Source organism: Oryctolagus cuniculus, chromosome 16 (assembly GCF_964237555.1).
Source record: "Oryctolagus cuniculus chromosome 16, mOryCun1.1, whole genome shotgun sequence".
NCBI lineage: Eukaryota > Metazoa > Chordata > Mammalia > Lagomorpha > Leporidae > Oryctolagus > Oryctolagus cuniculus.
This window is the reverse complement of record NC_091447.1, coordinates 32,823,024-32,894,550: the sequence shown is the minus strand read 5'-3', so window position 1 is coordinate 32,894,550 and position 71,527 is coordinate 32,823,024. Positions and strand designations below refer to the sequence as shown.

General features: G+C 41.6%; 3 protein-coding genes and 1 pseudogene across 4 annotated transcripts; 3 read left to right on the top strand and 1 right to left on the bottom strand.

Moving 5' to 3' along the window:
• The first annotated feature begins 15,738 nt into the window (after positions 1-15,738).
• LOC100345763 (small ribosomal subunit protein eS8 pseudogene) lies at positions 15,739-16,382 on the top strand (annotated as a pseudogene).
• Positions 16,383-37,888: 21,506 nt separating this feature from the next.
• MRPL32 (mitochondrial ribosomal protein L32) lies at positions 37,889-42,206 on the bottom strand. The gene is made up of 3 exons (XM_002713773.5): positions 41,977-42,206; positions 38,601-38,776; positions 37,889-38,408 (listed from the first exon to the last, which is right to left on the bottom strand). Exons 1-3 carry the CDS (start codon positions 42,104-42,106, stop codon positions 38,154-38,156), a joined length of 561 nt encoding a protein of 186 aa, XP_002713819.2. The 5' UTR covers positions 42,107-42,206; the 3' UTR covers positions 37,889-38,153.
• A 28-nt stretch (positions 42,207-42,234) lies between these two features.
• On the top strand, positions 42,235-53,087 carry PSMA2 (proteasome 20S subunit alpha 2). Its single transcript, XM_002713772.5, has 8 exons — positions 42,235-42,387; positions 46,673-46,749; positions 47,457-47,589; positions 49,502-49,624; positions 50,618-50,699; positions 52,037-52,110; positions 52,663-52,720; positions 52,806-53,087. Exons 1-8 carry the CDS (start codon positions 42,347-42,349, stop codon positions 52,920-52,922), a joined length of 705 nt encoding a protein of 234 aa, XP_002713818.1. The 5' UTR covers positions 42,235-42,346; the 3' UTR covers positions 52,923-53,087.
• A 3,383-nt stretch (positions 53,088-56,470) lies between these two features.
• On the top strand, positions 56,471-59,305 carry C16H7orf25 (chromosome 16 C7orf25 homolog). 2 transcript variants are annotated; one of them, XM_008261673.4, is made up of 2 exons: positions 56,471-56,609; positions 57,467-59,305. In XM_008261673.4, exon 2 carries the CDS (start codon positions 57,488-57,490, stop codon positions 58,760-58,762), a length of 1,275 nt encoding a protein of 424 aa, XP_008259895.2. In that variant the 5' UTR covers positions 56,471-56,609; positions 57,467-57,487; the 3' UTR covers positions 58,763-59,305. The 2 variants fall into 2 exon arrangements, with proteins under 2 accessions (XP_008259895.2, XP_017199940.2); XM_017344451.3 differs by lacking the exon at positions 56,471-56,609 and adding an exon at positions 56,895-57,003.
• The last annotated feature ends 12,222 nt before the right edge of the window (positions 59,306-71,527 follow it).

Below are 71,527 nucleotides of genomic sequence, written 5' to 3'. Positions count from 1 at the left end.
AATTTTATTTATTTATTTATTTATTGAAGAGAGAGGGAGAGGAAGGGGGAGGAGAGAGAGAGACCCACAAAGAGAAACCTATCATCTGGCTTCACTCTCTAAATGCCTGCAGTTGCTTGGAATGAGTAGGCTAAAGTGGGAGCCAGGAATTCAATCCAGGTCCCATGTGAGTGGCAAGAACCCAATTACTTGAGCCATCACCATTAAATCCAAGGGTGTACATGAGCAGGAAGCTGGAATCAGGAGTTGGATCTGGTATTTAGCCGGGGTTCTCCAACGTGGGATGCAGGCATCTTGACCTCTAGGTCAAATATTTACCCTGGGGCTGCCCCGTGGCACAGCAGGTTAATCCTCTGCCTGCGGCACCAGCATCCATGTGGGCTCCAGTTCTAGTCCTGGCTGCCCCTTTTCCACTCCAGCTTTCTGCTATGGCCTGGGAAAGCAGTAGAAGATGGCCCAAGCGCTTGGGCCCCTGCACCCGTGTGGAAGACCAGGAGGAAGCAGCTGGTTCCTGGCTTCAGATTGGCACAGCTCTGGCAATTGTGGCCATCTGGGGAGTGAACCAGTGGAGGGAAGACCTCTCTCTCTGTCTCTCCCTCTCACTGTCTGCAACTCTACCTCTCAAATAAAATAAATAAAATCTTTAAAAAAATTAAAAAAAATGTTTACCCCTACATCTACATCCTTGCCATTGCCACATGTAGAGCTGGACTTATCACTTACTTTAACCAATATGATATTAGTAGATGTGATAAAAGAAAAGACTTAACATGTGCTTGAATTGTTGAATTTCCATCTTGCACTTGTGTCATCATCAGGTTAAGAATATTCTCCAGTGGTCTGCTGTTCCCAGAAGGAGAAATATGAGAAAATCTGAAACTTACTCACAACCTAGTTCTACCCTCAGCCAGACCCAGCAGAACCTAATCCAGGTAAGCTGTTGTGCTGTTATAAGCCACTGCATAACTGAATTCTATCATGGTTTTTAAATTGTCATGACAAAGTTTGATGTAACACTAGAAGAGAATTTGGTAAAATCTGACATTTAATCATGATGGATAATCTTGGCATGCTAAGAGAAGGAGTTAATTTCTTTAGTCTGATAAAGAATACTTACAAACACATACTACTAGCTTTAAAGATTTATTTATTTATTTATATTTGAAAGTCAGAGTTATACAGAGAGAGGAGAGGCAGAGAGAGAGAGAGAGAGAGAGAGAGAGAGAGAGAGAGAGAGGTAGTATTAGCTTTATACTTATGTTGTTCCTGAGAAAGTGCTGACAGAGGAGCACCCCACACTGATAAGCTCTGGAGTCCTTTATTGCTGGCGATTGAGAGCAGGCTCATGTCCTAAAGAACTCTTGACTCCGAAGCTCAAAGCAACAGGGTTTTTAAAAGCAAAATCCACAAGGAGGGGAGGGGGGAATACATGGTTTCTAGGGTTGGGGTTGGGGGGAATACATGGTTGCTGGGATCAAGCTGACCTAAAGCATATGCAAAACTAATATCAATTATGATCTTGACAATACCAAGCACAGTCTTGACACTAGTCCAGGTACTGACCTAAATCATATGTGGGACATAGACAAATTACAATCTTAACATTAATCCAGGTGCAGCATATCTGTTTTAAGTTTGAACAATCATGTTAGGGGATTTCTGTGCTTTGCCAAGTAGGACAAAATGTACTGTTATTCTCTCAGTAGTAGATCATAGTTAGTTTCAGACCATAGTCTCATGGTGAGGGGTGCTTTCTCAAGATGGAGTCTTGGGTGCTCTAAAATGGAGTCCCTACTGTCAGGGACTATTTGGATAATAGAAAATAGAATAGATAATAGATAATAGAAAATAGAAAATCCAAAACTAACTACAGATAAATTATTAGAATTATCAGATAATGAGTTTGGGAGATTGTTGCATACAAAGCCAACATATAAGAACTAAATCCATTTCCTTATACTAGCAATGTAGTATAAGGCTGGAAAGACATGTAACAGCAGGTAGAAAACTGATACAGCAGCAACACTAAATACTAGCAATATTTTACAGAAAAATAAAATGTCTAAAAAGTATTATGTACAATAGCATTGAAACAAAGTAAGAATTACTGTAAGAGTTGTAGGCAATGATTTATCATCATCTTATTGAATAAAACCTAATTACATTTAGATATAGATTATGTTCATAAAATACTCAACATTGTAAACATGTCATTCAAATTGATGTACAGATTCTATGGAAACCAAATAAAAATCCTAAGATATTTTGTATGTGTGTGTGTGCGTATGTGTACAAATTGGTGAAACTTAACAAGCTAACTTCAAATTGATATGATTTCAAATTGTGATATATTTAAGAGTATTTGCTGTTATGATTTGAACAGGATTTGGTTTACCCAAATCATGCAGATATTTAAACTCTAAAGCCCTATATTAATGGTTAATAGATTAATGGTTGCTGTACAAAGGACAAAACTTAATCAAATTATAGTTTCTAAAGTTAGAGGCTTGGGAAATGAATGGGTTGCATTAGGTTGATAGGGCAGAGCCTGATGATTGAATCATGAATGGTACTATAAGGAGCAACCACATAGAAGGTTAATGAAGGGCATACTCCCTGTCTCTCTGTTTCCTAGATAGCCATGTGATCCCCTCCACATATATCTGGCTATCAGACGGGAGACCAATGGGCAGCCTGATCTTGGTCTGTGAACCTCCAAAACTGTAAGCTGGAATATACCTTCATCCTTCCTAAGTTCTTCTCAGGTATTTTAAACAATGATATATGATGAATGTGCTTGCTCCACTGAATACCAAGACATAATAAAGTTATGGTAATTTTTAAATTTTTGTTTGAGTTACAGGGAGAGAGAGAAACACACAAACACACACACACACACACACACACACACAGAGCGAGCGAGCTTTCATCATCTGGTTCACTCCCCAAATATGGCAATAGCCTGGGCTGGGTCAGGTCGAAGCTAGGAGCCAAGGGCTTCTTCCAGGTCTCCCATGTGAGTGGCAGGGGCCCAAGCACTTGGGCCTTCTCCCACTGCTTTTCCCAGGCCATTAGCAAGGAGAAGTATCAGAAGTGGAGCAGCTCCAACTCTAATGGATGCCCATATGGGATGTCAGCATTGCAGGTGGCAGCTTTACCAGTCCCTAAAGTTAAGGAAATTGAGATGGTGTAGAACTGGTGCATAGAAAGACAAAGAGACCAATGTAATGGGCCCCAAAGACCAGAAACAGAGTTAGGAATGCACTATCGGTGATGTTTAATGAAGTGGCATTGCAGAACAGCAAACAAGAACAGACGGCAACACATGGGACTCCAATCTACATCTACCATAGCAATTTTTTGGTGGTTTTTAGGGCTAGATGAACAAAAAACAATAAATCAAAAAATAAAGTCATCAGCAAAATAACTATAACATCACAATAAGTTATCTTTTAACACTCCTAGGATGACTACAATTATAAAGACAAAAAAACTAAGAGTTGGTGAGGAGCAATTGGCAATCTCAGACACTGCAGGCAGAGTGTGAATCCATAGACCATACTGACAAACATTTGGACACTTTCTATGAAAGTTATGATATGCCTACCTAGTGACCTAGAAATTCTACTCCTACACAATGCCTAAATATCTATCAAAAGTAAAATGGATTAATTCATTGTAGTATATTTGCACAATAGGTTGCCAAAAAGAATGAGAACAAATATACCAAATTATGTCCCAATGGATGATTTTCTCAAACACAAGTTTGAGAAGACTGAAAAAACACACAGTTGGAGCCTAGTTATATAACTCTTTAAAAAGGCAAAATAAAGCCAAGTAGGAAGCATATGTAGACGGTACATGGCCTGCAAAGAAAGCAAAGAAATTGTTGCATTAAACTCAAGACAGTGGTTAAATTTAGGGGATGTGAAGAGACTGTGTGTGGGGAGAAGCAAAAGTAAGGAGGCTTGGGGGGCTGGCAATGTTCTATTTCCTACCAAGACTGGCGATATAGGGGATTCACTTAGTAACAATTCACTAAGATGTTTAGTCATTATATATAAGCCTATTTTGATGGGTTGTTTCAGATAGATTAAAAAAAAATCACAGAATTAAAATATTTCTTAGAAAAGAAAAACATGGGTGCTGGTGTTGTAGTGAAACACTTAAAGCTACTGCCTGAGACGCTGGCATCCTATATGGTCACCAGTTTGTGTCCTGGCTGCTCCACTTTTGATCCAGCTCCCTGCTAATTCCCTGGGAAAAGTAGCAGAAGATGGCCCAAGTGTTTGGGCTCCTGATAACTACTTAGGAGACCCAGATGGTGCTCTGGCTCCTGGCTTCAACCTGACCTAGTGCTTTGGCTGTTGCAGCCATCTGGGGAGCAAATCAACAGATGGACAATCTCTTACTCTCTCTCTTCCCTCCCCCTCTCCTTCTCCCTCCCTCCAAGTTGACTTTCAAAATAAACAAATACATCTTTTAAAAACCAAAAGAGAGAAAGTGAGTGAGGACATATTATCCGAGAAACAAAAAAATAAACTTTTCCAGGATGGGAAGATAGGGTTTTGGGGGATCACAAGGGCCCCTATAAAACAGCCCACACCAGGGCTCATTACTGTGAAATTTGTACTTCATAACATGAAAGATGAGGAGAAAATAGTTTTCTGGAAATGGACAACAAATCACAAATCAACAAAATGGATTTATATAAAGAATTGGGGACCAGAATCATATTGTGCTTGACAGCAACACTGGAAGCCACTGAGATTCTTGAAAAGTATCACTGACTTCTAGTTCAATTTCAGTCAAACTGTCAATCAAGTGTAAGTGTTGAATCACAGAGTGCTGTGAGGTCTCATTTTGTTTCCTTTTGTTTTTTCTTAGGAAAAAAAAAACAAATTATGTTTCTTCAGATGCATTGGTAAGAAAGGGAAGTTGTATGGGGCCAAGGGGAGGAGGTTTAATGTAGAGGGGTGAAAGGAATTTCAGGAAAAGGGCTGAAAGAAGAACCAGGCCATCAGTCATTGAGTGAGGGAGCGAAAGAGTGGATGGAGCAGGGGGTGACCGAGGAGCCTTGAGTGTCTTTTCTTTAAAAAGGAAGAAATTGTTTATTTCTTAATTGGTGATTAATGAAGGTACTGAGACATTTTGTAGCTCCACAGGTGAACTCTGGCAAGAATTAACAATAGCATATAAAAAATTAAGCAAATGATAAAGCAGGGTATCAAATACATACAGGAAAATCAAATATCAAATCAAATACATACAAGAAAGGAAATGTCAGGAAGGTGCAAGGCTCAGCTGCAAAAGATAAAGAATTAACACAGACTTAACCAATTATTGCATGACACTACTCTGAGAAATGAAAGGACGGAAGTGCATGTGGGAATAGAGGGACAAGGCTGAAGGACAGAGGCCTAAATTTTCACATTCAGTACTAGGAAGCCAATCAACAATGAATTTGTGAAGTCAGGAGGGGAAATGAGCACGCTATTTAAACATACCAGCTGAAGTATAAAATGTCTAGAAGAAAACAGTAGAAAATCTGGGCAACTTTGGAGTAGACAAAGATTTTTTAACTATGACATAAAATGTACAAATTATATAAGAAAAATTTTAAATTGGACTTCAATAAAATTGTCATCTTGATTATTGTGACATGATAGTAATACATGACACTAAGTAGTGGGAGTCTTCTGTGTTCTTCCTCAAGATTGCTTTGGATACTTTAGGCCCTTTACATTTCCATTATCACTTTAAACCCTGCTTATTAATTTCTACAAAAAAGCTTGCTGACATTTTGACAGTCAATTTGTTTTATTAAAAATATGTCAAAGCTCTTGATAATTAGTCAAAACATCTGAGTTTCATATCTGAGTTCTGTTATTAAGAAGTCAAGTATTATAACTGTGAATTGAGAGCCTAACTTACTAGTCAAGGGTACTAATGCCGTAGCTAGGCGGCCCAGACCCAAACCCTGGCTTTGACATGCACCAGCTGTGTGATATGCCCAAGTTGTCTGAAAGTCTTTGCCTCTACTGTCTCATCAAACAGTGATAATAAAAGCAGTGGAACATAGTTTAGTTAATACAGAGAAAATTCTTTGGTCAATATCTGGTGTGTAGCAAGTCCTCTTGCTCTTATGATTTTATATACCTTTTCCTTACCTCATCCAAAATTATATTTAAGTTGTCCTATGAGGATACACAAAATATATCAAGTAGCTTCAATAAGGTTAAAATAAAAGCAAAGAAAAAGAGAATTCTATAAATTCTACCAAGAGATTCTGATTTTTCCATACTTTCCAAAAATTCTACTCTCTGGTTGGAGTTCCAGTAGCACCATCTCTGTTCTGCCCTGTGCAGCTCCTCCCTCTACAGCAGTAGATGAGGTAGGGGTGGGATAGCAGGTGGCTTGAGGTTGCTGGGAGGTGAGCCTTCCTCTCTCTGCCCAGAGGCCATAGAAGACACAGTGTTGAGGAACTGTTTTGGTATCATTATCCTATAGTCAACTGAGAATGACCTGATGACCACATTGGATTTTCATGCTTTAAAACTGCTTCTTTTTTTTTTCACCCAATAACCATCTCCTACACACCCACACACCACTAAATTATAAAAGGAATAAGATCTTCTCTATCAAATTTCATCTCTCTTTTTTTTTTTTTTTTTTTTTTTTGACAGGCAGAGTGGACAGTGGGAGAGACAGAGAGAAAGGTCTTCCTTTTGCCATTGGTTCACCCTCCAGGAATGGCTGGCGCGGCTGGCGCGCTACAGCCAGCACACCACGCTGGTCCGAAGGCAGGAGCCACGTGCTTCTCCTGGTCTCCAATGGTGGGGGCCCAAGCACTTGGGCCATCCTCCACTGCACTCCCTGGCCACAGCAGAGAGCTGGCCTGGAAGAGAGGCAACAGGGACAGAATCCGGCGCCCCGACTGGGACTAGAACCCAATGTGCTGGCACTGCAGGTGGAGGATTAGCCTATTGAGCCGCAGCGCCAGCCATCCCAATATTTTTCAAAAGCAAACAAACTCTGGTCCTAGAGGATGGGGGACATGAAAAAGTTCAGGGAAAGAGCTTTGTATGCTGAGCTAATGTTAAACAAAGTGAGGCCTATGGGAGAATAAACACCTTCATAGCCACAGAAAGCACAAGTTTCAACTCCGGTCATTATACATTCATGCTCCATCTTTTGTGACATGTTTTCTTAAAAAGTAAAGATATAAATATTGTTAGTCATATCTCTCAACTCAGCCTGCTGTATCACACACACACAAAAAAAGGTTGAACACTGAGGGAAAGCCACTCAAGAGGCAAATGTATTGAGATTGGAAACCTATTACTAATTCAGGAGCAAATGCATTAGGAGGTGCTTCAGAACAGCGAGCCCATCAGATTGTATTAAAGAGTTGCACGTGGAGACAGCCTCTTCATAATTCATGGGCAATTTCTTTTTGGAAAGATTTCTTATCAACAGAAATTTGTCCTTGTGAGTGAATTGTTAAGAATACCAATTATGTGTTGTACTATTTACTGGGACAGATATTCTTAGTTAAGTTGTGCAAGTGTGTAGCTGATGTTAATCTGATTTTATCACGTCTCATGGTTTTGTTTTTCAGTAGCTCTAGTCTTGTTAAATGTGGGTTAATACAAAGCAAATTAATTAGGAATTTCTTTTCGATGCTCATAATAGCTCTAAGGCCACCTCTAACCTAACCATGCCAACAAAGAAAAAACATTTCTAACTTTGATGCAAGCAAAGTAACATTTATTTTTCATTTGGTGTTTAACGTGTTTTTTCTTCTCCTGACTTTGAATAAAGAAAGATTTCCAATCAACACAACAAATTACTTCACTTTCCATCAGTTCCTAGGTAAAGAGGTTAAAAAGAGAAAGGAATCAGTGTTTGGATTGAGATATCTCGTCTCTAAGTATACCTTAATGTCATTGTTAAAAAGAAAAAAAAAAAAAACCAGCTGCACAGGTGCTGTGGAGCAACAGGTTAAAGCCCCAGCCTGCAGCGCTGACATCCCATATGGGCGTCAGTTCAAGTCCTGGCTGTTCCACTTCCGATCCCGCTCCCTGCTAATGTGCCTAGGAAAGCAGCAGAGGATGGTCCAAGTCCTTGGGCCCCTGCACTCAGGTGGAAGAAAGCTCCTGGCTCCTGACTTCAGCCTGGCCCAGCCCTGGTCATTGCGGCCATTTAGGAAGACCTCTCTCTCTGTCTCTACCTCTCTCTGTAACTCTGTCTTTCAAATAAATTTAAAAATACTCAGCAAGATTAATTGCCACTTACTACTAAGATTTAATGATTTTTTAAATGTATATTTGCTGGAATTCAGCCCAGAATTTGCAGCATCTAAATACATATGATATTACTTCAGTTTGCAACTAGCAAAGACAGAGTAAAATTTTTGAACAGAAAACAATGAAAATTATGATTAATATCTGAGATTAGAAAAATCCTAAATATTCACTGGTTATTTCACAAAAAAGGAGTCAAGTCTTTCTTTCAATGTCACCCCAACCCTAGAAAATAAAAAATAAGTCTAAAAAGTAGAGAAAACTACTTAGTTGTCCAGAAACTAAAAATGCACAAGTACCTTTGCCATTTTGATTCCTATAGGGTATACTTTAGAATTCTGTTCATGAAACATCTAAAAATCCTTGAATGTAACGTAAGGCCGCTGGAAAGGTGAGATTCTAAGGTTTATATATACCCAGAGAATTGAAAAAACAGGTACGGGGGCCAGCACTGTGATGTAGTAGGTAAAGCCTCTGCCTATAATGGCAGCATCCCAATGGTGGTGATTCATGTCCTGGCTGCTCCACTTCCCATTCAGCTCATAGCTAATGGCCTGGGAAAATCGGTGGAAGATGGCCCAAGTAATTTGGTCCCTGCCACCTACACGGGAGACCTGGAAGAAGCTCCTGGCTCCTGGCTTCGGCCAGGCCCAGCTCTGGCCATTGTGGCCAACTGGGGAGTGAACCAGCAGAAGGAAGATCTGTCTCTCCTCTTCTCTCAGTAACTCTGGCTTTCAAGTTCATAAATCAATCTTAAATAAAAAAGGAAATTTTGACTCAACATTGAAAGTAGTGATGAGTGAAAGAAAAATATTATGATGATTTATTATGCTGTGCACATGTAGTAGGATTTATGTATGAAGTGTTTGTGGTTTTTTTTTTTTTTGAACGTAGACAAATTTAGTGATTAACATAAGCCATTAGGGATTTTCCCCATCTAATTTTTTAAAAATTCAACACTGTAAATAAATTTCCATACTGCAAATTAAATGCATATTGAATTAAGAGTTATGGAGAAAACAGCTTCCAACACTGGATCCTTTCTTCCCTCTTATATCCTAAATTTGAGTACATTCCAAATCCAAGTCTTAAATAAAAAAGCACTCCAGTGTAGGGAATGTAATCTATTACTATAATTTTAGCAATCAAAGTCTTGCAGGTTGCCATCCTTAGATCAATCACTCTTCTGAACACAGTTCAATTTTCCAGTTGCTGAGTCAAAAATTTCTTAACAAGGGAAGTTTACTCCCCATTTCTATATCTTCCCCACAGGTTGTGAGAATAGAGTCTAATTTTTTGAAATTAAAAAAAAATATTTATTTTATCTATTTGAAAAGCAGAGTTATAGGGGACTGGGGGGTGTATTCCATCCACTTGTTCATTCCCCAAAGGGCTGCAACAGATAAAGCTGGGCTGATCCAAAGCCGGGAGCCAGGAGCCTCTTCCAGGCCTCCCACATGGGTGCAGGGGCCCAAGGACTTGGGCCAACCTCCATTGCTTTCTCAGGTGCATTAGCAGGCAGCTGGATCAGAAGTGGAGCAGCTGGGACTTGAACTGGCACTCATAGGGATGTTGGCATTGCAGGCTGGGGCTTTAACCCACTGTGCCACAGCACTTACCCTCTATTTTTTTTTTTTTAATTTAAAAAGTCAAAAGATTGCTGAACTGGTTTAGTTTTGAAGTTTGAGTTACAATGGTATGGGTTCCTCCAAGATATTTTCTGCCTCTGATCAAAGACCAGCTCATCATCTCCACTCACACTATCATATTCTAAATAGAATGCCTTCTAAATCTAAAGCATTCAGTGTACAATAAACATTCCAAATCATATCTTTAAGTCTTGGTTATGGAAGTGGAAATCATTCAAATCCCTGGTATGATGATTACACTTGAAGTCTTATACCCATAGAGGCATAGCAGCCTATACAAAAGGCCAATCATGACCTGAAGAGTGAAGCCTGTCTTATGCTCTGCTGTACCTAGTTTTCTTGAAGGGAACCACTGAAATAGATTATTCTCTCCAAAAAGAGAATAATGGCCAAAGTGTATAGGAGTCTCTCATGTTGGGGCTGGGGGCAGAAAATTGCTATCTGAGAGAAAGGGAGACATTGGGGACTGGAGCAATGGGGTAACTCAAGGTCCATCAAGGAAATCTGGGGATCAAATAATTGCAGGACTCAAGAAGGAGTGAAATCAAAAAAGAGAACTGAAGTTTGTGTTTAGGCTTGTGTTGGGAAGGCAAGAGGATGTAAGTGGAGATGGCAGGCAGAGGGCCCTCAGCTGCTCTCTGGAACCTGAGGTGTTTGAGCCCCACATTATGGATCCAAAGATGTTGGGAGGTGATTTAATCTACCTGTTTGAAAGGACCAGGAGTGAAGTAGACCAAATTCTAAAAAGGCAGAAAAATCCCCCAGTAAGACTCATTGGTGTTTGCCATAAGATCTGTGTTGGGTATTCTTTAGTAAGAGGTCAGAAACAGAGGAAAGAGAAGTCAAGATATTACCTTTTACTTCCTTTCAACTTCAGGGTTTTCAAGGTCAGAGTTTGGCCTGACCTTGATGTTAATAGGAACCCAATGCCTCATTTCATACTGCTTGTCAAAAATGATGAAGAGGGAAGCTTCCAAGTTGACGGCCTATAGCACAGAGTGGTGGAACACAGGATGAATTCCTGTGAACATCAGTGTATGAAAACATAGTATTTATTATTTCTATCACTTTCCTTGACATCAAACAAGAATCTTCTGGTTGTCCAGAGAAAGCATGGGTCCAAAGTTGGCTTTCCATCTTGATATGTAATTTTTAATTGAAATTTCTTTATTATTTTTATACTCATTGATGCAATGAAATATATCTGTTCCAATTAACACCCTTGTATAATCCAGAAAAGAGCTCATATATCTCTGGCCTATCCTACAATGGATATCAAAACAACAGATTTGGGACCAGTACTGTGGCATAATGGGTTAAGCTGCCGCCTGCAGTGCTGGCATACCATATGGGTACTGGTTCGAGACCTGGCTGCTCCACTTCCAATCCATCTCTCTGCAATGGCCTGGGAAAGCAGTGGAAGATGGCCCAAGTTCTTGGGCCCTGCACCTGTGTGAGAGACCTGAAAGAAGCTCCTTCCTCCTGGCTTCGGATCGGCCCAGCTCTGGCCATTGTGGCCATTTGGGGGTATGAACTAACAAATGGAAGACCCCTCTCTCTCTCTGCCTCTCAGTAGCTTTGCCTTTCAAATAAATGAATAAATCTTTAATAAAAAAAACCGGGTTTAATAAGGTGAGAAACTAAGTCTGCTGATAGACTTGACTCCCTTCTATCCCACATTCATGAAAACCAAAATGAAGTCCATTCTACTTTATTTGGACTCTTTAGTTTTTAGATCTCAGATGCAAAGAACTGGGTAAACCATTTTCCTTGTTCATGACACATTGACAGCAATGATCCAAGAATGGCTCTGTTTTTTTTTATTTTTTATTCTTTTTATCTCCTACCACACTCCAATTTATCTCCCTACCTATGTATTTCTATAATATCACTTATAACTTCCTCTTTCCTTCCATCCCAGTGACTGTACTTTAAAACAAACCTTTGTTGTCTCTCAGACACATCATCAGAAGAGTATATTAACTGTTCTTCCTCACTATAACCTAAACCTCTCAATTCATTCTCCACATTCCTGACATTGGGAACTTGATTATGATCATCTAATTCTTTACTTTGAGTCTTACAAGATAAAAGTTCAAGCCCTTCCACACAAGTGGAACTCCCAGCATTACACTTTTTACATTCCATCCAGTCTTTTCTTTCTTTCCCTGCAGCAGCTAACCCCACCCATCTTTCCCAGAATACCTCTCTTCTATCTTCCACCTTATGGTCTGCATGATAAACTCATATGCTTGTCCCTCAGTTTCTGTGGGGATTACTTCCCCAACTCCCCACAGACACCAAAACATATGCATGCTAAAGGTTCATAAAAAATAGCATAATATTTGCATATAACCTACACACATCCTCCTACACAGTCTGAATTACTATAATACCTAACAGAATGAAAGTACTACATTATAGTTGCCATATTGTATTGTGTAGGGAATAATGACAAGAAAAAAACTAAGTCTGCCTATGTTCAATGCATAGATATGTGGAAGGCTGATAAGATTTATATCCAAGGCTCTGATGAAGGTTGCTCTGTGAGGGCTTACTGACTGCCTGTTCATCACACAGAACTGACTGTATTGGTTTTTCCCCACCATTACCACTCTCATTTCTACAAAATAAGGTGTACTTCACTGCATTTATAGTTTACAGATCTGAGTCCTCTGGAGGCAGTGACCACATCTATTTGTCTATTTTGCAGTATCATATATGAAGGGATTGTCACAAGATTGTTATTAGATGTCTATTAATTGAACAATGAAGTCACAATCAAGCAAAATTTACCTAATAGCTACCTCAATTTTTCATTGGTATCTATGGCTGACCTTTATTCAGGAATAGGACATGATGTTTTAGGCATGGTGGGGTGGAGGGTGTTAGCCTGATCTAAAGCATTATTCTGATCACAACACTTTCTCTGGGCAAACTGTACAACAGGCTCCTTTCTAAATGTGGAAACCAAGCCAAACTCTTCAGCAGTGTATTCAAATCCTTTCATTGGCTGATTTCAATCTACCTTTGCAATATTTTCCTTCTTGATTCCTTTTTATATATTTTATGTTTCAGAAAAAATAGGTTACCCATATCTGAACCTGCCTTAAAAAAACCTGTATTTCAGCCCATCATTTTACTGTCCCTTCTCCCTATTAATAGCTTAAGCTCAACTTCATCCCCATTTTCCCCAGAGAAACCTTCTGTTTCAGGAATACAAATTTCATAAATACAACTTTACGAATGTAGTGATTCTTCTCACCATATCCACCCTCCCATGCCCACTCCCTCCCCTCCTCCTCCTCCCTCTCCCATTCCCAGTTCCATTATCCATTAAGATCCATTTTCAATTAACTTTGTACAAAGAAGACCAACTCTATACTAAGTAAAGATTTCAACAATTTGCACATACACACACACCTACACACATAAAAACTGTTTGAGAACTGGTTTTACAGTTAACTCTCAATACAACTCATTGAGGACAGAGGTTCTGCATGGGGAGTTAGTGCACAGTGACTCCTGTTCTTAATTTAACAATTAACGCTCTTATGTATGACATCAATGACCACCCGAGGCTCTTGACATGAGCTGCGCAAGCTATAGAAACCTTTTGAGTCCACAGACTCCGTCAGTATATAGACAGGGCCATAAGCAAAGTGGAAGTTCTCTCCTGCCTTCAGAGAAAAGTACATCCTTTTTAATGGCCACTTCTTTCCACTGGGGTCTCATCCACAAAGTTCCTTCATATAGAACATTTTTTTCCACAGTGTCTTGGCTTTCCATGCCTGAAATGCTCTCATGAGCTTCACTCCTTTTTATTTCATCTCTTGGTATCCCATCATTCCCTCAAGGGGCCATTTAAATACCACCTATTTCAAGAAAGCTTCCTTGGCTCTCTACCTTATGTCTCCTCTTTTAGGGTGCTTTTACGATACAAATAGTAGTGTACTTTATGATTAATTGAGGGTACATTCATCTCACCAAATCTGCCAGAAAGAAACCATATGTTGTATATTCGAATGTATCATTCTTCCTGCATCTCTCTGTAAAGAAAATAGAGAGATAAGTGACACTTATTGAGTATCTGCTATGCAAGAGGCACCAGTTAGAGCACCTTTGTGCATTATAATTTCGTTATTCACATTTGACAGATAAGATTGTGGCCCATCTGCTCATGGTCACTGAACTAACATGTAAATGAGGGGCCAGGGTGTGTACTCAGGCCGTTCCTACCACTACCGTCATATTGCTTCTCAGCACTGTCAACCCCTGTTGGCAGTGAATCAAAGAGGGATTCCAGGTTGTGGACTTCTTTCTGCTGTAGCTATTCAAACAGGAGGGAGACCTGTGAGCCCCAGCTGATCCCTGTGACTCAGAGGTGGACTCTCCAGCTTTTGCATTATTCAGGCCTCTCTTCCTTCCTTTGCCAGTTCCTGGAGTTAGGATCATATCCCTTGCTTTGCAGCATGACCTTTCCCAAGAGAAGCAATGGCAGAAGCAGGGAAAACTCAGGTATGGACTTTACTCTCTATCGGAAGCTTTGGAGAAATGTCATAGATAGAAACTATTTGCTTAAACTAATTTTTACAGTAACATATGACTTCATAGAAACTTAAAATATATTTTGAAGGGATCTGAGAGATCATCTGTACTATTCATTCAAACTTTATTTCTCATTACAGTTTATTAAAGTCCATTAAAGTGACTATTTGAGATACACTCTGGAGGCCTCACGGGTTAAGATCTATTGTTATATTGTGGAACATATTGTACGTGTTTTTGTTTTTTTTTTTTTTTTTTTTTTTTTACATCTGTATCATTTTAAGAGGAGGAAAAAAGAATGCCTTCCTGTTTAATGTAGAATCTCAGGAGTTAGATATTAATAAGAAATTTGGAAACTGGAGACTAATTTCTCCCACCTTTGGTTGAATTTCTACCCCTCCACCAAAATTCCCAAATGCAAAGTCATTAGCAACACCCATTGTACCCTCTAAAAGACGGGAGTGCACTCCAGATGGTTGTGTTTTGAGACAGAGGCCTGTGTTGAGACACACAGCCAACAGCATTGTTTAGAACCCTCTAAGCCTCCCACTCTAAACAACACTCTTTGTGGCCTCTCCTAGGCTTACATTATTATTATTTGACCCCAGGCTCAGTCTTTCTTTGGAACCTCTCAGACAAGTAATAACTGCACTGTAGTCTTTGAAAGGCATAAAATAAAATGAAAAGTAATGAGAAGTCCCTGCCAGAGAGATTTTCTTTTGATGCTTTCTTCCATCTTCCTTCACCTCCCTTGTGGGGAAAATTAAAGCAATGCATTTACAGCTTTTATTATCTTGATTTATAACCTTAGGTCACAATTAGAAGGTAAAACATAAAGGCATAGATTTAAGTGGTGCCAATTGTGTCCTTCCCATTTTATACTTTTCTTTTGTTAGAAAAATATCCCTTTGATTTCATTTCCCCATTCTTTATAATACTCTCGATATCTGCCAAAATAGAGAATGCATCATTGGCTCTCTTGTCTTTACTTAATGCTACACTTTTTGGCAATAACTCCAATCCCTAAACTATGCATCTGTGTCATTACATGCCTAGTTTGTACATATTAAGTTAGTTATACAATGTATATACCATGGTGTATTGAGTTGGTTATGACAAGGATTGTGATGAATGGCATTTAGTAGTTTTACTTTCTCATCCAGAAAGCTCCCATTTCTAATATTAATCAAGCAATTAAATGAATGGCTACTGCTTTTTCCAGCCAGCACTGAGTGATGGGCATCCTATGGGACAACTGGCACAGGTACTGCAAAACTGGGGTTAAGGAAAAGCTCTACCATAAGAAGTGGAAGTATGAGCTGGGCTAACCTAAGATTGCAATCACCTCTCTCCTGTCCTGCACTACCCACCACCCCCACCTCCACCACATACATATGGTCCATATGCAAGGGGGCAAAATGTACCATGGCCTGAGGCTGGATGTAGGGAACTTCTCTTGGGGCCTTGAGTGTTGTACTCAAAAACAGGATCACTGATATTGTCTACACTGCTTCCAATATCGAGCTGATCCACACCAAGACCTCAGTGAAGACTTGCATCATGCTTATTGACATCATACTGCACTAACAGTGGTACAAAACCCACTATGCAGTGCCCCTGGGCCAAAAGTGGGCCAAGCTGACTCATAGGGAGGAAGAACTTTAAAACAAAAAATGATCAGCTAAAATTCAAAAGAAATATGATGAAAGGAAAAAAGAGTGCCAAGAGCAGCAGTCTTCTAGAGGAACAGTTCCTGAAGGGCATGATTCTTGCAGGCACTGCATCAAGGCCAGGCCAGTGTGGCTGGGCATGTGGCCATGTGCTACAGGGCAAGAAGCTGGACTGTCTGAGGAAAATCAAGGCCCAGAAAGGCAAATAAGTCCCCTCTCTTGTAATAAAGATTTTTTTTTGTCCCAAACAAGCAAAAAACAGAATGGTTATTAAGCTGACCTATTTTGTGTCTTCATGCCTTTGCTTTCCCCACCCCTGCCCTTACTGTGGTTCTTAGTATAGGTCAGTGTCATTCATTCATTCAGTAAAGAAATTTCACTGAATTTCACCTTCTGCAAAGTCAGAGGAAATGCATATTATGAAAAAAGTATGCAGGATTTTAAAAATGTTTCCATCAAAATAAATTAATACTTAATTCCATTTTTAAATGAACATTTTTAAATACCCAATAGAAGAATGGAGGAGCAACACTGAAATCCCAGACCAAATCTTTTCTTATGAGGCTGAAAGCAAAGGGTGGGAAGGATAACAGACCACCAAGCAGTCTATTTGGAATATATCCAGGAGAATGAATTATAGGCTAGGGAATGGACAGCAAGGTCAGGAAAGGTAACTGGTGTCGCAGTATGCAGGGAAGGCCTCGCTAAGAAGCTGGTGTGAAGCAGAGACCTGAATGAAGAGGATCAGCCTACACAGCTATTCTGCACAGTCTTACAGGCAGCAGGAAGTACTTTTGTCAAGGCACTGAGCAAGGCACAGTACTGGCATGTGCGATGAACAGAAGGACATACAATCTAGGGCAACAGGGCGAATGACTGGATAGTAGGCAGTTGATGGACCAAAACCAAAAACATATTAAATTTCATTCTGAGAATGTTGGAGTGTCATTGGAGGCTTTAGAGCAAAGGGGACAGAATTTGAGCTCAGTTTTAAACATTCCAGCTGCAGTGAGGCTGACAGTTGGGGTAATGACAGAAGCCAGGAAATCAGTTGTGGTAAAGATCCAATGACTTTACACACATAATAGGCTTTGGTTAGTGCTGAGTGTGCAGTGGGTGTTTAGTGAAGGATACTTTCATCAGCATTGTCCACTCTGCCATTACTGAGAACCAGATGGTCTTGGGGCTGTGAAGAACACATAGTTTAATGAACAGAGACTGCAGGGGAAGCCCTGACTTGGATATCAACCCAGCCATGGTGGTGTTTGTGACTCTTCCAATGGAACACTTGCTCATGGCTATCTCCTCCCAGTCCCAACCCTGACTCATTAACCAGACTCATCTTTCTTTATTTCCCCACCCCCTTAAAATACTTCTTTGTTTTTGGTTAGTTATCTATGACTGTGCTACAAACTCCTCTAAAACGTAGTGGCTTGATAAACATTAATTATCTCCTAGTCTTGGTGGGTCAGGAATCTGGGAGTCAAATCTGGAAGATTGTGACTCAGGGATGCCCCCAAGTGTGCAACTGAAATGGTGGCAAAGGCCCAAGGATGTGCCTTCAAATCGGTTCTCTCACATGGCTGTGGTCAGAAGGCCCCGGTTTCTCACCACATAGACCTATTCTTAGAACTGCTTGAGTATCCTCTTGATGTGGCAGCTGGCTCCTTCCGGAGCAAAATGATTCAGGAGAGCAAGGAGAAAGTCAAGATGCATTTTGGGGCTAATTTCAGAAGTCACTTACTGTCACATCTGCCACATCCCATTTGTTCAAAGTCAATCTCTAAGTCTCACCCACACTTAAAGAAAGAATAGGCCTCTACCTCTTGAGAAGAGAGATTATCAAAGAACTGTAGATGTTGTAAGCTAATGACTGAGAATCAGAAGGGGTGAGTTACAATATTTAGGACAATGTAAGTTTCATTTCCCATGTCCTTAAATCTCTCATTGGTTTATAGAATTTGGGGCCATATACAGAGAACTCACACTATAAACTCTGAGAACTGCAAGCAGTGTTTTATAGTTGGCTGAAATCAGGCCCACATGAGCCCTGACTACACAGAGGTCCCAGGAACTGCAGCATCGATGACAATGACATAGATTGGGGTTGATGTAGGGCAGCTGGGGCCCTGTGAGCCCCTGAGTACCTGATGACTATTGCTGTATCAACAATGTGTTTCAGTGCCAGCCAACAGCCAAACTAAAAGGTTTCTCTTTCAGTCATGAGACCTAACTTTGCAGCATAAATTTTGGCATTAGTGGAGAGCTGCACTCAATATTTTTAATTCCAATATCTCCAACCAATATCAAGAGAATGAGGTAAGTAAATGGTAAGTGAATAATGGAGCACGAATCATCTGTGGAAGCTGTAAAAGGATAAAAGGATCTTACTGGCATGAAAAGATACTGATATTATAACATAGAAGTGAAACAGCAAGTTTTATGTGTGTATATATATATATATAGAGAGAGAGAGAGCTGGGTCCCTTGTTAATTTAAACATTTACTCTGTATTTGTAGATGAAGGATCTTCAAAAGATTTGTGAAAACATTTTAAGAAAAAATTATGCATGCGATTCAAAATTGTTTTGCACCAAAATAAACTTATCTTTTGATTCCATTTTTTATAAACTTTTTGAAGTCTCCTCACATAAATCTTTATCAACAGATCCACATCAAGAAACATGCGCACTAGACTATTAACAATGGTTGTTTCTGGGTGATAAGATTATGAAGGGCTTAAGTTTTTTCCTTTCTGTTTAGTGTTTTCCTCTAATTTCTCAGTGATAAGTATGTATTGTTCATTTTGTAAAATAATTCTTTTCCAAGGAAGAAAGTCTGGGGACAGTGAAAATAACATGCACTAGAAATATACTTAAGTTATTATGCAAGGAATTTTAAAATTACTTAAAGACAGAATTAAAAATCTTGATTAGATCCTGATTTGAACTTTAAAAAAAAAAAAGGAGTAAGAAGACAGTTTTTGAGGCATATTGGAAAACTTCATCAAGAACTGGATATTAGATTGGATTTGGCATACTAAGACCTATCCTTGTGTTTGAAAATAAAGTTTAAATAGAAATACAACCATATTTGTTTGTTTACACATTCTCTATACCAGTAGAGGTTGAGTAATTTTGACAAAAATCACAGAGCTTGCAAAGCCCCAAACCGTGATACTTGGCCCTTTACAAAATAAGATTGCTGACACATGGGGGCTTTGTGAAAAAAATATATTACTTTTTGAGATGCAAATGGAATTATCCCCACAGGATAAGGTGAGGATTTACTTTAAAACACTTCAGCAAAGAATAAATAACCATAAAGGGCTATATGAGACAAAATCTTGTTGAATGCTAAAACTAAGTGAAGATAAATGCACATTCATTATATTTTTCTCTTTACATTTGAATACTTTTGTACAAAGAAGAGACAATGTTTATTTTAAATCAATTAATATATATGTGATAGATTGTTTAACACAATGGCTGCAATTCTCCTCCATTTCTTTCAACTGAGGAACACAGAAGCAACTACAGTAAACCCATACAATAAAATATTACTCAGCAATAAAAAAGAGCAACTACTAATGCACTCAATAACAAGGATGAATCTTCATTGGATATTGCTGAGTGATGGAAGCCTAGACACAAAAGGCTACCTGCTTCATGGCTCTTGTTAACACGACATTCGAGAAAAGGCAAGATGATAGGGATGGAGAAAAGATCAGTAGTTTTCAGGAGTTAAGCTTTGGGGGAGGGATTTACTATAAAAAAGGAAATTTGTGGGTGGGGGGGATATGGGAATTTTTCCATATCCTGACTATGGTGGTGCATGATTTTATGCCTGGTGGTTTTAGTAACTTTCATTCATGTCCCAGGCAGCTCTACATTAGAAAGAATGTCCCTTTTAGAGAAGCTGACATTATAATCTCCACTATGCGATTAAGTACCACTCCTGAGACGTTTCCAGCTCCTTAATGTATACTGTTTGATACGGAGTCCCATGCCATAAAAACTGTCCAGACTGGAATTTCCTTTTAGGGCTCCCTCTCATTAGAATGCCTCATTTTCCTTTGTATTTGCCTAATAAATCATTGCCACAAGTACCAGAGAGCTTTGTGTGTCTTTCCATAGGCTGCCACCCAGGTGTCCCCTGGCTGGTCCTTGAGGGACTTGGTCTAGTTCTTAAGGAAAAGGTGACTGAAATAAGCTGAATGATTCTGACCTCAGAATCAGCCCTTAAGGCATTCTGGTCATTTCAGGCATGGAAAGCCAAGACATTGTGTAAAAAAAAAAATCCTACATGAAGGATTTCTGAGTGAGACCCCAGTGGAAAGAAGGGGTCATCAAAGAAGGACATACTTGTCTCTGAGGGGAGGAGAGAACTTCCACTTTGCCTTTGGACTTGCCTAAATATTGACAGACTGTGATCTCATAAGGTTTCCATAGCGTGGGCAACTCATGTCAAGAGCCTTGGGTGATCACTGATATCATACATAAGAGTGTTAATTTTTTTAAATTTTTTTAATGAATACAAATTTCATAGGTACAGCTTTAGAAAATAGCAGTTCTTCCCCCCCATACCCACCTTCCCACCCCAACTCCCATCCCACCTCCTACTCCCTCCCCCATCTCATTCTTCATTAAGATTCATTTTTCTTATCTTTATATACAGAAGACCAACTCTATACTAAGTAAAGATTTCAGAAGTTTGCACACACACAGACACACAAAGTATAGAGTACTGTTTGAAGATAAGTTTTACTGTTGGGAGTCACTGTGCACTTATTCCCCATGCAGGACCTCTGTCCTAAATGAGTCATACTATGAGATTCAACTGTAAAACTTGTTCTCAAACATTTTTTTATATTTAGTGTGTGAGAGTGTGCAAATAGTTGAAATATTTACTTAATATAATTTTAATTAAAATGAATCTTAAAGGAGAATGGGACTGGGAATGGGAGAGGGAGGAGGAAGGGGAAAGGGAGTAAAGGTGGGAGGGTAGGTATGGTGGGAAGAATCACTGTGTTCCTAAAGATGTACTCATGAAATTTATATGCATTAAAGAAAAGGGTTTTTTTAAAAAAAGAAAAAGAAAGAAAGAAAGAAGCTGAATGAAGTCAAGGGAAGGCACTGCCTCAGAGGGGGAAACCAGAAAAGTAAAGCAAAATCTGTTCTGTTTTGAAACCTGATAAAAGCACCAAAAAGTATATTGACCTTGAGAGGTAAGGATTGGAGTATAAGAGTCTAGTTTCACACTGGGAGTTCTGAAAAATGACTCATTTGGGTGGTGACCAAAATGAGACCGCCAAGGGTCTAATAGGTTCAGCAGTTGTGGCCAATAGAATCACTGGTGAGTCTGTAGAGCACAGAACGAGTCACAAGAGAACAAAGGAGTGACTGTGGCTTCATGGAAGATGTGTAAATTGCCCTAGGATCTTGCTACCAGGAAAGGGGAAAGGAGATGGGGACAGAATTAACGGTAGGGAACATTTGAGGAAAGGATTCTGTGACTGTGAAAACGTCTCTGCATTGTCCCTGTACTATGTGCCTGGGAAATGTAGCCTCATGACTATTTAAGTGCATGACTTGATGAACACTGTCCTGGAAATCATGATATTCATTTTTACAACAATCCTCTAAAATTGGAACAATATTATTATTGCTATGTAAGTAGGGAAGGACAGGCTTCTGACTACCAAAGTCAGCCTTAACTGCAAGCTCCATGGGGGAAAAAATTCTACTACATTCTCTGAAATGTGTTCCACCTGCACCTACTCAGAATCCCCCCCAGCTTTAGTCACAAGTCAAAGCTCTCATCATCTAACTCTGAGCTTACTGTTCTGTATCTTCTGTAATTCTTCACAATGCTGACCTCTGTATCACCCTTTCGCCATCATGTCCTGGAGTTTCGCATTCAATCCTAGTGAATATTCCTTCATCTTAATCCTCTCCAGAGAACACTATTCTTTCAATGTCCAAACACGGAGCACCACATTCCCCTAGGTCTGAATTGTTATTAACTCTTCCCCATTTGAGGTCTGGTCAGCTAACCCTGTCTTCATTCTACAGAGCTCTGGCCACACTCCCTCATTCACTGGGGTCTTAGGCACTTGAACCAAAATCCTTAAGTCAAGGCTTGATGTATGACTAAAAAACATCACAGTTCATGTTTTGAGGACCACAAACACCCCAAGCCCAAAGCATTTGGTCTCTGAATGTGTTGTCTTCAGCGCTCCTCCTTAGCTACAATTCCTGGACCATGCTATACATCAGGGTTGACAAACTTGTGGCACTGTTGCAAAATGTAAGTATTTGCCTAGTAGGGCAGTCGTGGAAGCATCCACCTAGTGATGTTGACAGTGATTGCAAGGTTGAAGGGAAAGAAGGCCTTTCCACTACAGGTCAAGGCAAACGCACAGGAGACACGGGAGAACATTTTCCATAGTGTATTGCAGAAAGTCCCTTAACTGCCTATAATTTGTCTTTACAGCCTCTATCATTATGTGCTTGGCTCCAACTAGGTGCTTAATACATTTTTAGCCACTTGATAGGTATAGAAGTCAAACATCAATCTCATGCCTTCTGACTTTAAACCACCAATCCTTCCTAGACGTAATCAGCAGAGGCATTTTTGTGTATGACTCCCATCATTAGGTCTGAGATAAATAATGAGCTTACAATAAGTTACTCATGCTCTCTAGTCTTTCTGTCTCTAGCTTAACAAAAGACACAGGGGCTCCATTTGCAGAGGTACTAGGGCATCCTACATTTACTAAAAGGGATGATTTGCTGCGATCTCTAAAAGGAGTAGCTGAACTTGTGCTCCTCTAAGAGATCTGCCCTTGAGGAAACTGAACAGGCACTGCAGAGAGCCTGGTTGGTCACAAACAATGAGAGGCTTGGAGGCCTTCCAAATGCCAGAGAAAGTTGCAAGGGGAATGTTCAGGGTTAACGGAAAACAGTTTTCTCTCATCCCTAAAAGAGAGAATAACAGCTTGAAATAAATATAACTCTTCAGTCATTTCAGAAATCTTTTTATAGTAATGTTCTTCTTCAAGACTGTACAAATGTTGCATTGTGAAACATGCCACAGAGACAATGTTCTATGTTGACCTACACATAAAAACTGCATTTCCTTGGCTCCCAGGCTCCTCCCTTCTTAGTGGATCATAGGACTTATTGTAGCCAATGGGGTGCAGGTGGAAGTAATATAACCACCCTCAGGCTGGTTCCTGGAGTCTCTCATGATTTCCACAGTCCTACTCTCCATGGATGGAAGTAAATATGCTGAAATATGGGTCCACATGACAGAGGGAGCCAGGGGGCCTGAATTCACCACTTGAAGAAGAGGCACCCTGGAGAACCAGTTGACCAAACTCATTGGCTGTGACATGAGTGAGAAATTAACTTTTTATTGTGATATGCCACAGACACATTATGGATCCTATCATAATTATCAAGATCAACTTTCCTGATATGTGTGTGTGTGTGTGTGTGTGTGTGTGTACTGTTTGAGTAGTAATTTTACTATTAATTCACATAGTACAACACATTAAGGACAGAGATCCTACATGGGAGTAAGTGCACAGTGACTCCCGTGTTGATTTAACAACTGACACTCTTATATATAGACAAGACCAACATTGTTCACTGCTTATAAAAAAAAACAGTGGCTGATACCATTTAAAATAAAACTAGCATTAGGGACAAGTAAATTTGGAAAGTATTTATTTATTTATTAAGTGTTTGCACTCTAAGCTACTCCTTTTTACTTTGGGAAACTCATACCTCTCCCATTCCTGAAGTTGTCTCCTTCTGCTTATGGCCCTCCTAACTCACTCAGCCCTCAAGTATCAGCTCATATCCTTTGAGAGAAGCATTTTTCTATAGGTTTACCCATCATTCTTTTATCCTACTGAGTTCATTTCCTTTAGTAGGACTAATTACAATTTATAACACCTATTTCTTTGTATGTATTTATAGTTCTCCACTAGGTAAGTTCTGTGAGACCAGGGAATATGAAGGTTTTATTTATTATAGGAGACATCACTCTCCTCATAGTACATTAGATATTCACTTTCTGAATGATTGAATGCATGTAAAGTTGTTAATTAGCACTTCAGAGGAACAAAGATGAATACGATAAATTCATGATTAATATTAAGTGAGGCTTAGTCCAGCATACACAAAAAGATATGATTAAATGCAATAATATTTTTAAGAATAAGAAGCTGTATTAGTCAGCCTTTCAGCTCTATAATGCAATACCTGACATAGGCAACTAATGAAGACAACAATCTTATTTACATCTGGGCTCATAGTTTTGGAGCTTCAAAGTCCAAAGAGCATGGTGTAAACTTAAGTTCTAGCAAGGAGCTCATGGTGGATGGCAAATGGTGGCACACATGCATAGGAATTCACATGGGAAGCCAAGAAGTCGAGTGCTGGGAGGGCCAGGTGTGTCCCTTCTACAACAATCCTCTCACTAGAACTCTGGGGGTTGCAGGATAACTACCTTCCCAAAATACAATCTGAATAATTTTTTAAATTTTTATTTAATAAATATAAATTTCGAAAGTACAACTTTTGGATTATAGCAGTTTTTCCCCCCATAACCACCATCCCACCCGCAAACCATCCCATCTTCCACTCCCTCTCCCATCCCATTCTTCATCAAGATTCATTTTTATATTCATCTTTATATACAGAAAATCAACTTTGTATATACTAAGTAAAGATTTCAACAGATTGCACCCACACAGACACACAAAGTATAAAGTACTGTTTGAGTACTAATTTTACCATTAATTCACATAGTACAACACATTAAGGGCAGAGATCCTACATGGGGAGTAAATGCACAGTGACCCCCGTTGTTGATTTAACAATTGACACTCTTATTTATGACGTCAGTCATCACCTGAGGCTCTTGTCATGAGCTGCCAAGGCTATGGAAGCCTCTTGAGTTCACAAACTCCGACCTTATCTAGACAAGGCCATAATCAAAGTGGAAGTTCTCTCCTCCCTTCAGAGAAAGGTACCTCCTTCTTTGATGGCCCATTCTTTCCGCTGGGATCTCACTCACAGAGATCTTTCATTTAGGTGTCCCCCCCCCACACACAATGTCTTGGCTCCATGCCTGCGAAACTCTCATGGACTTTTTAGCTGGATCCAAATGCTTTAAGGGCTGATTCTGAGGCCAGAGTGCTGTTTAGGGCATTTGCCATTCTATGAGTCTGCTGTGTATCCCGCTTCCCAAGTTGGATCATTCTCTCCTTTTTAATTCTATCAGTTATTATCAGCAGACCCTAATCTTGTTTATGTGATTCCTTTGACACCTAATCTTATCTTTATGATCAATTATGAACTTACACTGATCACTTTTTTTTTTGACAGGCAGAGTGGACAGTGAGAGAGAGAGAGAGAGAAAGGTCTTCCTTTTCCATCGGTTCACCCCTCAATGGCCGCTGCAGCCTGAGTGCTGTGGCTGGCGCACAGCACTGATCTGAAGCCAGGAGCCAGGTGCTTCTCCTGGTCTCCCATGCAGGTACAGGGGCCCAAGCACCTGGGCCATCCTCCACTGCCCTCCCGGGCCACAGCAGAGAGCTGGACAGGAGGAGGAGCAACCGGGACAGAATCCGGCGCCCCGACCAGGACTTTAACCTGGTGTGCCAGCGCCACAGGTGGAGGATTAGCCTATTGAGCCATGGCGCTGGCCAAACTGGTCACTTTAACTAGTAAGATGGCGGGGCAGGGGGCGTGGCTCACTTGGTTAATCCTCCACCTGCGGCGCAAGCATCCCATGTGGGTACTGGGTTCTAGTCCTGGTTGCTCCTCTTCCAGTCCAGCTCTCTGCTGTGGCCCAGGAGGGCAGTGGAGGATGGCCCAAGTGCTTGGGCCCTGCACATGCATGGGAGACCAGGAAAAGCACCTGGCTCCTGGCTTCAGATCAGCACAGCGCTGGCCATAGCAGCCATTTGGGGAGTAAATCAATGGAAGGAAGACTTTTCTCCCTGTCTCTCTCTCTCACTGTCTGTAACTCTACCTGTCAAATAAAAAAAAAAAATGTTAAACTAGTAAGATGGCATTGGTACATGCCAACTTAATGGGATTTAGAATTCCATGGCACGTTTCTAGCTCTATCATTAGGGGTAAGTCCAAGTGAGTGTGTGTCAAACTGTACATCTCCTCCTTCTCTTATTCCCACTCATATTTAACAGGGATTACTTTTCAGTTAAATTTAAATACCTAAGAATAATTGTGTGTTAATTAAAGAGTTCAATCAATGGTATTAAGTAGAACAAGGAAATACTAAAAAGAATAAAATAGCAAGCTGTTCCTCGACAGTCAGGACAAGGGCTGATCAAGTCACTGTTTCTCACAGTGTCCATTTCACTTTTAGGTGCTCAGTTGTCACAGATCAGGGAGAACATATGATATTTGTCCCTTTGGGACTGGCTTATTTCACTCAGCATGATGTTTTCCAGATTCCTCCATTTTGTTGCAAATGACCAGATTTCATTTTTTTTTTACCACTGTATAATATTCTATAGAGTACATATCCCATAATTTCTTTATCCAGTCTTCTGTTGATGGGCATTTAGGTTGATTCCATGTCTTAGCTATTGTGAATTGAGCTGCGATAAACATTGAGGTGCAGATAGCTCTTTTATTTGCCAATTTAATTTCCTTTGGGTAAATTCCAAGGAGTGGGATGCCTAGGTTGTGTGGTAGGGCTATATTCACAACCTAAATAATTTAAGAGCCTCTGGTCAGGCCCCACCTCTTAAAGATTCCACTGCCTCCCAATACCACCACTTGAGTGACCAAGTCTCCAATCACATGAACTTTCTCGGAAACATAAACCATATTCAAATTTTAACAAGTCAACCTGAAGGAGCTTGTAACAACCACAGATGGAAAAATTTGAGTAATGAAATAAATAACATAGTGTTGGATTATATTTCAAAGTATAAAATCTCCAGGAATCCATGCTGATATATAGACATTGAAACATGAGAATCAGAGATATATAGAAAAATTCCAAATAATTCACATGGGTTTGTATACTCAAGGGGATGCAGCTTACCATTCTCATTGAGTGTCTTTATACTTAGTGAGTTACTTTCAAAGAGCAGACAACAGAAAGGGGGTTTGGGTATGTAAGTTTACAGTGGAAAAACCTGGCAAAAATGACCCTGGCTAGGTAACTTTGGGAGTGAGCCTGCAGGTAAGAACAGGAGCACACTCTTATTATGACTGTTTACGAAACTTCAGCTCTCTCTTCTGAAGCATCTGATTAAATTATACTTCCATCCCCACCTGAAGTTATCTACGGCTGTAGTATTTTCTTCAAGCAACGTACAGTAAGGAGAAATGTGGAGAGTCTATTTGAAAGTCAGTGTGAGTTCTGCCACTGTAACTGGCACCAGACACAGCTGCTTCCTTGGCCACATGCCACAGGAGAGCAGCAACAGCAAAGCAGGGACCCTGCTGCTACAGGGGAACCACAGATGGAGATGAAACATGAGTTTGTATTAAACCACAGAGCTTTTGGTGCTGTTGTAACATAGGCAAACCCCACCCTAGCTTGACAGTACCACTGTATGGTAGAAAAAGTCAAGTGGTAGAAAAACAATGTTTTCTGATATGAAAGACTGGGAGGGTAGGAGTTAATACATATAGTTGCTCATATTGTCAAAAAGAAACAGTGAGTGAGAGTTGTGGTACAGGAGACGCCTGCACCCCATATTGGCAGGGTAATGGGCTCCCCCTGATGCCCACACACACACACATCTGGAACACTGCCTTTGCCAAGGATGCCTTTGCTTTTTCACCTTTTATTTTTGGAGGCCTTACCTAGTGAGAAGTGATAAGACGGTAGCAGTCACTGGACTTTCCGCCTCCATGAGAAGCCAGCACCCTAGCTGGCCCTTAGTCGTCTCCTATTCACACAGTCTGGAGGGTCATCCTTGGTTGTCTGCATGACCCCATCAGGACCAAACACCGTGGTTTTTCATCTAGAAATACCACAGCCACTTTTTCCTGGGGGCTTGTTCTGCTTTCTTGGGGCTCCACCCTGAAGGCTTGGCCCTAGCCCCCTCCAAGGGCAGAGTGTGCCTGGGGGCTGGGGTGCTGAGTGAGGTGAACAGACAGGGAATGTTCTCAGACTCCTGCTCTCATCTTCTAGAAGTTTCTCTCAAAACTTTGCCCCTTTTCCTGCTAGAGTATTTTTACCTAGCCTGTAGAGCAGGGAAGCACAGCTGCTGAATAGATATGTTTTCTCCAATAATTTTCCCAAAACTTTAGTTCTCTGCTTTCCTCTTTAAAGGATAGGACTTGAAAATTCTCTCTGTCTCTGTCTCTGTCTCTGTCTCTCTCTCTCTCCTCTGTCACTTTCACTCTCTCTGCTTTTCCTTCCTTAGGAAAATGAATAAAATGCTCTGGCTCTCTGAATCAGATGAAGATCACAAGGTATGAGGAAATATCATGGAAAAAGTGCCAGTTAAAATTTTACAGTAATATCATGTCATATAAAAATTCATATACACTGTGGCAAATGCACTGTAAACACCCAATAAACAGTAGCCATAATTAGTATCTTCCCCACTCTGTTATTGTAAGGATTATTTATAGTACATGCAAAATACCTGACATATAATAGAAATTCAGCAAATACCATCCATCATATTGAAAAGAGATTTTGAGCTTAATGTAAAGAATATTTTACATTAATAAATATGTTATCAAGTATCCAATATTTACATATTTTAATAAATAGAGCTTTGAATGAGGAAGTTTACTGGAAGTAATCTTTTAAGAAGTTTTGAGAATTGCTGAGATTTTACTCCTATAAGCCACATCCTATGCTGGCTCACTTTTATGTCCCTGGACTTCATCCTCTGGAAGATAGTATCAGCAGAAATAACCATTAAGCCCTTGGAATAACACATGATATATGACTCCAGCTATTAAGTCGTCAATACATTGGATTGAGTGCAATTACTTGATTCATCTGAATCTAAATGCAGGAAAACAGGAAAAGCAAAATTACCAGTGGGACTGAAGTAAGGGCAGAGTCTGAGACCCAGGTTTCCAGGCTGCTTCAGGAAAGCATACAACAAACTAGACCTCGCGAATTTCTTCTGGCTTCTAGGGTGTTGTCCCAGGTCTTCCTCCTGAGGTTACCTTCAGATGTTAGAATAGAAGTTGCAGGGCCAACGCTGTGGTGTGGCGGGTAAAAGCTGCCGCCTACAGTGCCAGCATCCCATATGGGCACTGGTTTGAGTCCCGGCTGCTCCACTTCCGATCCAGCTCTCTGCTGTGGCCTGCGAAAGCAGTAGAAGATGGTCCAAGTTCTTGGGCCTCTGCACCCATGTGGGAGACTCTGAAGTAGCTCCTAGCTCCTGGCTTCGGAGATCAGCACAGCTTTGGCCGTTGCGGCCAATTGGGAAGTGAACCATTGGATGAAAGACCTCTCTCTCTTCTCTCTCTCTCTGCTTCTCCTTCTTTCTCTGTGTAACTCTTTCAAGTAATATTTAAATAAACCTTTAAAAAAAGAATAGAAATTGCATTCTTTTTTCTAGTTAGAGCAAGCCTGAGTCTCATTTCCTCACAACTTTAAAGATGGCTCTCTCTCACCTGCATAATTGCATCAATGGTCTCCTCTTTTACTAGATAATTCCCAGTACATAAATACTTGTTGGTTTCTCAGTTTGCAGCATGCATGCACGCATCCACAGGCCCATAATCCCCTACTCCTCCCTTGCGATTGCCTCATTTCTCCACTCCCTTGCAAAGGAAAACTTTTGGAAAGAGCTGTCTAGGAAAGCTGCCTCCACATTGTCAGTGAACAGCCCACTCCAATCTGGCTTCTGCCACCAACACTGAAATGAATGTACTTTTCTCATGTCACAAATGAATTTATTTTGCCACAATCACGGATACTTTTCTATACTTATCTTCACTTCCCTGAAGCATTCAATAGAATAGGTGATACCACTCTGACATCCTCCTTGGCAGGTTCACTTGGTTCAGGGCTCTCTTCTCTCTCTCTTGAGTATATGTGCTGGATAATCTCATTCTTTTCCATGGTTTTAAATACACTCCATCTGCTGACTGTTTCCAAATTTACACATTCTCATATCCATTAGCCTCCTTGCCATCTCAGTTTAGATGTTTAGTAAGTATTTCAAATGCAGCTTATTGCAAAGGGTTGAATTTTCCACACACCTGCCCTTACCTCTCACAGGCCTCCTAATCATAGTCTCTCGAATGTTCAAGCTAGAAACCTAGGAAGCATCCTCAACAACCCTGTCTCTTGCACGCCTACAACCAAGTCATCACCACATCCTGATGATTCTGTTTCTGAAATAGATGCTGATTACTCGGTTCTGTCTATGTAACTGGTCATTATCCTGGTCCATGCTGCACCATCTCTGGCCTGGATAAGTGCTCTCCCTAAAAGGACAGCCTTAACCTGTCTCTTGAGATCCATTCTCACTCCTCCCAAATGTACTCTGCTTTTAACATACTTTGCAGGGCTGGCACTGTGGCGTAGTGGGCAAGGCCTCCGCCTGCAGTGCTGGCATCCCATATGGGCACCGGTTCGAGTCCCAGCTGCTCCACTTCCGATCCAGCTCTCTGCTATGGCCTGGGAAAGCAGTGGAAGATAGCCCAAGTCCTTAGGCCCCTGCACCTGAGTGGAAGACTGGGAAGAAGCTCCTGGTTCCTGGCTTCGGATTGGCACAGCCGATTGGGGAGTGAGCCAGCGGATGGAAGACCTCTCTCTCTGCCTCTCTTTGTCTCTCTGTGTATAACTCTTTCAAATAAATAAATACATTAAAAAAAAAAAAAAAAACGGGGGGGATCCCATAGTAGCGTGACTATAGATAATAATCTATAAAAAAATACTTCCCATAACCTCAAACTGATAACCACACGGAACTCAGGATACACCAAAGGAGTTGCTTCTGAATTGTATGCGGAATGGGGAAGAAAGAGAGAAATCAAGAATGACTAAAGTTTTGTTGGAACAACTTGACTTTCACCAGAGTGGGAAAGTTTGGGTCAGGCTCAGCTTCAGCTGGCCAGGGTGAGCAGTGGAGCTGATTTATTTTTGATGTGTTAACCCAGTTATGCCAATTAGTTAAGCAGAATTGTGCTATAGTTTGATAAAAAATAATTGACATATTTGTTGAATGAACCAAGCTAGGATACTAAAGAAGAAAATTTAGGAGGAAAGATTTTGCAAAGTTGTCAGATTGTTATGTGTTCAAGACTCTTAAAAAGTCCTAATGGAAATCTTGTATTATGTGGATATATGGTCTGGAATCAATAAGAAAATTAGTCCTGAGGCACAGACCTGAGCGTCATTACTGAGAATTAGACATATGGAAAAGGTAAGGTGGCACATGGAGACTTCTAGAAAATTAAAATATTCTCATGTCACATTTTTAATACAAAATAAAATGTTTTTTCAAGTCTGATAGAGGAAATTTTTTTAAAAGATTTATTTTATTTGAAAGTCAGAGTTACAGAGAGAGAGATAGAGACAAAGAGAGGTCTTCCATCTGCTGGTTCACTCCCCAGATGGCCCCAACAGCTGGAGCTGCACCGATCTGAAGCCAGGAGCCAGGAGCTTCCTCCAGGTCTCCCATGTGGGTGCAGGGGCCCAAGGACCTGGGCCATCTTCTACTGCTTTCCCAGGCCATAGCAGAGAACTGGATCAGAAGAGGAGCAGCTGGGACTAGAACCAGCGCCCATATGGGATGCCGGCGCTTCATGCTAGGACTTTAACCTGCTGTGCCACAGTGCCAGCCCAATAGAGGAAATTTTTAATGATTATTTACTTGACAGGCAGAATGAGAGAGCGAGGTGGAGAGATCTTTTCATCTGCTGGTTTACTCACTAAATAGCTGCAACAGCAAGGGCTGGTCCAAGCTGAAGCTAGGAACCAGGAACTCCATCCTGGTCTCCCATGTGGACGGCAGGGGCCCAAGTACCTGGGCTTTCCTCTGCTGCCTTCTCAGGTGCATTAGCAGAAAGCTGGATCAGAAACAGAGCACCCAGGGCTCAAACCTGAGATGCTGGCATTACAAGTGGAGGCTTAACCAGCTGTACCAGAATGCTGGCCTCAGGAAAACACCGAGCATCATTCCTGGTTCTACACCCCAGAAGCCAGCAGCACTCCCCCATGCCCATCTTCCCAGTTGTGACAACCAAAAATGTCTGTGGACATTGCCAAATGTTCCCTGGGGGCAGTAAAGGTCTCCTGATTGAGAACTACTGGATTAGAAGAATGTCAATGAGAAAATCAGCATTTCACTTTAATCCCTGAAATATTAATATTGGGGAATATTAGAAAAAAAGGCACACAGTAATAGTATTCCACATTTTTAACCCCGTAAAAAACATGATTAAGTAGGCTGCATGTTCCCAAGGGAAGGGAGTCCAGGAGAGCACCCGAAGGGAACACAAGACCAACCCACAGAAAGAGCAAGGGAAGCCTTGAACAGATGATGAGCTGGCCTCCTCTCAGCACTACAGATAGCACTTTCTCCCTCTGTGGTCATCCTGTCTGCTAGCCACAGGCAGACAGCTTTGGTAGAAGCAGATGCCATCCCCAGCATTGCTGGACTTGACAGTTTATTATTTCATTGAAGAAGACTCACAATGCAATTCACCTGCTGCCACCTAGTGAGGCTGCATGGGGATGGCTGGTAAATTGTGGCAGTTTCTGATCCCGACTTCAAGGCTGAAGCAATCAAGTTGCCTCTGCGTTTGAATGCCAGGGTCCAGGAGACCATAGAACATGTTGGCCCTCTAGCTTTCTTCCTGTGCTCACTCCAAGTTGCATTCTTATCATTCCATATCAACTTTACAAATGTGGAGAAGCTGAATGCACTGGTCAGAGGGACAGCACAGGAACATGGACACAAAGGCAGGATCACTGCAAAGAGTGTTTTCAATAAGGTACAAAGTAGGCCTATGAAGAGGAGACCAGAACATCCACCGAGTACCAGGGAACATGCACTCCATGTGCCTTTGGTGCTGATACTCTTCGTGGTTTTTCACTGGGATAGAAACCAGTAGAGAACATCAGCTGAAAGAAGTATCCCTGCCCCAGAGGCACAGATGACAATGTTATTCACCGAAACAGACCATGGAATGACACTGCTTCTTAAAGAGTACAGCTGAAGGCAGAGTGTCTATTTTTGTGCATACGCCAGGAAAAGAAATGCTAATCATAGACAGTAGAGATCCTTAGTACAAATTTAGAAAACTTGAGGGGGCAAATCCTGTTCCTGAAACATCAAAACTGCATATGGGAATGTGGGAGCACAGATAGAAAATAGATTTCTGAGGAAAGTGTAAAAGCTATCTCCATACTGCCTACTCTTTGTAACTCCTTAAAGAAGAAATCTCTGGGGCCGGCACTGCAATGTAGTGGGTAAAGCTGCCACCTGCAGTGCTGGCATCCCATATGGGCACTCCTCTGACCCAGCTCTCTGCTACAGCCTGGGAAAGAAGATCAGATGGCCCACGTCCTTGGGCCCCTGCACCCATGTGGGAGACCCGGAAGAAGCTCCTGGCTTTGATTGGCCCAGCTCTGGTCTTTGCAGCCATTTGGGGAATGAACCAGTAGTTGGAAGACTTCTCTCTCTCTGCCTCTGCCTCTAACTCTGCCTTTCAAATAAATAAGTAAATCTTAGGGAAAAAAATTTTCATTGTATAATCAAAGTGGTTACAATGAGCTCTTTATAAATAGAAGACAAAAGAAACCTGATCTTTAAAAAACAAATCTCCAGGTCACACCAGAGAAATTATGAAAAATCATATTTTTAAAAAAATCTACCATTATTTCATGTTGGAGTCATTCAATGTGTGCCTAACATATTTTTGGCTTACCAAGAACATAACACATAACACAAAGGCAGGTGTTTGATGCAGCAATTAGGATGCTACTTGGAATACTCACATCCCATACTGGAGTGCACAGGTTCAAGTCCCTGCTCTACTTCTGATTGTACTTCCTGCTAATGCACACCCTGGAATGCCGCAGTGATGGCTCTAGCACTTGAGTCCCTGCCACCCATGTGGTATATATGAATCGAGCTCCTGGCTCGGTTTTTGAAACTATGGATATGTAGGCATTTGGACAGTGAACCAGAAGATGGAATACTCCATCACTCTGCTTTCAACTAAATAATTTTTTTTTTTAAAAAAAAAGCATAAACAAGCTTTGAATAAAGCAAAAGTTCTCACATATGAAAACCTAGTGCACGTGCTTCTCAGATGTTAAATCCATTTTAATAAAGGACTTTGAATAGAGGAAAGGAAACATAACGGGTTTGAAGGGATCTGCCTGCTGTGTGGAGAAGGGTAGTAGAGACCAAGATGGAAGCAGACAGACAAGTCAGAGGGTACCTTAATATTCTAGGCAAGATGATGGAGCCTCTGGGTGGGGTGACTGCAGTGCAGATGGAGTTAAGCTGTCAGATTCTGAGCATATTTCAAATGTAGAAGCATTAGATTTGGGAGTCTGCTCACAAGTGGGATGTGAAAACAAAGTGGGATATCAGACAAGGAAGACTCCCTCCAAAGCAGCCTACTACCACAACTCCACGTTTCCATTTTATAGGGAGAGAATAGGAACAATAAGTTTATTTCTAATAATCAAAACATGAATCAGTTACATGAATGGTTTAATTCAAGTGCATGATTTTTTTTGCAATGGTAAAAACTAAAGGTATGAAGTAGTATGTTTTATACAGGCAACTTAGTGGGGAGAACACATTTCTAAAAAAAGTGGTAATGGGGCCAGCGCTTTGGTGCAGCAGGTTAAAGCTCTAGCCTGAAGTGCCGGCACCCCATATGGGCACCGGTTCTAGTCCCGGCTGCTCCTCTTCCAGTCCAGCTCTCTGCTATGGCCAGGGAAAGCAGTGGAGGATGGCCCAAGTCCTTGGGCCCGTGCACCGAAGTGGGAGACCCAGAGGAAGCACGTGGCTCTTGGCTTCAGATTGGCACAGCTGTGGCCATTGTGGCCATCTGGGGAATGAACCAGCAGATGGAAGACCCCTCTCTCTGTCTCTACCTCTCTCTGTAACTTTTTTCGAATAAATAAATCTTAAAAAAATTGGTAAGCACTTTTGTGACATGTTTTTGTGACATGAACTCAACATCTGGTTTAGAGATGCACTTCATAACCAGATTAGCTATGAAAATGCTGGACCCCCATGCTCTCATTAGGTTCACCAACATACAGCACTGTTTTAGACAGCTGCTCTAACAGGTTACCACAGACAAGGTGACATAAAGAACCACCATCCATTTTTCACAGTTCTGCAGACTGGGAAGTCCAAGATCAGGGTACTAGATTTGGCTCCAGCAAGGATCTGCTTCCTGGCTTACAGATGGCCTTCTTGTTTTCTCACATGGTGTAGACAGCAGAGCAAGAAGTCTTTTTTCTTCTGAGGGCACTAATTCCACCCATGAGGGCTTTACCCTCACGACCTAATTATTTCCCAAATGCCCCACTACTGAAACCATCACATTGGGTATTAAAGTTAGTATCTGAAATTTAGGGAAATACATTCAGTCCATCAAGGGCAAATCTGTTAGCCAGAAATACACTGCAACCTATTAGTCAGTTGGTAACACTAAGCAGGCAGCTGCATATTCAGCTTTAACTTTCATGAACCACTGATTTTCCAACAAGTCTATCTTCCACACATAGCAACTGTACAATTTGTCACAGTGAAAGGTAACTATCTGAAAAGGACTGCCTTAATACCATGCAGATAACAAATTCCTCTGGAATCTCAAATATTTTATGCTTGGATTGAGCCAAGACTTGAAACAGCTGATCACTGGGATTCCAATACTTTTTGTTTCAAACATTTGCTTTCAGGGAATTGTACTTCAATGTTATCAATAATCTCAAGGAACACATATTTCATATACACTCCATTACATGATCCTGCCAATCATTAAGTGCCATGAGATATATGTTTCTCAGGCCTTAGTACTAAGATAGTGACGCACTTTCTATGTCTCATCTTGTGGAGACTAATCCATGTAAGTCAATGGTCCTTCTTCCCCACCCAAAAAATTCAGAGTTGAATTTTCTGCCTAATTCAAGTAGTCCTGAAGTTATTGTGGCATGTATTTTGCTTAAAATATATCCCTGGGCTTTATCTTGTTTTGTCTAGCAATCTTTCCATTGATTATAATTCCCTTACTTGCTTATTGTTATTTTAGTAAGTTCACTTTCTAAAAAGTTGAACAAAGCAGAAAACAAAATAGCAAATCTTGGGCTCAAGTGGACACAGAAATGGGAGAAAATCAGTTGCAGTAGGGCAGGCAGCATTTGGCACTGTGGTTAAGATGCCACTTGGGACACTGCATCCCATACTGGAGTGCCTGGGTTCAAGTCCTACCTCTGCTCCTGATTCTGGCTTCCTGCTAATGTGGCCCCTGGGGGGCAGAGGTAATGGGTTAAGTACTTGGGCCCCTAGTACTCATATGGGTAAGTATCAGGTCCCTGACTTGAACCTGGCCCAAGCCCAGATGCTGCAGACATTTGGAGAGTGAACCAGCTCTGTCTCTCAAATAAAATGAAAAAAAAAAAATTTTTTTAACAAATGAATTAGTTGTTAAAGCAGCTACTGCTATCAAGACATAAAAATGACAAAATGTAAATAAACTAAAAGGAAACACCAGAAAGAAAACATAAAACATCATGTGTTGGAGGGGGTGCTGTGGTGTAGTGGGTTAAGGCATTATCTGTAGTGTCAGTACCCATTTGGGCAGTGGTTCGAGTCCCGGCTGCTCCACTTCTGATCCAGCTCCCTGCTATCGCACCTGGGGAAGCAGCAGAGGATGGCCCAAATGCTTGGGTCCCTGTTACCCACATGGGAGACCCAGCTAAAGCTCCTGGCTTCAGCTTGGCGCAGCCCTGGCTGTTGCAGCCACTTGCAGAACATACCAGCAGATGGTATGTTCTCTGCCTCTACCTCTCTGTAACACTACCTTTCAAATAAATGAATGAATAAATCTTAAAACAAAAAAAATCCTTAGCTCGTTTTCTGGTACTATGCTGTTAAAAACCTCCCCTCAAACTTAGGATACAAATCTCATGAGCTATCAAATGAACTCTGTCATTTTCATGTAATATAAAATGAACTGCTTATATCATCTAAATAAATTAGCATATGTCTCATACAAAGTGGATTCCTCCAAGAGCAATTTTAATTTGTTGAAACAATTTACAGAGCAAAACGTTTTTTTAGCTATCACAAATACCATCTTAAAAAACAGTACCAAGAATTCAAATAACCTACTTCGATGTGTTAAATGAAAATATTTTTATCAAATATGTTTAAAAGATTTATTTATTTGATAGGCAGAGTGACAGAGATCTTCCCCAAAATGGCTGGGGCTACAGTCAACTCCAGGAGCCAGGAACTCCATCTAGATCCCCTATATGGGTGGCATGTGACCAGGTACTAGGGCCACACTCCACTTCCTCAAGTGCATTAGCAATGAGCTGGATTGGATATGGAACAGCTGGGGTGTCAACTTATGACTGGATAATGGGATTCCAGCATCACAAGTGGTGGCATAATGCGTGATGCCACAATGCTGGCCCCAATAAATATTCTTGTATAAGAAAAACTACAAAGAAAACTAGAAGCAAAACAAGTAACTCTGAATTTTAAACTGTTTTATTTTTGTTCTGGAAATTTTATCTTTACTAAAAACCTTTTACTGTAACATCAACAGACATATTAATCCACTGAGACTTTGTATAAACAAATACTTTTGAGTCATCATGATACATTTTTCAAGGTTTTCCACACAAAACTGCTTAAAGAATATTTCCAACCATATTGCTGATTTTAAAATAAACAAAGTCTTTCTCTTTTAGGAGAAATGTTCTGCTGTGACATTATCCTTTTACCATCTTCAGTGTCAATTCTGGGTGAACCAGGATGGCCGCTTCCTATCCCGTTCGATGATCCTCTTGCCCTGATCTTCTTCAGATGGTGTCTCCCCCGTGTACAGCACCACAGTCTCTACCGTAGGAGCCTTAAAAGGGCCTCCTTCTTGTTTTCCTATCTGTTGTCTGATTGCTGCAGTCTCCTTACGCACTTTCTCATAGCAATAGCCACAAAGGACGTGCTTCTGTTTCAGGTGGCCACATTCTGGACACACATCTATATTATTCTTCAAAACAACAAACACATATATTAACAAGAGGCAAATATGGTACCGAAATAGTTACTGGAGTAATGCTGACATTTTAACTTTCTAGTTCATATTCAATCAAACAGGGAAACTTATCCAGAGGCTGTATGAATAAATTCAATGGTAGAAATCTGCAAAAGCACAATCACAAAAATCAACATCTTTTATTACCTTAACTTTAATAAGCTTATGAGGATTTCTTCTCCTACACCGATTAACTTCAATGGTGCGTCTGTTTTTAGGAGCTGCCATCCAAAAGATACTGTCCAAAAGGCTGGAATTCTCACTCTCACTGGTATCCTTTGGCTCTGTAAAGATGGTTGGCCCCTGGACTGCTAATGCTGGTTCTATAAGACATGAAGATACAGAATCAGTTTCTAGCTCCTAAATGATTCCTTATGGATCTCAATCTTCTTAACAATGAACAGTAATATGTCAGCAGACACACATGTAGACATATAATTTTAGAATGCTGAATTTCAGCAGACATTTAATAGGAAACCTCAGTTATCAAGATGTGCAGATGATGGTGTTTGCAGACACTGCCACAATGCAGTCACTCTCCAATGCTCCAACGACAGCACTGCCTCCTGCTTGCCAAGCTCCAGCTGAGAAGTGGGTAAGTACAGAGCTCTGCATTCCATGGCTCAGCTCCTACAGAGCAGACTGCTCTGCCGCAAATCAACTGCTGATAAAGCACGTGGGAAGCAACCGCCTACAAAAGCCACTCACAAGAGTGTACCCTTTACTTGGAGGGGTGAAGAAACATCATCATGACAGGTCAGGTACGCTGGCACTCTGTGAAATTAGACACTATCAGAAGTCCACTGAGCTGCTGATTCGCAAACTCCCTTGACAAACTGCTCAGGATTTCTAGATAGATCTTCGTTTTAAGAGCTTGCTGTTGCTGTTTTGCAGAAGGCAAGTGAGGCCTATCTAGTTGGCCTTTTTGAAGACACCAAACTATGTGCTATGCATGCCAAGACATCCAGCTAGCAGGCAGCATACATGGAAAATGTGCTTAAGAATTCATTATGATGGGAAATATTCCATTCTCAAAATATTTTCTTTTCTTCTTACTATTGGTAGTTCTGAACATTAGATTTTTTTTCCCCCACAGGGTGAAAAGGTACCTAAGTATATGATTGCGATGGGAAATATAAGGGGAAAGAAATCAGATGTTGGCAGTTTCTCCACTTTCATTTTTGTTTGTGAATTTTTAATATAATGTGGGGACAATGTTTCAGCGAACAAGTTTCAGCAGTTCAACTTTTTTTTTTTTTTTTTTTTTTTGACGGGCAGAGTTAGACAGTGAGAGAGAGAGAGAGACAGGAAGAAAGGTCTTCCTTCCATTGGTTCACCCCCTCAAATGGCCACTACGGCCGGTGTGCTGCACCGATCCGAAGCAAGGAGCAAGGTGCTTCCTCCTGGTCTCCCACACGGGTGCAGGGCCCAAGCACTTGGGCCATCCACCAAGCAGTTCAACTTTTAACAATTATAAATAAGCCTGTTAAATTTTTGTGGACAATGCCACCATTTGGATTTTTTTAAAAATAAGCAAATTTCTTATTGATTGCAAAAATATAAATAGCTAAACAGACAGAAAGATCCTCCTTAACCTGAAATGGGGTTACACCCTGATAAATCCATTCTAAGCTGAAAATATAAGTCAAACACACACCTAATACACTTAACCTACATAACGTAACTTAGCAACACAGTATACTACAGAATTTAGCCAGCAAGGCTGACTGAGCTGTGGCTCACTGCTGCTGCATCCCCACGAGCATCACGCTGCATATTGCTAGGCTGGGAAAAGATCCAAATTCAAAATCTGAAATACCATTTCTACTGAAATCCAACGTGGAACTAGCTTAAGTTGGGGACTATCTGCACCAAAGCTCCTACAAAACAAAAGAATTTACTTTTAATGGAAACTGCTGAAATGAGATCAGGGCAATTCTATTAAGAGTTTCTCACTTCATGAAACACAAAACTCAGGAAATTAGTAGTAAGCATGAATAAAAGTCTGATAGGTGCCAAAATTAAATAATACCAAAAAATTAGTTAAGTGTCCACCTTGTACTTGATGAGCAGTAATGTGCACGTAAATCTTAGACTGAAATTCCATAAATGCACTGAAATAACTCATTAACTTTTTATTATTACATTCAAATAGAGTTAGCTCCTTTACCATAAAACCCGGTAGACCCCTCAAGTCACAATTCTCCTGGTATTCCTTTTCAGTATCTCTCTTTTTTTTTTTTTAAATTTTTATTTAATGAACATAAATTTCCAAAGTACAGCTTATGGATTACAATAGCTTCCCCCCCCATAACTTCCCTCCCACCCACAACGCTCCCCTCTCCCACCCCCTCTCCCCTTCCATTCACATCAAGATTAATTTTCAATTATCTTTATATACAGATCAATTTAGCATATATTAAGTAAAGATTTCCACAGTTTGCACCCACACAGAAACACAAAGTGTAAAATACTATTTGAGTATTAGTTATAGCATTAATTAAACACCTAAGAGTAATTGTGTATTAATTACAGAGTTCAACCAATAGTTTTAAGTAGAACATAAAATGCAACTTTTGTATTGTTGTGGCTTCCCCCCTCCAACTTCCCTCCCTCCTGCGGCCCTCCCCTCTCTCACTCCCTCTCCCATCCCGCCCTTTATCACGTTTCATTTTCAATTACCTTCATATACTGAGGATCAACTTAGTATATGCTAAGCAGGGATTTCAACAGGCTGCACTCACACAACCGAACCAGGTATAGGGTATTGTTCGACTAGTAACTTTTCAGTATGTTTCAAAGTACTCCTAAACATACCCTGGGTTTTTGTTTTCGTTTCTTTCTTTTAGATACAGAACGAGCTACCTCTCCCATCAACTGGTTCACCCCCCAAATGCCGGCGTGGCCCGGGCTGCAGCTGGGAGCCTGGAACTCAATCCGAGTCTCCCTGTGGGTGGCGAGAACCCAATTACTTAAACCATCGCCTCTGCCTCCCAGGGTCTGCATTAGCAGGATACTTCTTCAACAGAAAAGTGGAGACAGTAAGATCACTGCTAAGAATATCCCCAGAAGCACATGGAGCAAGCTTACTTAGCACACACACATTGATGCGTGTGTACACACACATACACCGGCCAACACTCTGTATCCTGGCTTCTCCAACTCCACTGAGCTCTCGCTCTCGGCCCTCCCTTGTTTTCCCTTTAAAACACCCAAATCACCTGCGCACAAATCGGAATGGAGCTCAGTCCCGCCCTACGCTCAGCAGTTAGGGAATAAAGTCTATTTTCGGTGCTGCAATGTCCGGCGGTGTTTACCTCTGACATGGTAACAGCGCTTGGTTAACTGTGTAACTGTGGGGCAAGTAGAGGAATTTTCTGTTTTCTGCAAAGGTCGTAGAAACAGCAGCCTACTGCTGTCACGTGAAAGACACGAACATTCGAACGCCGGCCAAGGACGAGTAAGGAATGCGGGCTACCACGCGGCTGGGGGTTCCCTCCCCACGAAGCCCTTCTTTACCTACCCCATGGCACACGAGGAAAGCCTGGGCGGCCCAGTTGAAGCTTCCGCTGTAGTTGCTCCCACCAGTTTCGGAACAGTACCCGGAATGCCTGGTGCTGCTGAAACATCACAACCAGCACGGGCGACGCCATCTTCGTCACCGGAAAACGGAACCCACTACCTAGCTTGGGCCCGCCCCTACGTCACGCATGCGCACAGAGTCGTGTCGGTGTAAACCGAGCTTCTAGAACTACGACACCCAGCATGCACCTGGCGCGGCCCTGCGTCTTCTCCAATCAGAGAGAGAGAAGGAAAGGAGCGTGGCGGGGAAATAAAGGGAAACCGGCCTCAGCGCGCATGTGTACGGATGTGCTTAAGCTCTCCTGGTAAAGATGGCGGAGCGCGGGTACAGCTTTTCGCTGACTACATTCAGGTAAGGCAGGGTCCTTAAGGTCTTCCGCGTAGCTAGGTTGTAGGAGCTCATCCAGGTTCGTGATGTCCGTTCTTGCCTCTGTTTTGGTGCTTCCAGAGGTTCCAGCTAGTTGTGGAGTTGGAAATGTAGCTTTGCAAAGTCATTTGACGGGCCAGCCGCAGGCCTGGAGAAGCGGTACCGGGCGCGGCGGGAGCGCGGGCCTGTGGGTTCGGGGCGAACTTTGGGCTGCGGGACGGTGAGGCCCTAGGCCAGAGATTGGCTTTCTCGTCGGACACTGGAGAAGAACTGATTAGCCGTCTCCAGGTGACCCCTTCAGAACTTGGGACTTCCTCCTGGCCAAGTAGGCCTGATGCTGGAGCTCGTGAAACTGAGATTTGGGTCAAATTGTGGGCCCTCCTTGCTCCCCACTCCCCTTTTTTTGAAAGCCTCGGCTTTACAGTTAGGTCAGAGTCTCGGGCGCTAGTGTCTTGAAACCACTTTCGGTTTCCTTAGTGCCACTTTCAGACGGAGAAGGACCGAAAAATGAGTTTCTGTCGTGTTTTTGTAAGCCGTAAAGCCCTAGGCTACGGTTTGCAATTCGACTATTTATTTGGGGGAGAGGGGATGTATTTGCCAAAAGGGTTAAGCTGTCTTAACAAGGAGTTAAAGGAGTAAGTATAATTTTTCAAAATACACTGGAGGTAAACCGTGGTCCCCAGATAAGAAAACCAACACGGAGGAATTGAAGACGTCGACCAGAGGAGAGTTCTGATTTAACGACTTGATGGGGGATGAGGAATGCCCCGCTTAGTCCAAATGTAGGCCTGTGTGGTGCCTGGATGCCCGTGGGATCTAACTTGTTGAGTCCTTTCTATTTAGGTGCAACTTAACCTATTCCGTCTCCTTCCGTTACCACACATGATTGTTAACCTGACATGTTACAGACAAACTAACCATGGCTCTGGCAAATTAAATAACTTGTCTAAGGTCACCAAGAAGTAACTGAATGCCATCTTAAACCCAGTTCTTTCTGATGATAAAATTGGCCCTGTCATTGTCTGTCATGAGGAACTTTTATTGCAGAATTGATTTCATTCAGGTTATAAAACTATCACATATCCTCACTTGAAATAAAAGAAAAAAAGAAGGTATTTTTGGATTTTAGGAAGACAACATGAAAGTGCTTCAGAAGTTCATATGAAAGTAGAATTAAAATATTTATTTTAGTGAAGAAAATTTGAAGTCCATGTAGCATTTTTAACAATATGTGTTTCCCTTGAACTTTTTTGAAGTACCCTTGTATTCTAGCACATTGACCCTACTCCAGTTTCAATACCTTTAGGAGCCCATGCTCCTTCCCAGCTTCAGAATTCATTCATAGGTAGCAGTTTGCATACTGAGTTACTGTCAATATCCTCAACAGAATCCATCCCACAAGAACATTTATCCTATAGTCTCAAGTCACTCATCATTAGTGGTTTAATTCTCATTGCCAACAGACTAGAAACAGGTTTTTCTTTTTATCTGATAGAGAGTTGGACGTGTTAAAAAAGCAAGTTTACTTTAATCAAGAACTTTGTTATGAAAGATTCAGTCCCTGAAATATAGAGGATTACACTTTGTTAGAATGGACCACCTTTGTTCACGAGTACTCCTGTGAACATGGCTACCTTGCGCAAATACAAGAAGTCTTCAGAAAGTTCAAGAAACTGCTCATTAGCCAAAACCTCTTGCACTAAAACATTCCTCTATACCACTTTCCATGAATTTTGTACAAGTACTCTTGTAGGAGAAGGGATAAAGTGGGTGGGGGCAGTCATGCAGGGCTTTGTGAGCCAGAGTAAGGAGTCCTTTAAGTGAGCTAAGAAGTTATTTCAGGATTAAATGGGGTAACATGGCACAGCGGTAGGTGTTGGGGAGGGTGGAAGTAAGGGTGAGCAAGAGGGAAAACTAGTGGAAGACTACACTAACTCCAGAAGAGATGCTGGGTGGGTAGTGGCACTGCAGAATACGGAGGTGCTTGGTGCTTGGCATGCTCACAGGTTGGTGGTAGTTCAAACAGGAAAAATCGGTGGTAGAGATACGTGCAGTCTGGGCGCAGAGAAAAGTACTGTTTTCCTGAGTCTCAGTGTTCCCCAGAGGTATGTGAACTAGGTATAGAACAGGAATTGGAAGTTCGACAGACCCAGAAAGCCTTGAGACAATTATTGAACTAGTGACCAATGAAGGAAAACAAAAAGTTCAACCTAACTTTTTTTTTTTAATTTTTTTTTCTTTCTTTCTTTTTTTTTTTTTTGACAAGCAGAGTTAAACAGTGAGAGAGAGAGAGAAAGAGAAAGAGAGAAAGGTCTTCCTTTTTCCATTGGTTCACCCCCCACGTGGCCACTATGGCCAGCGCGCTGCACTGATCCGAAGCCAGGAGCCAGGTGCTTCCTCCTGGTCTCCCATGTGAGTGCAGGGCCCAAGCACTCGGGCCATCCTCCACTGCCCTTCCGGGCCACAGCAAATAGCTGGACTGGAAGAGGAGCAACCAGGACTAGAACCCGGGGTGCTGGTGCCTCAGGCAGAGAATTATCCTAGTGAGCCATGGCGCCGGCCCAACCTATGTTTTTTGTTTTTTTTTTTTAATTGTCTATTTATTTGAAAGGCAGAGCTACAGAGAGGCAGAGAGAGAGGTCCTCCCATCACCCGCTGGCCCACTCCCAGGATGGCCTCAACAGCCAGAGCTGTGCCGATCCAAAGCCAGGAGCTTCTTCGGGTCTCCCACTTGGGTGCAGGGGCCCAAGGCCTTGGGCCATCTTAATTGCTTTCCCAGGCCATGGCAGAGAGCTAGATGGGAAGTGGAGCAGCCCGGACTGGATCTGGCATTGCAGGTGGTGGCTTTACCCGCTATGCCACAGCGCTGGCTCTTCAATCTAACTTTTTAACTTGCTTGTCCATTTGACGCTCACCTACTCAAGTCAGCTCATGTTAAGAATATTTAAGCTACTCAACTTACATTGGTCTAGATTTGTCTCTACCAGGCAAACGATTGTGGATTTCTGTACTAAGCTATGAAATGGAATCCTGACTTTGTTGAGGAAGAAAAATACTGTAAAATAATAATAATAACAGCAAGTCAAATATGAGTCTTAGCCAGAGAGGAAGCTCAGACACCATGCTCATGAGTCCATGGTAATTCAGGCATCAGAGGGTCAGGGCAGCTTCCCTGAGGACATGACATTTCCAGTAAGAATGGAAAGGTGGCCAGTTCACCAAGCAGCAGACCAGTGTGTTTCAGAGTATCAGCTTGTCAAAGGGGATTTTGAAGTTTAAAAGTGGCTGTGTATCTGAAGCAGAGTTGACAAAGGGAGTATTCATCACTGTGTGAAGATAAGCAGGTGGTCTTCTGAGGTTTAAGGTTGTCTTTTCAGTAGTAAACAAGAGATAGGGACCTGGCTTTGTCAGTTTGCACAAATTACTTTCACCCATAGACTTGTCTTTATAAAATAAGATGTTTGTGATATTTACTATAACTAGATCAAAATAAAATACAAGAGTACTTCAGAATTCATGGAAAAGGGAACTAAATTTAAAAGTTTATTTTGGTGCAAAAAATTTGAAATCCATGTGTAGTTTTTTCACAAAAGGCATTTTCCATGAACATTTTAAAAACCCCATGTTATAACAAAAGAGCAGTGTGAGATTAGCATTTGATGATGAAAGTTGTAGAACTAGAATTGTTAACTATAACCAGCTAATGGTTTCTAGAAGTAGTTTACCATTACATAGAGGATATACTTCTTTGTGAATGATAGCTATGTCTTATATCTCAGATTATGTCTGCTTCCTGAAAACTCTACATGAAATATATGCTATTGTTTGGTTTTTAACAGACACATCCATTTTCTTAATAACACGAGTATTCAGTGTTTGCTTCATGCTTATTTTGTGCCAGAAACTTTCCTAGGTATCACTTTACTTAATCGTGACAACACTCAGAAGTAGGTAACTACTATAGTCTTATTGTCCGCATCTTACAGATGAGAAAATAGAGAAAGTTTAAGAAAGTGTGTTGCAGAGAGTCATAAGTTGGTGAAAGGAGGCAACAGTAATGATGCTGCTGTAAGCGGCAGACACAACACAAAATTAGCGTTTCACTCTGAGGATGTTTTGTACAGCTTCACCTTAGACCTCAAAAGCTAGCTATTCATTGGGATTTCATTAATGAGTTTTAAGCCATTATATCTGCCCTCTCTCAGAGATGTCCTTGCAATAAATATTTGAGAATATGTGAATTTAACAATTATCTGTGTTTCATTTTAAGCCCCTCTGGTAAACTTGTCCAGATTGAATACGCTTTGGCTGCTGTAGCCGGAGGAGCCCCTTCAGTGGGAATTAAAGGTAATTAAATACTTTATTCATTTCAGGTGCCTGTTAACAGTTATCTTAAATTATTTTGGAATTAATCAGTAATTTAAATAAGTAGCTGTGGAAGCATATTTTAGCATAAAGTTCTTTTTGTTGCAATGTTTTAAAGTTTAAAGAACATAGTAATAAGCCTAAAGAGGTGATTAAAGTTTCTTTTCAAAGTAGATGTAGCACCTTTATCTGTTAGTTGTGATAACTCACAGTCTTTGCCGTTCATAAAACCAAGTGTTTTGTTTTTCCACTAATGATATCAATGCCCTGGCAGTTTTTACTCTTAATGTAATTTAGAAAGGTAATTATAAAACATAATCTAAAGATACTGTTGTTTCATATCCCAAAAACTGTTGTTTATTTTAAATTTTGTTGTAAGAACAGTAGACCATGCAGACAGAAATCCATTATTTTGAAACATGTAAATTCTGAAGTATCCTAGAGTACATCAAGAAAGATTGTGTAATGCTTTTAGCTGTAGGGATTTTTTTTTTAATTTAGCATAAATTACCAGTTAGGGAAAAATTGATTTATTATTCCTTAGATAACCTTTATGTAGGAATCCAGAAGAAAATATTTTGTAAATTAAAGGAAAAAAGAAAAAGTATTTGGGTTTAATTAATGATTAGAGAACTCTCAAAAGTGTCTTTAAACGATTATATAAACATTTATGTCTTTTTGTTTTTAAGCTGCAAATGGTGTGGTATTAGCAACCGAGAAGAAACAGAAATCCATTCTGTATGATGAACGAAGTGTACACAAAGTGGAGCCAATCACCAAGCATATAGGTTTGGTGTATAGTGGCATGGGCCCAGATTACAGGTACTTCATACAACTTAGAGTTTGTCTCACCAAGTCATAATTGATTGCAAACTATACCTTAGAGGAGACAAATAAGGGATACTTACTTTTACAGTTCCAGCTCTTTTTTATTTTTTTTTGTTTATTTTTGCTTGTTTAGCCACAGCTACCTCATTGACAGCTAAGTTTAGTTCATCTGTGGGGGTCACTTTCAGGAGGATAAATCAGTTGAAAGAGAAAGAATCTTTGTTTAGTGGACCTTCCCTTCTGACTATCGTCCTTCTCTACTATCCATGAACTGGGAGCTTTCTAATGTACTTTATTTAAAGTGATAAAAGCGGCCGGCGCCGCAGCTCACTAGCCTAATCCTCTGCCTGCGGCGCCAGCACTCCAGGTTCTAGTCCTGGTCGGGGCACTGGATTCTGTCCCGGTTGCTCCTCTTCCAGTCCAGCTCTCTGCTGTGGCCCAGGAAGGCAGTGGAGGATGGCCCAAGTGCTTGGGCCCTGCACCCGCATGGCAGACCAGGAGGAAGCACCTGGCTCCTGGCTTCGGATTGGCACAGCGCACCGGCCTTAGCGGCCATTTAGGGGCTGAACCTATAGTCACTCCCTTTCTATTCACAGGAAGAGACATAATAATCCTGTAACATCAGGGATTATATCAGCAGTTTGAAAGAGGTTGACAGCTTTCTTTGTCATTTAACTAGTAAAGGGGATATGCTTTGTTACTCCTGATTTTGTGAGACAGTGTGGCTAGAGTCAGAATTTCACTTTAGGCCGGCGCCGCGGCTCACTAGGCTAATCCTCCGCCTTGCGGCGCTGGCACACCGGGTTCTAGTCCCAGTCGGGGCGCCGGATTCTGTCCCGGTTGCCCCTCTTCCAGGCCAGCTCTCTGCTGTGGCCCGGTAGTGCAGTGGAGGATGGCCCAAGTACTTGGGCCTTGCACCCCATGGGAGACCAGGAGAAGCATCTGGCTCCTGCCATCGGATCAGCGTGGTGCGCCGGCCGCAGCGCGCTGGCCACGGCAGCCATTGGAGGGTGAACCAACGGCAAAGGAAAACCTTTCTCTCTGTCTCTCTCTCTCACTGTCCACTCTGCCTGTCAAAAAAAAAAAAAAGAAGAAGAAGAAGAAGAAGAAGAAGAATTTCACTTTAGTGAGTCAGAGAGCAGCAAGGTCACTGGGAAGTGATGAGGCTTCAGTGGCAGGAGATCCTGATAGAATTTTATACAAGGGATACTGCAGTGTGCTGCCACTGACAGGGAAAGCTGAAGTGGTTTGGACATGAGTATCATCCAGAGGGATAATGTGCAGGTTTCAGAATAGTAGTACATAAGCAGGTATAGATAAATTCTATTTGTCTTACTACTTACTTGCTATATGGTATATTCTTGATATCTTTTGACAAATTTTTGCTTTAAACTTACAGCTTCTTACTGTTTCTTAGTCTCTGAAGGGTAGTCTTTGAAATGTAGGGAGAGATTATGACAGTCTGCAGAAGAGATTTGGGCAGAGCAAGGACATGCACACAGTATGTGAGTGTATGTGTTTTCATGTTCACGTGTGCATTGTTGGCTGGGGTGAGGTATATAATGGTGGCTGCCTTAGTGTTGAGGGGACCATCTTGAAGAATCCAAGAAGGGAGGTAAAGCTCTTATTTTTTCATTAAGTGTTACTGCTAAGCCAACTGGTGCCCGGCCCTCATTTTCTTTCTCTGTTTGCCCTGTTCTTTCCTGTTACTCCTCTGTGATACTCTGATCATGTTCTTCTAAATCACCTAAGCATCAGATGTAAGAGCAGAACTGCCTTTGAGCTAATATTATTGAGCAGATACATGTTGAAACTTCCGCTATAGCGGTACACCTGTGGGAGGACAGTGAGTCTTTAGGTCACAGAGTGTCTCCCTTCTAAGTAAGTCTTACTTCTTCCTCACTAGAGTGCTTGTGCACAGAGCTCGGAAGCTAGCCCAGCAGTACTATCTCGTTTACCAGGAACCCATTCCCACAGCCCAGCTGGTGCAGAGAGTAGCTTCTGTGATGCAGGAGTACACCCAGTCGGGGTAAGTGGCTTTTATACCTGAATGGGGCATGCATTAGGGGAGAAAAGAAAAAGGGATAGATGTTTAAATAAAAGGAGGCTTGCTTCCTTTGCAGAAGGTCTTTCACAAAGTTCATGGAAAGTGCATCTTAGAAAATACTGAATTCATTTTCTTATCTTCACAAAAAGCTAGAATATTTTATTTTGGAAAAAAGTGAATATTTTTTTGTTCATATCATGGTAGAAAGGCTTTGGCAGGTGTGTAAAGCATGTCCTCACGGGCAGACAGCCATCGGTACGTCCACCTTCACCTCTCCAGGCCCGTGAGGACAGCAGGAGCTCTGAACACAATGTGTTCATTTAATTCCAGAGTTCATCAGTTTGTGCATGGGATAGTGTAAGGTGGTTGTTGATAGGTAAGCTGCATTTGTTGAATGTTATCATTTCATTAGGACTGTAAATGTTACAACACAGTTACCTGTATTAGGTATTGTATCCTTTAATATAAAATTATTATTACTAAGATTTGTTTATTTATTTGAAAGATAGAGTTACAGAGAGGGAAAGAGAGCTCTTCCATCACTAGACTACTCCCCAAATGGCCACAATGACCAGTGTTGGGTGAGGCTGAAGCCAAGAACCTGGAACTCCATCCTAGTCTCTCACGTGGGCAGCAGGATCCCAAGCACCTAGCCCATCTTCTGCTGCTTTCCCAGGTGCATTGGCAGGCAGCTGGATAGGAAGTAGAACAACCAAGACTCAAACTGGTACTCACATGGGATTCTGGCATTATAGGCGCTGACTTAATCCACCTTACCACAATGCCAGCCCCTAATCCTCACTATCATAAAGAGAATTTATTTTTAATTGAATCATTCAGAAAGGTGTTAATTCCCTCTTAAAGAACTTTCTAATCTAGTTGACCTGGTAATTTGCCTTCCGTGTGAGTACTGATTTGTTATTTAAGCTGGAACACCTTGACAAAGCCGAGTAATTTGCATTTTCCTTTCTGCAGTGGTGTTCGTCCGTTTGGAGTTTCTTTACTTATTTGTGGTTGGAATGAGGGGCGACCATATTTATTTCAGTCAGATCCATCTGTAAGTATCATTAGTGTATTGGAGGGATTTATTAAAAGTTATCTTTGAATAATATAGAAGTCATAAGAACTTTAAAATTTAGCAGTATTTTCTTTTTGTTTTTCATTTGGGCTTTAGAAATTATAAGCTAGCATATATTCATTTGCTCTTGTCGCTCCCTCTCTTCGTGGAGGAACGACACTAAACCCTGCACTGTTCTTTTGTCTGCTCGGCCCTTCCTGGGTTTACTGCTGGTCCTTCCCGGGTTGGCTGCCAATCCTTCCACCTCCGTGGAAGGGCCGTGCCCCCTGCCACTTTCCCCACTTCCGCAGGGGAGCGGCACACTGCCGGCCGGCTCTCTCGGGGGCTGCTCAGATGTTATTCGGATGTTCCCCTTAGATGTTCCTGGTGCATGTTGTCTCTCTCCTCCTTTATAGTCCTCTTCCACCAATCCCAACTCTGCTACCCACACGCCGAGTACGCTGCTCTCCTCCAATCAGGAGCAGGATCAGCTTCTGCAGGTCATCACTCAAGTTGGCGAGAGGCAGCTGTGTAGCAGTTGTTTACTCCCTTCTCAGCGCCATATTGTGGGAGAGCAGATGCATAGAATAAGTCTTAATTCCAGTAACTTAGTCTAGTCCGAGTTGCTCCCCACAGCTCTAAAATGGGATGTTGGTGTTTGCACTAGAAGATATAGTATACTATATAACTAGATATACTATATAACTAGAGGATAACAGAGGGTGCACAGAGGGTGCCTCAAAGTTCATGGAGACTTAAAATTAAAAGCTAAGCTGCAAATTCACTCAGTGCAAGTGTCCTCACCTCATCTCTGAGCTTCTGAGGTGGAATGAGAGACCCTGAACCCTTTTGTCCACTGGGCAGCAGAACCACCATCTCTGGAACCCTGTTTCACCTTTTGCTCTGTTTTTCCTTGTTGTATCTGAAAAGTAATTGATTTCATTTAAAATATATTTGATATTTTTCTTTGGATTTTTTTTTCATATTTTTCAACAGATGAAACCATGTTATATATAACATATTGCTGGTGCCCTCATTTCACATTAGATTATATAATAAGCTAAAGATACCACTCTTGATTATTTGCTTTAAGTTAACCTCATGTCCTTTGGCCTTTTTGCATAATTTATGTATAGTAAATTGCATAATCAATAACTCATCCTCATCATCAGCTTGATAAGTTCTGATATGTGTAAATACCTAAGGAAGCCAAGATACCGGACTTATCCATAATCCCCAAAAGTTGCTTCATGCCTCTCTTATCCCTACTGCTAATAACCTTTATAAAAAATAGGAATTAATGTTTTAAAATATGATTCTTTTCTCTTTGTGATTAGGGAGCTTATTTTGCCTGGAAAGCCACAGCAATGGGAAAGAACTATGTGAATGGGAAAACTTTCCTTGAGAAAAGGTGGGCTCACTGTAATTTAGACACATTAGAAACTGACCTTACAGTTCTTAGCGCTCTTTAAACAACATCATGTGTCTAAACAAATTTGTCACATCACTGTGTGTTGAAATCTAGTTACAGATGAAAGAGACAGAAATCCTCACTCTCACCTGGATTTCTAGCATGCAGTATATTAAGTGATACTATTCATTTCTTAAGTACTTTTCTTTCTATTTTCTTTTGCCAGTTTCCTAAATTTGGTGGGGGGGGGGGGGTTACTTTATTTTTCCTACATTTCAAAAACAACATGGATTTGAAATAAAAAAATTGGGGAAGGAAAATTTTTAACTTATTTAATGATAAATAGTTTATATTATTACAGTAAAAAGAAAAATTGGTGAAACCAAATACGTGTATTGAAGGCAGATTAAATATATGCTGTCTGTACTTGTTGAAGAGTAGAAGCAGCACTGTGTAACTGTAGGTTAAAAAAATCATTCTATCTTTGTATTTAAGTAGTCATAAAGCATGTAAATAGTACCATAATCATTGTTTGTTTTTTAAATTCTTTAGATATAATGAAGATCTGGAACTTGAAGATGCCATTCATACAGCCATCTTAACCCTAAAGGTTGGCTTAGTATCTAACAAAGGATTTATAATGATTTCATAATTGACTACTTGGAAAATAACCCCTTTTCCTCATTCTTCAATAGGAAAGCTTTGAAGGCCAAATGACAGAAGATAACATAGAAGTTGGAATCTGCAATGAAGCTGGATTTAGGAGGCTTACCCCAACTGAGGTTAAGGATTACTTGGCTGCCATAGCATAATAATGAAATGACTGAGCAATGGGAAATTGCAGATAATTGATCTACTTAAACATGTTTAAAGTATGTTTTGTTTTGCAGACTTTTTGCATACTTATTTCTACATGGTTTAATGGACTGATGTTTTTAAAATGACACTTATAAATCATAATAAACTGTTAAATCCAACTTATAGCTTTTTAGAATTTAGTAAAATTTTAACCTGGTTATTGCCTGCTTTTTATCATAGTTACTTTCTAGAAACACATTGCAAAGCAGAATGATGGAATCCCTCATTATTTCTCATGCAGTTTTGCAAATCTGACTGCCCTCTTTACTACCAGGTTTTGTTCATGTTCCATAAAGCAAAGCACTGATTCTGGTCAATGTCACTGCTTCTAGAGCTGAGAGAGTCTGCAGACTTTCATGGATTCATGAGATAGGAGGCTTAGGTTATTTATACATCAGAAGGTATGAAAGAGATTCACCTGTAAGATTGTACTGGAGCTATGAACAATGCTAGGCCAAATAGGTCCCCTGTAGGAGATACATTCTGTAGGTAAATAAATAGTGGTTTGCTGATTCCTATTGATTTCTCCATCACAAGTAGGTAAACATGTAAAAGGAACCCCCTAGATTGTACTAAATCTTTTTAAGGATGACCATAAGTAATGGAAATAAAATATGAACACTTACGTGTCAAAACTATTGCTTAAGCCTCTCCCTCATTAATCCATAATGTAATCTAAATGTAAACCTCCTCCATAAATAAGGTTAATTGAAACTAGCAAATATTGGGTTATCTAACTCCACTTGCATACTTGAAGGCGTAGTGCTTAGTTTTGTTTCTCTGGATTTTTTTTTTTTAAGGTCTCTCAGGATAAAAGAAATGTTGTTAGTCTGATTCAATGAATATTAGGAAAGTTTATGAATGTCATCATTCTCACATGAGTGAAGAGATAGTAAGCAATTCAGTGATTTAAATGTGCTCTAAAATTTTTGCTTAAGATTTAGGTAAGTGTAGGGGAACGGAGCCTTATCTTGGAGCACTTTTGTCAGGATTCTGCCTACCTTCACTGTAACACCCATACATTGTTAAAGGTAGCAGAAGTGTTATACGAGATGGGAGATGGCACCTTGATCTCCTGTTTACAGATGTTTGTCTTGAAGCTTTCACATTATGATCTCTATATGGGCTCCTGTTACACTGTGACACTGGCACATGAGCAAGTAAACACAGAATAAAAAGGGATGATTTTGAGGTCAGGTCTCAACTCTTTGACTTCTTGGCTGAATGACCAAGGTAATTATCTGAGGGTTTTCTAACACTAAATTTGGTAATAGAGGTAAGAGGCCTGGCGTGGTAATGGTTAAGTACTCTGTTAAGCTGCTGCTACATTTGCATGGCTAAGTTTGCTCCCTACTTCGGATTCAGTTTCTGTCTTCCCACCTCTAAAAAATTTGTCTCTACTTGTTCTGCCCTTTTTCTTTTCCAGTTCCATGCTGAAGCATGAACTTAAATTTTCAAAACAAAACTCAACATGGAAATGTTTAAAAATTCACATACATGTGGTAGGGAGGTCAGGGGACAAGAGGAACTTGGCAAGGAAAGGAAAAATAAGGAAAAGGACTAATACAGCATTTTACAGTTACCGAGTGCTGATAACTTTGGACATCAGTGAGTATAAGGGAACATCAAAGGAGATTGCATTTAACAGAGTTTTAGAATTACTGAATGCTGACACTTTGGGCATTGATTACTAATAAGGGAACATCAAAGCAAGTTTCTGTTGATCATTCATTTTCATGGAACAAAACCACCAGCTCCCTACTTCACCTTTATCGGGTGACTCTTGCCAATGTAGGCAAACTTGAGTCTCCCTTTGTATAGAAAGCAAACTGAATTGCATGAACTGCCCCAGAATGTAGAGGAGCTGGTAGCTCCCTAGGCTTGCAGTCCCCCTCCCCCAAGAAAATTAGAATCCATCTTTCCTGTGGATGCCAGTTCGAGTCCCTGCTGTTCCACTTACAATCCAGTCCCCTGCTAATGGGAAAACTGCAGAAGATGGTCCAAGTGTCTGCCCCTGCAATGCACATGGGAGACCGGGATGAAGCTCTTGGCTCTTGGCTTCAGCCCTTGGGGCCATCTGGAGTGTTAAACCAGTGGACAGAAGGTCGATTTCTCTCTGTCCTTCTCTGTCTAATTCTTTGAAATTAAATAAATCTTTAACATTTTTTTTTTCCTGTTTCTTGGCTAAAATAAATTTCCATTCAACGTGCCAGTTGTGAAATACTTTTAAAAATTATTTTTTTGGCTTTCTGTTTCCTTCAAATCCAAACAAAAATATTGAGGAGTGAGGCCAGCATCTACTTATGAGGGAGTGCTTAATGTCACATTTCTCTAGATTATTCCATTTGCTCAATTTCTCCAGATAAAAATAGTGGTTTAAGGGAGAGTGGGAGTGGGGTGCCAGTACTCTGGTGGGGCAGTCACTGGTGTTTCACCATTCAGAGAGAAAACTTTGGTTCTTCATTTGCAATGGCATCTCTTGCAACTTTTGGGAGGCTTGGAGTCTGGAATCCCTCTAATGTCCTATCTCGAGTGTTGCACATTCTAGTCTTCTGCCTGGGGAAGGATGAGGAATAGCCAGCTTCAAGGGATAGAAGCGAGGACCCGGGTCCTTACACACACACAAGCTACCTACCCCCAGTTACACCCCGCCTCCCCTCACTGCTGCCTGCCCGCTTCCTGAAGTTCCAAAGCCTCTCCTGGTTCTCTCTGGATCACTGGCTCAGTGTCGCCTTCTGCGGGCTGTTCTCTGAGCTCTGTGCTGATGCGTTTTCAGAGAGGCTGCCGGGTTCAAGGAACCTCTCTCCGGACCTGTACAATACATGCACCCTTTGGGTTAAGAAAGCTGAGTAACGTGAAACACACGGAACAAAGCCTGCCACATGGCAAGCACTGAGTCTTCTAAAGATGCCTTAGTGTGTCTGCGCTGGTCACCTCCTGGCCTTTCCGTCTTTGTGGGTTTATTCGGTTGCTCATTCCTTTACCGTCGTTTAAGGATTGGAGAAGGAGCACGATAGGCAGGATTAGTTTTCACTGAAAGCCCCTCAATTCTTAACATTGTCTTCACTTTCTCAAAGCCCTGGCCTTTCTGGGTGACTGGACTACTAGGCTAATAGAAATACTCCCGCCCTTAGCGGGCACCCAGTCGGTCCCGTGGGCAGCACATTTCTGCAACAGCAGCTACAGAGCCCAGGAGGGTGCAGGGCAAAGTGCCCGAGTGCAGCGCCCAACAGCTGTCTCGACTTCGGCAGGCCCGTCCCACACGTTTCCTCTTCTGCTAACGAGTGTGACATCCAGCGGCCAGCGCCGCTCCTGCTCCTTCCCTACCGCCAGGTGCGCGCGCGGCTCCCGCTGGCGCGTCCGCGGCGCCACTGGCCGAACCCGGGTGCCCTCAACAAACATGGCCGCCGTGCTAGCGTCAGCCCCGCTTGGGAGGCCGCGCTGCCGCCTGGGAATAGCGGGCTCGGCGTCACCCGGCCCGGAACCGCGTGACGCGGGACGTGCCCCAGGCTATGGGATCGCGCGGGCGGAGCTCTTCGGCGCTGAGTGAGGTGGGGGCTGCCGGGTGAGGTTTCTCGGCGGATCCCGGCCCCCGCGTGCACGCGTCCGCCAGCTCGCGCTCGCGGTCCTGAGCACTGCCGGTGAGGAGCTGGGGTGGACCGTGGGGTGTCAGGGAGCTGGGCGCCCCTTCTGACACCGGAGAGGATTGAGCCGGGCCGGCTTTGGGGGAGGGCTCGGCCGCGCGCAGTCCGCGCCTGACTTCTGAGTCCCGGCGCCAGCAGAGGGCCAGTCTGACGTGGACCCGCTGTGCAGGTGGACGGGAAGGGCCCGAGGACCCACTGCGCGCCGCACGACCCCGCCGCCGCGTGTCCCGCCCACCTCGCCTGCCCGGCCGCTGCGGGGCGCACCCTTGGGGTAGTCAGTGGGAGGGTTTTCCTTCGGAGTGGGAGCGGGAGGCAAGTTGGTGGTCTCTTTCGGTCTTGACATGCCGGATTGACGTCAGATGCAGAAATTCGGCAGGCTTGATTCTCTGGCGTAAGTACCTGAGCGCCGAGGGCAGTCGGTTGAAGGAGACCCATCCAGGAGGAGGAGGTGAGCGAGGCCAAGTGCGGGCAGTTCGGCGGAGACTCCTGCTTTGCAAGTCTGCTGACCAGATTATTTTAAACATTTTGAAATGAGTTTCTAAACCTTTGTAAAATTTCTCTGCTGGGAAACTCTTAGACAAAAGCGAATTCCTCGCAGAGAAGATTGCCCAACTCCTGCACTGTCCCTGAACTTAGGACATGCCGTAGACCGCATAGCCACGGCCTAACGTGTGCGCAGCGAGCCTGAAGAAAACTTCCAAGTGTAGCTGTCAGTCAGGAGGGAGTCACTCCAGAATCAGAGAGAAGGCCAAGTTCACAGCTTTGCTGTGAGATTGGAATTTTTGATCCTCAGGGCAGAATTGGAGTCTCATCGTTTTGGAGCCGTGTTCCATGTGCCTTCTTTGTTTTCACAGGGAAGGAATAATGCTGTCAGCATGTCTGCACACTCCATGCTGTGTGAACGAATCGCCATAGCCAAGGAACTGATCAAGAGAGCAGAATCACTTTCTCGATCAAGAAAAGGAGGCATAGAAGGTGGTGCAAAGCTGTGCAGCAAGTTGAAGGCCGAGTTAAAATTCCTACAGAAAGTAGAAGCTGGCAAAGTAGCTATTAAAGAGTCCCATTTGCAGAGCACCAATCTAACCCACCTGAGAGCCATTGTGGACTCCGCAGAAAACCTAGAAGAAGTCGTTAGTGTTCTTCATGTCTTTGGCTACACAGATCCTTTGGGAGAAAAGCAAACCCTTGTGGTAGATGTAGTTGCAAACGGTGGCCATACTTGGGTGAAAGCCATTGGCAGAAAGGCCGAAGCTCTTCATAACATCTGGCTAGGCAGGGGCCAGTATGGTGACAAAAGCATCATTGAGCAGGCGGAAGACTTCCTGCAAGCCAGCCACCAGCAGCCGGTGCAGTACAGCAACCCTCACATCATCTTTGCGTTTTACAACAGCGTCTCCAGCCCCATGGCAGAGAAGCTGAAAGAAATGGGCATTTCTGTGAGAGGAGACATAGTAGCTGTCAACTCTCTGTTGGATCACCCAGAAGAGCTCCACCTGAGTGAGAGTGAGTCAGATGACGAGGGGCCTGAACTTTTACAAGTGACCAGAGTAGACCGAGAAAATATACTTGCAAGTATTGCGTTTCCAACAGAAATTAAGGTGGATGTGTGCAAAAGAGTAAATCTGGACATTACTACTTTAATCACCTATGTGTCTGCCCTTAGCTATGGAGGTTGCCACTTTATCTTCAAAGAAAAAGTGCTCACAGAACAAGCGGAGCAGGAGAGGAAGGAGCAGGTTCTGCCTCAACTGGAGGCATTTATGAAGGACAAGGAGTTGTTTGCTTGTGAATCTGCCGTCAAGGATTTTCAGTCTATTTTAGATACTTTAGGAGGACCTGGGGAGAGAGAGAGGGCCACTATGCTAATTAAGCAAATCAATGTGGTGCCAGACCAGCCTTCTGAGCGTGCCTTGAAACTAGTGGCCAGTTCAAAAATTAATAGCCGCTCATTAACAATATTTGGGACGGGAGACACCCTAAAAGCCATTACAATGACTGCCAATAGCGGTTTTGTCAGAGCTGCCAACAACCAGGGTGTTAAATTTAGTGTGTTCATCCATCAGCCCAGAGCACTTACTGAGAGTAAAGAGGCGCTAGCCACTCCTTTACCAAAACACCACCCAAATGACAGTGAGCACTACTGTCCTTGAAACATTATCCTGGGAATGAGTCATTTATACCAAAGGCTGGGACCTCCCATCTCATTTGGGAAGAAAAAGGTCTATAGAGAAAATATTCTTAAAACTCTTAAATTAGTAGAGTTTTTTGTGTGTGTCATCTATATTTAAGAATATATGTCCTCAAAAAGTAGGAAAGCACAAGAGACAACCTTGTTTCTCAAACTCTACATGTTAGCAATTAAGAAGAGAGATCCATCTATATGAGGCTTTTAGTTGTGATATTTTTATTGGACTCAGTAGGGCTACAGTCTCCCTACTGGAAATCACAGTTCATGGAATATGGCTATACTGCATCTTGCATTACATGTCTAGAGAAAACTGTGAAGGCTGTTTTTCACTGTATTGGTTTATCAGTTAATATGGGTTGAGACTGGGAGGTAGTAGTTTTAAATTCATTTTAGATCCTAAAGCTAATGGCCATTATTACTGAGTGTCATGTGTCAGGCAGTCTGTTGGGTATGTTTACACAAAGTTTATAATACAGAAAAATGGAAATAAAGTGAATTTTGAACACCTGAGTGTCATGAATCTATTAACAGACTTGTGAAAAGAAACCCAACAGTCTCACTAGTATAAAATAGAACACTTAACATAAAATGTTGAAGGCAAAAAGACTTACATGAAACATTCTTTAAAGAATTTGAATCTTAGAAACAGTCCCTATATGCAATATTTTAATTAATTATGAATGCTATCTTGTTCTGTTTGCAAGTGGCAAATGACTATTGCAATGCCTCCATTGAATGGTGACAAGAGATTCCATGCTAGTTACATGACAGAAGTTGTGATTAAAAATAAATGTGATGGCCATGTAACACTAGGTACCTTATCAATTTGTGTTAAAACAACTTAGCAAAGAAGATATGTATTTACATTTTAAAAACTTGGAATTTGAGTCCTGAGCTTAAATACGCTATGTGTAGGAGCTATTATTAGAATTTGATTTTGTGTAGGCAATAGGCTGGTCTCCTGCTATGGCAGGTTTTCTATCTTGTGAGAAAAGAAATTCAGTTTCCAGCAACTACGTGGAAGAGGTAAAATTTGATTATTGGGGGGGTCTATGAGCACTCTGGACATAATGAATGCAAGATGAATTGTTTGGGGCACTTCTCTAGGGAGAGATTCTGTTACTAAGTCAAAACATTTTTTGTAGGGATTAGGACTCCAGTTTAATGCAGAGAGATATACTGTCTAATATTAGAAACAATGTAGGCCTTTTGAGCACCTGTTTAGGAGATAAAGCACTTGGTACTAGTAAGTACTGAACAATTCGGTATGAAAAGTTGAATAATTGCTGTTTAAGGAATTCCTAATCTGAAGTGCAGGTAAACAACTGAAGTGTGATTCATGTACTAACCTGTAAATTACTTGTAAAAAACTGTAGGGACAGAGTAAGGGAGAAATTCCTGCTGTGGAGCCAGGAGGTCAGAAAAGAAACGAGTTTAAGGGTTTCAGGAGAGAGCTTTCGTAAGATGTGTGAGCGGGAAAGGAACTTGGAAGCATGAGGCAAAGGATTGGACAAGTAAAGAAATGTGAATGTGAGGGTCCTGTTTAGGGACCAGGCTCGGGGCTGTTTTTATAAAACTGGAGATAAAGCTAGAAAAGTAATTGAAGTGACTCCTCTTTTTAAGAAAGGTATGCTCATGATCAGATCTTTTTTGTGAAAGCGACAAAAATCAGTGGTGTAGAGGGAGAACTGAAGGGCCTTGGCTAGAGCAGGAAGATGGAATGCAGAGTTGTAGATATGAGGGTCCTTCAAAAAGTGGTAAATGAATTAAAAGATGTTTATTTTGAAGCCAAAAAAGTTTTTTTAAAACCATGCAAAAATTTTTCAAAATCTGCGTTTTCCATGAAGTTTTTACAGCCCCTTTGTTATGCTAGATATGTTTCAGGTAAGACTGACATGCTATTAATGTATTCATTCACTTAATAAGCACTGTTGAGTGCCATGTGCTACTCGCAGTAGGAAGGGCTGGGTGTAAAAATGACCGCTTTACAAGAGTAGCAGGAAGAAAGTTGATTTCTATTCCTCTTCATTATGAACCTAGGAACTTGGAATCGTTGCCTACCAGGAAGTGCGCAGCCACAGAACTCTGAGAAAACTGCTTTCTGAAATGGCCGTAACCCTACCAAAGGCCATTATCTTTTTTTTTTATTTTTTATTTTTCAGGTGTTCAATGATTGCAGTTCCTAACGATAGAACAAATAATGCAAGCAATCAGTGGAAGTAAGTGGGGGCAGGTGCACTTGACCCTGGGATGTAAGAAATAGTACCTTCTCTAGAAACTACACACACAACCACCTACACCATGCCCCATAGGCCTACAGCAAAATAGCAGTACATAAAAAAAATGCAATAAAATGAGAAATTATGAGAGGAATGCCTTTTAAAACCATGCTGTGAAGTTGTCGTAAAAATATAAAGCAAAGAAAATGTCCAAAACAGTAAAAAAATGAAGAAATGTAAAATTGATTATTGTGATGGGGAAGTGGTTCAGCAAAGTGAGCACATATTGAAAATTCTCACCTTAGGACTCAACAGCAACTTTGAAATTTTGCCATGGAGAAACAGAACAATAATATTTTTTATGTTAAGCAGGGAATATAACTGACAGTATAAGTCAGGCTGAATAAATTCCAAATGAGGGGTGAAAGAAAGAGAGAGAGGTCTTTCATTCTGCTGGTTCACTCCACCTACGGCCGCAACAGCCGTAGCTGGGCCAATCCAAAGTCAGGAACCAGGAGCTCCTGCGTCTCCCATGCAGATGCAGGGGCCCAAGGACTTGGGCCATCTTCTACTGCTTTCCCAGGCCATAGCAGAGAGCTGGATGGGAAGTGGAACAAGCCAGGACTCGAACAAGCACCCATATGGGATGCCAGCACTGCAGGTGGCAGCTTTACCCACTATGCCACAGTGCTGGCCCCAAAACATGATTTTCTTAGGAAATATGAACTAGAATTGCAAAAGTAAAAAAATAAGCATTAATTATTGAAAAAATACTTAAAATAGTTAACAAAAATTTCCTCAGAAATGTCCAGGATCAGTTAACTTAATTAGATAAATTTTTCCCTACTTTTAAATACCAAATAATCTTGCTTTAAGAAGTAATTTGAACTCCGAAGTGGGACTGAAATATTTTACATGATAAAGTGCACTGTTCCATTTACTCTTCCCTCCATCCCCTGCTCTGAAGATGAGGACTGTGGCCTGCCCTGCTGAGTGCAATGCCTGGGTGAAGGACTAGGGCAAGTTCAAGCAGGCTGGTTGTCTCAGGTCATCAGTGTATGGAGAATATTTTCAAACTCACTTTCTGGAATATCAGCATAACTCATGACACTAGAACCTGAAAAGGCAGCACCACAAATGGGCAGTAGCAGGATTTCAGTTAAAATACATGCATGCAGACATTTCAGAAAAAAATTGGCATTACAGATAAAATGGATTCTAAGCAGAGGGCACCTCACAGTGAGGGAATCTTGTTCTCTAGAGGAAAAGTAGCAGAGATGAGTCCCTTATCTTAAGAGGAGGGACTTGTAAGTTAGCCACCTTGCTGGGATAGAATCAGAAGCAGGAAGCCTGGTTGGGTACAGACATAGCCCCAAGACCCCTGCAAGAAGCCAGAACCTTTGAAATGATGCAGTCCCCATTAAAGAGGGTGGTTGATGGAAATAAACAGCTTCTGTAAAAATGCTTATAAGGTATAAACCTTACGTTCAGAGCAGAATATGAATGACCTAGCCTGGGAGACACAAGCCTAGTGACTACTAATGTGTCACGGAAAGTGTTCCACAATGGTCAAATTCTAGTCAAAATTTAAGTATTTCATGGCAGTAATTTTTCATCGACCATCTTATAGTGACCATGTGTCGGTTTGGGCCCTAATTGGGGCCGGCGCTGTGGCATAGTGGGTAAAGCTGCCACCTGCAGTGCCAGCATCCCATATAGGCGCCGGTTCAAGACCTGGCGCTCCACTTCCCATCCAGCTCTCTGCTATGGCCTGGGAAAGCAGTGGACAATGGCCCAAGTTTTTGGGCCCCTGCACCCACGTGGGAGACCCAGAAGAAGCTCCTGGCTCCTGATTGGCTCAGTTCTGGTCGTTGTGGCCAAATGGGGAGTGAACCAGTGGATGGAAGACCTCTCTCTCTCTCTCTCTCTCTCTCTGCCTCTCCTTTTCTCTCTGTGTAACTCTGACTTCTAAATAAATAAAATAAATATTTTTTATAAAAAAAGGTGGGCCTTATATAAGAGGAGGTGAGTTTCTTACAGGCTAGAGACTACTATTGTTAGAGGATGATGGGTCACAGACATCTTCAGAGACACAAGATGCTGACAAGAAGGCTTCTGATTAACTTTGAGAAGGATACTTTCGGGAACAGATAGGGAATCTACAAATAATGGATGGAGAAACAGACCAATATGAACATCACCCAGGTCAAGGGGACCTGGTGGACAAGGAGGAGTAACTCAGTCTACAGCACTGCTAAGACAGGTGTCATTAGCTGTTTCTCATGGAGGTTTTGTAGGCCTTTTAGGGATACTTGGTTCTCAGGATCTTGTAAACTTTGTTGAGGGACACAGCGAGGAAGTTTGACTCTAGTGTTCCCAGTGGAAGAAAAGGAAATCTAAGAGAAACCAAAGCCCAGCCAAATTCTGTTACTAACAGTGGGGAGACCCAGGGGTGTGAAATTACCACAGAACTTGGCCCCCGGCAAGTCCTGTCCTTCAAACACCTGACAGACGCATATATAGCATCAGTCTGGACTTGGGGACACATGAGTTTCCCATGCCTCACAGACTCCAACTGGATGAGCATACATTGAGAAGTTTTATAAACGTAGGGGACAACCTTCCACCTCCAGTAAATCAGCAGCAAAGAGTATTAGTTCTTCAGACACTTAAGATAATAGCAAATACATATAAAATAAGAAACTATAAAGTAAGTTTGAGCTCTTTGAAGTGTTCCCCAACTATGTTCTAGACAGAGAATTGAGGGAGAGAGAATTCAAAATGGCAAAGTCTAAAATAATTCCTTCAACAAACCATTGCACACATCTAAGCTGGAGGATGTGGTTTGAACCTGTGGCAGGTGTGCGTCCCACTACTGCACCCCAGAATTAAGCAGACGCTACTCATCCAGTCGCAGGTGGTTCTGGGGTATTTGATGTGGTGAGCTTGTTCCTGAAGAGCCACAGGTCAATGAGCATCTCACTGTGTGGGAAGCTTACTTTCAAGAGCATACAGGACAGAGATGACCCAAGCATCCCAGATGTTTCTCTCCAGTTTGCAATCAAGTAAATTGTATTTTCAGAAGGAGAGAAATCCTGAGAGGAAAGAACCCTCATCTCTCCGTTATCTTGGAATCAGAACGAGAAAAAGACATTTCCCTTTCCACAAAAATTAGAAAAGACTGAAAGATACAAAACATATAGAAACCGTAACAAAAGAGTATGAGAAAATTGGACTTCTAGAAATAGCAAAAGTATCACTAAAATTAAAAGTTCATCAATCAATTTTAAAAACATAAACTAGACAAAACTAAATAACAATCTCAGAAAGTAAATATAGATCTTAGTGAATTTACCAGACTTCAGCAAGAAGTAAAACAATGGAAATTATAACAGAGGCTGAGACACAGAGGAAACATAAGAGGGTCCAGCAATGGTTCTAGAAAGCACTGTGGTCTGACGGCCCAAAGTCCTTGCTTCCTTCATCTGCACCACAGAGGCTGGAAACACTAAAATCGTCAGTTTTCCAGTCTTGCATTTAGCCTGGGTTGGCCAGATTCTTTGCTACTAAGACCCAGGTCTTGGACCTGATTTGAATTTGGTCAGGGGCCACATTCAAGTTATGATGAAAGACCAGGGGCGTCTCATCAACTTGGTGCTGGCACATGCTTCCCTCAGTACTTCCTGCCGTGCGAAAAAATAAAACTCAATTTACTGAAGCTACTATAATGGCCTTTCCAATACATTTAATAGCTGAAAATAGTTCTGATATTTATTTAAGATTTGTTCCTTAAAGAGAGAATAGATAGAAGAGAAGCCATTTTTTAAGCACACGGGAAAGTTAGGTTTAAAGAGTGTTATTATTGGGGTCAGTGCTGTGGCATAGTGGGCGAGGCTCCTGCCTGCTGTGCTGGCGTCCCATATGGGCTGGAGTCCTGGCTGCTTGAGTCCATTTCCGATCCAGCTCTCTGCTGTGGCCTGGGAAAGCAGTAGGACGTGGCCCAAGTCCTCGAGCCCTTGCACCCGCGTGGGAGACCCAGGAGAAGCTCCTGGCTCCTGGTTTTGGATCCACCCAGCTCCTGCCATTGCAGCCATTTGGGGAGTGAACCAGTGAATGGAAGACTCTCTCTCTCTCTGTCTCTGCCTCTGCCTCTCTGTAACCTTGCCTTTCAAATAAATAAATAAATAAATAAATATTTTTGGCCGGCGCCATGGCTCAATAGGCTAATCCCTCGCCTGCGGCGCTGGCACCCTGGTGTTCTAGTCACCGTTGGGGTGTTGGGGTCTGTCCCGGTTGCTCCTCTTCCAGTCTAGCTCTCTGCTGTGGCCTGGGAAGGCAGTGGAGGATGGCCCAAGTGTTTGGGCGCCTGCACCCACATGGGAGACCAGGAGGAAGCACCTGGCTCCTGGCTTCGGATCGGTGTAGCGCGCAGGCTGTAGCAGCCATTTGGGGGGTGAACCAACGGAAGGAAGATCTTTCTGTCTCTCTCTCTCTCACTGTCTAACTCTGCCTGTCCAAAAATATAAATAAATAAATAAATATTTTTTTAAAAAGTGTTATTATTTTGCCTAATTTGCACCATCTAGATCTTTCTTTTGTTGACACTGTATTTTACCTATACATCCTTCAGCATTCAACTCTAGGAAGAACATTTTTCTATGTAACCATGATTCCACGAGCACATCTAACAATACTAATCCCAGTTCTGGGCATCATCTAATGCACACTCTATATTCAGATGTCAGGAGATTTGCCTACCTGGGATCCCACCAAACAACAAGAATTGCGCTTGCATTTCATGATTCTTAGTTCTACTTAAATCTAAACCTTTACTCAACTGTACTTGCAAGCCTTTGACTTTCTGAAAACGCCCAGGACAGCTGTCTTACAGAATATCCATAGTATTGATTTATCTGGTTGTTTTCTACTAGTAAATTGTATATCCTGTAGACTAGAGAAGAAATATGAAGTCTGGATTCAATTCCAGCTAAACAATTTGGGCAAGAATATGTTCATTTTCATTATACCAGAGAACGCACAATATATGATTTTTCCATTGTCAGTGATGCGAATAACACCTTGGATAAGGTGTTAACTGCAAAAGCTCTCCACTGTGAAGTTGTATTTTCTCTTATTAAATAATACATTGCCATCAGTGTGAGCATTCAGTTCTTCACAGCCTTTCCACCTAATGATTTTCCCATGCATTGGTAATCATAATCCAAATAAGTAATTTCATTCAAGTGACAAAATATTGACTTCTCCATTTGCTATAGTTACCCTTTTAGAATGGCAGTATATATTGTGGAATCTTTATTTTAGTAACTTTAAGGAAGTGGTTGGTGGAAAAGCTACCTGCAATAATATCAAACGATGGCTTTAGGAAGGCGATTCTATTTGTGAGTACCATATCAAACTCATGAATTATGTGTTGGAATTACTAACATTAATTACATTTATTATTTTTAACTAAATATTTATTTTGAGGTGATTGTAGATTCACGTGTAGCTATAAGGAATAATACATAAAGAGCCCAAGAACCCTCTGCCCAGTTTCCCCCAATAGTAATATCTCGAAAACCTATAGTAGAATATCACAAGAATATTGACATCAATCATGTCAAGACGGTGAACATTTCTATCACTATAGGATCTCTCTTGCTGTCCTTTCATCTAATATTCTTTTTGGTGCTTTAACTGTTCAGACGTGAGGAAACAGAAAGCCCTTCAAGATCCGTATGTCCTTTTGACAAATCCCATTATCTTTGGTTTCATGCTTTCTGGCAGAACAAGATGTCTTTGAATTATCTGGATTTTCCTGCCAGAGGCTTGGGATCTGCCGTTGCTTCCAGGAGCCAATGGTATTTTGGGAGAAAAGGCTGAAGACTTGGGGAACTCAGTGCTACTCAGCTGTCATTGTTCTTGGACCCTGGCAAACAGAGAAATAGCTGGGATTGAACCAGCATCCTGATTTGGATGTAGTTTAATTCACTGTGGCACAATGCCATTTGGTTTTGTTTTAATATATACATATTTGATGTATAATTTACTTCGAGATAAAATAAGAAGTTGGAGCCTATGAAATACTTTACAACATAAGAAAATTTTTCACTCACTCCATTTAATTTTATTATTGCTCAGTGGACAAAATTCTACTTTGTGGTTTTCCATATAATTCTGAGAAAATATAATTTTATTATCATTTTACATGTACTGCAACATAACTTTGGAGAGTAGTCCAATATAAGTGAATTCTTTTAATAAATATTGTGGTTTGTATTCTGATATACTGCCCATAACTCCATCAGGGTCTCCCATGTAGGTGGTAGGGGCTCATCATCTGCTGTCTCCAAGGATATACTGGTAGGAAGCTGGATCACAAGTGGAGGTGCAGGAACTCCAACCAACACTCTGATATAAGACATGGATGACCCAAGCTATGACTTAATCCACTGCAACAAAATGCCCACCCTTTTCAAAACTATTTAAGGTACGTTTCCACCGACTCTACCTGTATTATGTTTCAATTTAGTCTTCATTATCTAACTTCATGTAATTTCAGGGATATTCTCATATAATTGTATTTTTAAAGGGGACCTTTGAATGTGCTTTATTCTTTTTTATCTCATTCCAAAATTTTGATTCAGTCTTTGGGTTACTCTAAGAATGAAGCAATGCAGATATCAGTGTAAAATATTTTCTAGTTTGGATGCTAGAATTAGTTACAGAGATGAACACTATAATACAAAATATTTCCTCCTAAGAATACTTTTACTCCTCTGTTTTGAGATCTGTCAGAAATCAAAATTGTAGTTAATTGCAGATTGGACACTTTGTCTTATTTCCTTAATGACAGCTGTATCTGTCAGCGAGTACAATACACATCTATAGCACAGCCATATGCAATGACATGTCTACATCTATCTATACCTACATCTATTTTTATATCTATAGCTATAGCATAATGCTCTCCCTTTAAATAAATTTCTTTAAAAATCTATTATTTCCTTCTAAAATGCCTGCACCAAGGAAAATAATTGTTCATGAATTCTTGATTGAGGCATATGAGAGATCTTCAAAAAGTTTGTGAAAGTGGATATTAATGGAAAAATTAAGCATGGATTTTGAGTTTTCTTTGCTCTGAAATTCCATTTTTTTTGCAAAGAACTTTTTACATAGCATCATGCTTTTCCAACTCTGGTGCCATTAAGAATGCTGGAAATAGGGATCAGGCATTTGGCACAATTAAGACTCCTCTTAGGGCTGGCGCCGTGGCTCAATAGGCTAATCCTCCACCTGCGGTGCTGGCACACCGAGTTCTAGTCCCGGTCGGGGCGCCGGATTCTGTCCCAGTCGCTCCTCTTCCTGTCCAGCTCTCTGCTATGGCCTGGGAGGGCAGTGGAGGATGGCCCTGCACCCGCAGCATGGGAGACCAGGAGAAGCACCTGGCTCCCGGCTTTGGATCAGCGTGGTGCGCTGGCTGCAGTGCGCCGGCCGCAGTGGCCATTGGGGGGTGAACCAATGGGAAAAAAAGGAAGACCTTTCTCTCTGTCTCTCTCAATCTCTCTCACTGTCCACTCCGCCTGTCCAAAAAAAAAAAAAAAAAAAAGACTCCTCTTAGAATAACAACTGCATTCTGGGGACGGTGCTGTGGCACGGAGGGTTAATGCCCTGGCCTTCCACTTCCAATCCAGCTCTCTGCTAAGCCCTGGGAAAGCAGTAGAAGATGGCCCAACTCCTTGGGCCCCTGCACCCTCGTGGGAAGACCCGGAGGAAGCTCCTGGCTTCGGATCGGCTCAGCTCTGGCCACTGCGGCTAACTGGGGAGTGAACCAACAGATGGAAGACCTTTGCCACTCTCTCTACCTCTCCTCTCTCTGTGTAACTCTGACTTTCAAAGAAATGAATAAATCTTAAAAAAGAAGAAGAAGAAGAAGAACTGCCTTCAATATAGAGTGTCTGGTTTGAGTCCTGGTTGTCTGCTTCTATCCGTCTTCCTGCTAATGTACATTCCAGGAGACAGCAGATGATGGCTCAAGTACTGAGATCCCTGATACCGATACTGGTGACCTAAATAGTTCTTGGTTCCTGGCCCTGTCCCACAGCTGGCATTTGGGAAGTGAATCCGGGGATTAAAGATGTCTCTCTGTCTCTATCTCTCTGTCTTTCAAATATAGAATAAAGAAATACGCAATATTTTACAAAAAGAATGTTGGAAAGAAAAGGTACTTCAGAGATGAGCTGTCCAAACTCAGCTCATGTTACTCATAAAGGTGGAACAGAGCGGGAATTCAGTTTTGGTACTTACCAGCTTTTCCCACCAGGGGGCAGCACAATGCAATGGTCAGATTCCGATTTGATTCTAAGTTTTGCCACAACCTGGATGACGAGGGGCGGGTGTCAACTTCATCAAATTGTGTTTCCATATGTGCAAAAATTAGTATCTATTTTATGGAGGTGCTAGGAGGATTAAAGTGAAACGAAATATTGCATAGCTCTTAGAACAGAATCTGACACAAAATAAATGCACCCTATCAAATCTTGTTAGCTACCATAGTTTCTGTACCTTTTAAATGTAATTGCTCTTGCTTTTCATGCTGTCTATTTTTGGAATAATTTAGAATTTATATTATATATGATAATACTTAAAAAGTTCAAGGGGAATGCACATTATTTTAAAAAACTATGCATTGATTTCAAAATGTTTTGAACCAAAATAAACTTATCTGTTAATTCCATTTTCCACAAACTTTTTGAAGTACCCTTATCCTATGTCTTACACACACACACACACACACACAAATACATGTGTACATACACATATGCACAGGGATACATATCCATAAACTTTCAAAAACACGTGCACACATATACACACATAGGTACACACTCATATATACATACACACATATCTATATAGGCACATAACCTCACATACTTTTCCTTTGATCCTCTTTTTTTAATATCTTAACTACTTTTCATTTTGAAAATTCAAATTGTTTGTTTGTTTGTTTGTTTTTGCTTAACTCCTAAGAATAATCATTCCCCTTTTAACTCCAGCTAAGAGTTCTGGCAATAATTCAGACGTGACAAGTAGATGATCTTGTGAGGCTTGAGAATGGCACTCCACAGCTGAGCAGCTCCTGGAGCAGGGCTCCTAAGGGTTTCATAACGAGGACTGTCTTCAGTTTCATGCACACTGGATCCCTCTCCTGTGTGTCTGTGTATATTTGGAAATAAAGGAGGAGGAATGGAGTGGGGGCAAAGACGGACTTCTTGTAGACAGGTATGGGACACAGGTTTCAGGGCTGATAGAAACAATTCAAAGATAATCCAGATACATAAATAAATCTGGTCGGCCAGCACCGCGGCTCACTAGGCTGATCCTCTGCCTGTGGCGCCAGCACCCCGGGTTCTAGTCCTGGTTGGGGTGCTGGATTCTGTCCTGGTTGCTCCTCTTCCAGTCCAGCTCTCTGCTGTGGCCCGGGAGTGCAGTGGAGGATGGCCGAGGTCCTTGGGCCCTGCACCCGCAAGGGAGACCAGGAGGAAGCATCTGGCTCCTGGCTTCGGATTGGCGTAGCAGTCATTTGGGGAGTGAACCAACAGAAGGAAGACCTTTCTCTCTGTCTCTCTCTCACTGCCTAACTCTGCCTGTCAAAATCAATCAATCAATCAATCAATCAGGTCCCCAGATTCAAGACTAGCCATCTCTGCAAACGCTGTCTGCCACTTGTTCACCTGACTCTGAGCTTCACCTTCGAGGTGCACAGCGGTGGGCGAGACGACGCGGCTGCCTCGGCCTCAGTGGCAGCACTCTGACAGTCCACTGGGGGACGTAGTGCACTCTGTTTCTTTAGGTCAGTTCCGGCCCTCAGTCCTGCTAGAGTCTCGTCTTTGTCCTTTTTTTTCTTCTCACCTTATAAACTCCTTTAAAGCATTTTTTGAATGGAAGTATGATACAAATAAAATAAATTCCTATTAAATAGTCAGATTTTAATATCCATCAATTACTCATTTAGAGACACGTACGACGGCGTGATCAGCAAATGTCATCAGCAGAGTATTTTTATTTTGATGCATGATTCTGTTTTCTGTATTTCACAAAGAATGATGGAAAAGCAGAGGAACTATTTGGCATACAGATGGAACTTGGAGGGGAGGAGTCACCTCCGATTATTTATGTTTTCGATGTCATTTCAGACGTCTTGTCTTTGTCTTCACATCTTGTTTGCCCCATTACCAATACCACCATCTCTAAGATTCCAGCCCTCCTGACATGTCTTCTGGTAAAGATTTTTGTGATTTTAGTCCATTAAGTAAAGAAAGAAAAATAAATGGGAATCATGTGAATCAGGACTAAAACGTAAGTCGCTTCCACTTGCTTAAGAGGGTGCCTTGTGCATTCTCTGTTGTGTCCTTTTCTCTACACTTCCCACGTGATTTCTAAAATACAGAACATGGAAGCAAAACAGAACATGGGGCAGTAGGGCAAATTTACAATCATAAAAA

What these genes read in the sequence shown, in the direction of transcription:
- C16H7orf25 (XM_008261673.4), top strand. Translation starts at nt 57,488, where the DNA reads ATGTCTGCACACTCCATGCTGTGTGAACGAATCGCCATAGCCAAGGAA.
- MRPL32 (XM_002713773.5), bottom strand. Translation starts at nt 42,106, where the DNA reads ATGGCGTCGCCCGTGCTGGTTGTGATGTTTCAGCAGCACCAGGCATTC. An exon ending in CTTTCCTCGTGTGCCATGGG is followed by an intron (nt 38,777 to 41,976) that starts GTAGGTAAAGAA and finishes CATGTCTTATAG; the next exon opens with AACCAGCATTAGCAGTCCAG. An exon ending in ATAAGCTTATTAAAGTTAAG is followed by an intron (nt 38,409 to 38,600) that starts GTAATAAAAGAT and finishes GTTGTTTTGAAG; the next exon opens with AATAATATAGATGTGTGTCC.
- PSMA2 (XM_002713772.5), top strand. Translation starts at nt 42,347, where the DNA reads ATGGCGGAGCGCGGGTACAGCTTTTCGCTGACTACATTCAG. An exon ending in CAGGAGTACACCCAGTCGGG is followed by an intron (nt 49,625 to 50,617) that starts GTAAGTGGCTTT and finishes TCCTTTCTGCAG; the next exon opens with TGGTGTTCGTCCGTTTGGAG. An exon ending in CAGCCATCTTAACCCTAAAG is followed by an intron (nt 52,721 to 52,805) that starts GTTGGCTTAGTA and finishes ATTCTTCAATAG; the next exon opens with GAAAGCTTTGAAGGCCAAAT.